Source organism: Vitis riparia, chromosome 5 (genome assembly GCF_004353265.1).
Source record: "Vitis riparia cultivar Riparia Gloire de Montpellier isolate 1030 chromosome 5, EGFV_Vit.rip_1.0, whole genome shotgun sequence".
In the NCBI taxonomy this organism is placed as follows: domain Eukaryota; kingdom Viridiplantae; phylum Streptophyta; class Magnoliopsida; order Vitales; family Vitaceae; genus Vitis; species Vitis riparia.
The window spans coordinates 12,093,507-12,165,595 of NC_048435.1; the positions used below are offsets into that span (position 1 = coordinate 12,093,507).

The following is a 72,089-nucleotide window of genomic DNA, read 5'->3' on the forward strand; positions in this document are numbered from 1 at the left end:
TTAAAACTTGCCTAGTGTTTTAAGGTTGTTTTATCGTTGAAGTACTAATTCATTCCATGGTAAAGAGAAATTGAAGTTTTCAATGGATAAGTTATGAAAAAAAATACTACTTAGTATGATATAAAAGTTCTCGGGTCGAATTTAGAATTAAAAGACAAATTAATAATTTGAGTAAAAACACTATGACATGGTACACATCACACATTTTAGGTTTAAAATATTAAATGATTCAAATAACTTGCACTCCAAGTTTAAGTTCAAGTGGGGCTTATAAGGGAAACATGCGTGGATTCTACTCAAATCAAAACAGAGCATGTTTAGCCTAAAAATCATGACAAATATTCGGTCATCAATTCCATACTTGTAGCTGATTCTATTTTTGTATTATATAGCTGTCTGCTGTAAACTTTAGCATAATTCTAGCATTACCATATATGTATTTCCTAAATTAGCTTCTCTTCATTCTTGTATATAACATACAGATTTCTATCAATGAGAGTGTGGGAATATATTCATTGAAACCTCTGCAGTACTTATTCTCTATAGGGCTTAGAGGGGCAATGCCCCCTCCTAGGTTTTGATCCTATGACCTCGATCAGGCTTTGGTGAAAAATTAGGTTATCAATGAACTAAATCTTACTTTTTGCCCCTCTTGATCAAATTCTTGGCTCTAGCCTGCTTAAATATCATTTTTGTTTAGTCACACTATCTTATCCTATACAAATTGAGATGATAGTTAGAGTTATAAAAAAGAATAAATAAAAAATATGAAGGTAATTTAGCCTTTGAAATAAAAAGAGAACTAGAAATATAGTATAGTTTGAAAAGCTTGCGAATACTAGAAATATGAGAGTTCACGAAGCCATAATAACAGCAAATTGATAGAGTTTATAGCCCATAAAGGCTATTTGGAAGGGTTTTGAAAAGCTTGCGAATACTAGAATTGTTATTGTAGTTGCCCATTGTTATTTTGTGTGACTAATTTTTGTGTTTGCCTTAATTATGGGAATTTGATATCATTCATTGCTACGATACTTTTGGTTTTATTTATGAGAGAATCCCAAAGGAGATTGAATAAAAAGCATGCATTTTTTTTTAAATTTTTGTATAGTTATTTTTTAAATAATTTTAAAAAATAAAAAAAATAAAAAATAATTAAAATGTATTCTTAGGATGTGTTTGAGTTTAGGACATAATTTTTTGTTTTAATAATAAAAAATTACTTTTACAAATAGGTTTTAAATTGATTCTAGATATATTTGTTAGAATATTTATATAGGTGAATGGAAATTAGGACACATAAAGATATGTCTAGTATAGATGAATGGAAATTATGACACATCTTTTTCTAATGGATACTACTTATTTCAAAGGATTTGTCTAGGATTTTAACGATACATTTCTTCTAATAAGTCACCAACAAATCTATAAATAGGGATCCATGGCAATTCTCATTCTTTTTTCTTTTTTTTTCATCTCATTAAAAATGTCTTAATTTTTTCCCTTTAATAAACAATTCTCTCTCAGTTATTTATCAATCTCTAATAAATGGACGCTCATCATTAAGCAATAGTTCTAATGTGCTTCCATAAACATGAGAGATGAAACAAAAAAGAAAAATATTTTTATCTATTTAGTTATGAAAAGTTTCCTTAATTTTTATGATAAAGGGGTATTTTTAGATGAAAGTTGATATTGTAGACATCAAATTTTTGTTAGTGAATTAAGTTATCACTATATTGGTCTTAAAAAATGTGGCTTCCCAATTTAATAGAATTGGGCTTGACAAGTGATGTTGTTACACACATTTGACATGTTGTAGACCCGCTCTCGATGGTAAGACTCGTTTTTTATTTATTTGTGAAAAAATGATTTTTAGAAAAAGACTTGGAGTCACCACTTATTTTTATTTTATTTTTTAAGGGAAAAAACAAAATAAGAAAGAAAAACCCTAAGAGTGACTCCTAAAAGGAAAAACAGGTCTTTGAAAAACCAAGTCTAGGTCCGGGGGTCAGGTTAGTTATTGGGAAGGTACGATGGTGAGCCGTAACATCCCTCTAATCCCGTATACGTCTAGCGTCTACTAAATGAATTAAGGGAATTGTGACAATTAATTATAGATACTAAGAAAAATAATCATGCAAATGAATATTTACAAGTCATGGTGAAAATCAATATACACAAAAATAATCATGAAATTTAATTACAAGAATACACAAAATAAATAACAAGAGAATTATGCAAAATGATTTATTGAACTAAATAAAAAAAAATTAAAAATAGTTTTCAAGAAATTTCAAAGGATTTCATTAAAAATGATTTTGAATTAATGATTTCAATTTATTTATTTACAAAAAAGAAGTTTCGATTTATTTTCAATTAATGATTTGATTTAACTTCATTTGTATTTAATTTTTTTTTTTAAAAAAAAGTTATTTGCACTTATTGTATCAAAAGAATTTATTACAAAATTTCAATTTGGCAACAAAAATTATTTTTAGTTGCTTTTATAAAAAAATTACAATTTTATTTACAAAAGTATTTCAATTTGTTTTTATTTAAGAAAAGTGACTTATACAAATTATTAAAAAGAATATAACTTTATTTGCAAAAAAAAAAAAAATTAATTAAAAATTAATTTTTGGGACAACTTTATTTACAAAACAATTTTTCAAATTCTATTAAAAATATTTTTTTTTGGATTTTTCTAAAAGCATTTTTCTGAATTTTTATTAATAAAAATATTTTCTTTTATTAAGAAGAATATTTTAAAATTATTATTTTATTAAAACATATTTATTGAATTATTCCTCTTATTTAAACAAAATTTTCAGTTTGTTCGATATTCAATTCTGTACATACTTAATATATATATATATATAGAAACGAATATTTACAAGAATTAATAGAAATAAAACCAAAATAAAAGTGTGAAATAAAATGAATACCCAAACAAGCTTACAACAAACTCAATATCTTCTTACGGCTTTTCGAGTCTCACTTTCTTCCATGAAATTCCATGCTCCACGTGCCATAAATCTATACTTAGCCAACAGAATTGCAGAATGGGCCCATGCAAAAATAAAAATAACCCAAATGTAAATATCTAGAAATGTAAAAAATTCAAATTAAATATTCAAACCCAAACTCAAACTTTCTATAAATTTCATTAATTAAAAATGAGCCTAAATTAGCAAATATAACCCCAAAAAAATATCTCACATATCATAGACCCTAATATAAAATTTTCAAATTAATAGCCAAAATATAAGCTCAATTAATCAAACCTAAAACATGATAAATTAAAATAAATCTCATTAGGCCTAAATTTAATATCCCATAATCCAAGCCTAATTTAATATGTAAACCTAAATTTACAACCAAAATTAACCTAATTTAATGTGCAAACCCATATCCAAAATATACTACAATATTATATCATATCCAAATTAAATAATTCAAATGAGCACAACCATATAAATTGTCAACTAATTTAGCCCAAATTAACAAATCCAAATTAATTCACCAATAATAAATTAGCTCAAATTTCATGTTAATTCAATAATTCAAATCTCGCAAACAACAATTCCTATTAACATCAAATCAAGAAAAATGAATAATGGAAAATGTGTGTGATGGGAAAGTGAGGAAATGAGAGAATGAGAGAAAAAAGGACGGGATCGCTGGTCGACAGTGGCTTGTCGGCGAGGGTGAGAGATTGATGGCTTTTTGAAAAACAAAAGAAAAAAAAAACAATAAAAAAACAGAGGAAGATAAAAAAATTAAAAAAAAATGGAGAAAATAGGGATGGAAGGGCACCGAAAATGGCGCCAGTGTCATGCCATCGACAGTGGAGATGGAGACCGTCGAAGATGGGAAGTGGTTGTTCAGGTGGAGATGTGGGTGTTGGGGGGAGGTAGAAGAGATGCAAAGAGTGAGAAAATGAAGAAAAAGAAATGGGGTGTGTGTGGTTGTGTGGCGGAGTGGTGGAGAAGAAAAAAAGAAAAAAAAAATGGGAAGTTGACCACCTAAAAAATAATGGGAAGAAAAAAAAACTAGAATGAAAAAAGAGAAATGAGAAGAGAAGAGAGAGTGGGCATGTGGCCGGCAGGGTGTGGTGTTGGGAGAGAGAGAAAGAAAAAAGGAAGAGAGGAAATGGGGAGATGGGGAGCCAACCACCTTGGGAGTTAAGGAAGAAGATGAAGAAAAAAAATAAAATAAAAAAATAAAAAAGGGTAGGGGTATGGTCGTAGAAATGAAGGGTGTGGGAGGAGAGAGAGAGTGGGTTGGGTGGTTGGGGAAGGTAGGAAGATAGATGAGAGATGAGAGAAAAAAAATAAAAATAAAAATAAAAATAAAAATACAAATAATAATAATAATAATAAATAAATAAATAAAACAATATACAAAAAATAAAAACTAAGAAATAAATGGTGAATGGTAAAAAATATCACATGTAATTAAGATTTAAAATCCAAGGACAAAATTAGACTCAAAATCAACGTAAAAATAAAATTGGGACAAATTTTGGGGTCTACAAATATGCCTTTTTAGGTAGAGTCTACTAGTAAAGTGAGTTTATACACAAACGAAATAAAGTGGGCTCAGTTGAATAAAAAGAAAGACCACCAAATTTGTCCCAGTATGACACCAAGCTCTCTAAGACCAAAACAAGAACAAAGAGGCTCTAAAACCCTAAAAAACGAGCAAGAACGAATCAAGCCAAAAAAAAAACTACTATGGTGCCTCTAAAGTTACACTATGGATCCAAAACTCCCTCTAAAAAGACCTCTAATAGTGGCTTGAAAATCGATGTCAAAGTCGAGTAGCTGTTGAACCACCAAAGAGCATAGGAATGAGTACAAAGGAAAAAAAAACCATATGTGTACCATACGAGGACACAAGGCATAAAGGGTACCAATGATACAATGAAGACACATGCTACGAGCTCATAGAGCTATATTATGCACAAAAGATGAGAAGAAACTCTAGAATATCATAATGAAGTGAGGAACATATATACAATAAAGAGAGAAGTAAGGTGGAATGTGAAAATGTGAAAACAAAGCATGCGGTGCTCATGATCAAGAATGTCGGGAGCTGTGACTCTAAATGACAAGACCGACTCTAAATGCTATACTGAGAAAAAAAAAAAAAAAAAGCTCTAGAAGCCAAACTGAAAAGTTAACTCTAAACACTAAACTAAAAGGCCTATAAGTGAAGACCTACGATGGTGATACAACTGAAATGCCCATAAATCAATCTATGGTGGTTAAACTCTCAAAGGCCCACAGATAAAAATCTATGGTGGTTATAATCTCAAAAGCCTAAGGATGAAAATTCATGGTGGTGAATCAACTGAAATGCCCATAGATGTTCAATAAATGGTGGTGAGATAACTGAAACAAATGCTCATAAATGAAAATCTATTATGGTAAATCTGAAATGCCCATAGATGTCTGATTTATAGTGGTGAAAATTGATTAAGGCCCATAAATGATAATCTATGGTGGTGAATTTAAAATGCCCATATATGTCTGATCTATGGTGGTAAAATAACTTAAACAAATGCTCATAGATGAAAATCTATGATGGTGAGATAATTGTAACAAATGCTCATAGATACACAATCTATGGTGATGAATACTGATCAAGGCCCATAGATGAAAATCAATGGTGGTGAAACTTAAATGCCCACAGATGTCTAATTTATGGTAGTAAAAATCACCCATAGATATTCAATCTATGGTGGTGAAAACTAATCAAGGCCCATAGATGATAATCTATGGTGGTGAATCTAAAATGCCCATAGATGTATGATCTATGGTGGTGAAAACTGATAAAGGCCCATAAATCAAAATCTATGGTGGTGAAAACTCAAAGGCCCACAGATAATAATCTATGGTGATGGATTTAAAATGCCCATAGATGTCTAATCTATGGTGGTGACAACTGATCTAGGCCTATAGATGAAAATCTATGGTGGTGAATCTGAAATGCTCATAGATGTCTGATCTATAGTGGTGAAAACTGATCAAGGTCCATAGATGAAAATCCATGGTGGTGAACTTGAAATGCCCATAGATGTCTGATCTATGGTAATGAAAACTGATCAAGGCTCATAGATGAAATCCTATGGTAGTGAATCTTAAATACCCATAGATGTCTGATCTATGGTGGTGAAATAACTGAAGAAAAAGGGATGCCCTAAACAAACTGATGGTAGGGGGATGCCCTAAACAAACTAAAGAAAATGGGAAGTGCCCTAAACAAAACTGATAGTACGGGAATGCCCCAAACAAATTGAAGAAAAGGGGTAATGCCCTAAACAAACTGATGGTAGGGGAATGCCTCAAACAAACTGACAATAGGGAGATGCCCAAAATAAACTGAAGAAAAGGGGAAACGACTTAAATAAACTAGAAGAAAAAAGGATGCCCCAAACAAACTAATGGTAGGGGAATGCCCTGGACAAACTAACGGAAAATGGAGAAGTATACGATCTGCAAACGAAAACACCTAAAACAAAAACAAGAAACAAATAATGTGGTCTACAACCAAAAACACCTAAAAGAACCCTAGAAAAGTGACTGGGATAATGAACTCAATGAAAAGGGGGTATGCCCCAGTAAAAGACTCAAAAGTATCAGCAAATGAGTTGAACGACCATGAAATCAACAGGAGATATGATGAACCTAGAGAGAGCATATGCCTCGGTAAAAAAAATGCTATAAAGGGTATGCCCCAGTATGACAACTCACAAAGAACAAGAAATAGATCGAGTAGTGAGAAAATCTGCAAAAGATCTGATGAACTCAAGGATGGCGGGTATACCCCAATGTAAGATAATAACCAACATAAGACACAAAATGCCACCATACAAAACACTTTAGGATATGCTCAACAATGATGCAATGAAAAAATCTAACACCAATGAATAAATGCTTAAATAAGACCATACATCACAAAAAATATGCTAACAAAGCAAAACTAAAATAACAGACTAGACAAATGCTAACCAAGATTCCAAGTCTAAAATGCACACTAGTCAAGACATGACATGTCAACTATCAACGTGAAAACATCATCACAAATATATCAACAATCTAACAAGCCCAACCATCATGGAAGATGTTGAATCTAATGTCCAAAGGCATGTGAAAACTCAACCAGAAAGCTTAAGACTAGTATGTATCCTCCTCTGATCAAGAGAAGGGGATAAGGTAATGCTCAATAGTGAGATAGTAGGCTCAATATCTGTTAGGCTTTGAAATGATGGATGTAGGTGTAATAATGTTACAGGAAAAATGTCAGGTGTGTAACAAAGGTAAGTGGATATTCGAATCAAACTAGGTATGCTAAGAAGACTGAACCCAGGCTGTTAACAACTCTATAATCCATCAAAAATAGCAATCATAAACAAAATGTCAAGTCTCAATGTCAAAATCAGCGAGGTAGCTACGCCCCAGTATGAATACATCTTCTCAAAAAGGGTAACCCTTAAGTGCAAGATAATATCTGGGAAGTATGTGTCTAGCATAAACTGTCATCTCACAAAATCCATCACCGATGAGTGGGCTATGCCCCAATGTAAACATCTCCAAAGCAAACATCGATGAGAAGAGTACAACCAATCATACATCATCTATTTAAAATGAATCTCCACTTCTCAAAGTCATCACGGTAATGTGAAGAAAGTATCTGACCTCGTCTAAAGAAAGATCATGTTCCAATGTGAAAAAGATCAAACAAATTGGTATGCCTCAACAAAAATATACTCTAACATGATCATGGCCCAATGTAAGCTGGTATCTCTAAGATTAATCGCTAATAAGAGGGTTATGCCCCAATGTAAGGTGATCTCTGAAATGCTAAAGAACCAATATTGTTCTCACAAATGTCTACCATGATCTAGTAACTCAAAAATCCGTCAATACCAATGAGAGGGCTATGCTCCCGTATAAACACATCCAATCAAATCACCCAGTCATATCTTATACTCCAATGTAAAGAAAAAACTGATCACCTCCTAGGAACGTCTATGCCACAAAAACCATCATCAACTGAGAGGAGTATGCCTCGGTATAATGGCCATCTAAAAAAATGAACTCCCGACCAAGAAAGGTGTGCGCCCTAATACAACGTATCAAGTAGAATGATTGCATACCCGATAAAAACTCTCTGAGGTGACTATGCCCCAAGTGTAGGGTCATACCATAACTCTTAGTCCATCATAATCAGAATGTTCTCCAACCAATCTCAGATATCACCTATGTGAGAGCTATCAAAACACAATATATGATATCATAGCCTCAGGGTGGTCTTAAGACCCAGGATGTAATGTAAGCTAAGGTAATAGGGTGAAAGAAATGAAAGGAAACTAGGCTCAAACACCCAATGATCAAAATTCATATCCTTATGTGTAGAATGCAATATGTATGTATAAAGAGTCTCATAAATCATGGACCCAAGGACGTCCAATATGAATATATCAGTGATGAAAAAAGAATCCAAGATGAATACATCAATGATGAAAGAGAAGAAATGAATAATATCGAACTGCTGATGGGATGTACAAGAATGATGTGTGGAAAATATCGAACATAGAATGTAAATTGACATGAATGAAGATCAATGTAGGCAAGACTAATTAGATACGATGAAAAAAACAAATAGATCAAAGGAAAAAGAATGAGCACTGATCTACTCAAATCAAGTCATGAAAAACAGTCAAATCATCAACGTATAGACTGATGAAGGAGACAATAATTCAAAGTCCCTAGGAAAAGATCATTCATCTCTCACACATAAGATACATAACGAGATAGACACAAGAAAATGAAAGCCTCCTGAAAGTTCACATGTAAACTTTCATAAGCAACTAACTTAATAAAGCAACCTCAATGAAGGATGACACTGTATACATACATACATGTGCTTATTTTTTTCTCTTTCTTTTTTATTTTTTAGGTTTTTTTTTTACTTGCACATACTCTAAATATAAAAAAACGAGCACCACTAAGAATACATAATGAAATGGTTATACTCTCAAACAATGATGTAGGTGAACTCTCTTTGACAAGATGACCTTCTCAGCTAAGGATCTCCGAACCAATGTCCATGAGATAGGAGTGGAAAGGAATATGACCATTCTCCATGCATTGAAATGTGAAAGATCATCACTCATGGCATAGAAAAAAAATAATGAAGAAAATGAGTCAATAAGTCCATGCGTAGACCCTCCATTTTGTCCTCCTAGCACATGTCCTATTGGATATTTGTTCCGTACTTTACAACAATTCCCTGGTGGCCCATTACTACTCATGTAGCCTATCTTTTTTAAGTCACCTTGGAGACTTTGGTTAAGGGATTCATCTGACCTCATTGTGATTCTGGGTAGCCTTAATTTAGACTTAGGCCCACTTAGGCACCTTAGGCCCATTTAGATACACTTAGCCCATTAGGCACCACCTTAGGTCCACTTAGGCACCTTAGACCCACCTAGGCACATCTGACCCACTTAGGCACTTTTCTAGGTTTAGTTCCACTTAGATTTGTTTTCTTGTTTTTCTTTATCTATTTATGTTATTGATTGATTTTAGGATTAAGTTTTGATTTATTTGATCTTATTTCATTATTATTATTATTTGTATTTTATTTACTTATTTTGTTTTGTGATTGCATGAAATGAATTTTTTGACTTTTGGTGGTTTGAGTTTGACACTTTGATTATTATTATACGTTGCCTTAGTTTAATTTCTTTTTATTGAATATGTCTAATATTTATTTATTTATTTATGCATTATACCTTTTATCTATTTATTCATATTTTCTTATTTACTTATTTAATCACTTCTTCAAAATTTAGTGAAACCAATGTTGACTTTTAATCACTTGAATTGTTTCGACTTCCGATATGCACGAGATTGCCTAACTAATTTTTAATTGAATAATCTTGTTCTTTTTATCCTCTTTCATTTTATTTATTTTCAATCTCCTAATTTTATTTTCTTTCTTTCTTTCTTTTTATTTTTTATTTTGCATGAGGGTCCCCAAGCTGCTATTGACTCTTGAGGGAATACACGGACCTTAGAAGAAGAAAATTCAGCATGTATATAGATGGAATGGAGGGTCATGTTCAGGCTGGTGAGTGGTCTTTCCATGTTGATGCAGTCAATGAGAATGAGTGCAAAGGATGCTCATGGGGAAGGAACACATGGTTTTGGAAAGGAAATTTTCAGCACATAAGGAAAGAGAAAAAATGTTGAGCTTGGAAGGAAACACATGGTTTTGGAAATGAAATTTTTAGCACATAAGGAAAGAGAAAAAATGCTGAGTTGGAGAGGAGGACGCTAAAAGAAATATGATTATGGGCATGAAAAAAATGAGGAAAAAGAAAAAGAAGCGACACCATTAGAGAGTGGAGATTTGCAGCTACATGGGGAAGAAGCTTTGAAAAAAGCATGCATCCAAAAAAGAAAGAGATCAGTTGAGCACCATTCTAGAGGGTTGGAACTCAGTCACACCATGAAAGCTTAGGAGAGCACGATCTGCATAAGAGAGCATGGATCTAAATGTAGAGATAGTGGAGAAGGCAGAGGAGGACAATGGGTTTAGGCGATTCAACATCGTTTCGAACGACTCCGACCACCACTACGTCAAACTCAACAAGACTGCGACCAACAACGCCGACTGCTTTAGTAATGCAACGAGTGGCATTTACACAAAGATCATGCAGGAGTGGAAGATTCTCAAGAATAATCTTCCCGATTCGATTTTCGTGCGTGTCTATGAATGGAGGATCGACCTTCTCCGAGTGGTGATTGTCAATGTTGCGGGGACGCTGTATCACGATGGTCTCTTCATCTTTGGTCTCGCATTTCTTCCTGATTACCCCACGCATCCCCCGCAGGTCCATTACTGCTCATTCGGTCTTCAATTGAACCCTAATTTGTATGCAAATGGGCGGGTTTGTTTGAGTCTGCTGAACATATGGGCGGGAAGATGAGAAGAGGCAACAACGTCGACACATGTGGCCTGTCCCACCACAAATGACAGTAGCTTTTGATTCCGTCGCCCCAATTCTTTCTACAAAGATGGACATACGATTAATGTCGGTGACTGTGCACTTTTCAAGCCGCCTCAAGATTCCCCACCTGTCATTGGAATAAGTCGAAGATTGACATTAGGCAAAGAGGACAATCCAAAGTTAGGAGTGAATTGGCTCTACCGACCTGTTGATATAAAGCTTGTAAAAAGGTATCTTGCTGGAAGCTACACCAAACGAAGTCTTTTACTCATTCCACAAGGATGAGATACCTGTTGCATCGTTACTCCATCCGTGTAAAGTCACATTCGTTCGTAAATGTGTTGAATTTCCTCCAAGGATATCCCTATTTGTGTGTAGAAGAGTGTATGATACTGAGAACAAGTGTTTATGGTGGTTAACTGACAAAGATTACATTAATGAACGATAAGAACAAGTAGATCAAATTTTAGACATCGACATAACCTGCGCCATTGGATCTCCACAATAAAGGATTGCATTCACTCATATGTAGGCAATTTCGAAAGATAATAGACAACCCACACCATTCGTAAAGAGATTCAGGACACATATTAATGGAAATGTAAGTTTTAGTTTTGATTCATTCATATTTAGAAATTTCGGATTCTGTTTAGTCAAGTTTCGATTTTTTAATATAAAATGTTGTTTTCCTTAATTTTAATTTTTTATTTTAGTTTAAACATTAGAGTTTCTGTTTTAATTTAGATTTGATTTCTTATATTATATTGAAAATTTAGAATCTCTTATACTTTTGTATTGATTCATTGTTTAGTATGAAAAGTTGGAATTTTACTTGGTTTGGTACTGATAATTTTGGCCCTTTGTATTAATTTGAAATGTTGGATTTTTATTTATTTATTTAGCTTAGATTTTTTTTTTAGAATCATAGTTCATTGGTTTAATTAATTCTTTGTTGCAATTTTATTTATTTATTTGAATCCGCATAGTTTTTATCTATCTCTTAGATTAGATGTTTTTTGTGATTGTGGTTCATTAGTTTAAATAATCATAAAATTTATATTTTTAGTTCCATTTTAGTTTATTTTTAATCTATTTGTTAGTTTAAGTGTGTTTGTTGTTTTAATTCATTAGTTTAATTAATCCTGTTAGATAAAGTTTGTATTTTTTAATTCCAAATTAGTTTAGTTTTAATCTATTTTTTAGTTCAAATTAGTGATTTTAATCCAATAGCTTAGTTAATCATGTTAAATAAAGTTCATATTTTTAATTCTGATTTAGATCAATTTTAACTTATTTTTTTAGTCTAGATTTGTTTGTGTGTTTAGTTGACCATGTGATAGTTCTTGATTTGTTATTCTCAATTTAGGCGTTTCTTGAATTCTAATTGTTAATTTTTTTATGGATATCTCGTTAGTTTATTCGATCTAAATATTAATAATCTTTTATTTCGATAGCTCTTTATCAAATTTAATCTTCAGATGACCATCGAAAAATAGTAGAGATTGGCATCCATTCTCACCATTTTAGTTTGCTCGGTTGTCAAAAATTCTACTTTGTGATTTTGTTTTCTTTTGTTTTGCTTGGTATTTTGTTTCATATGTTTTGTTGTTTTCAAATTAATTTCTTTTATTTTAAAATAAAATACTTTTCTCAAAAGATCTCTTTAAAAATCTATTTCAAAAACTCATTTAGAGTCCTTAGAATCAAAATCTCATTTTCTTAAATAATATGCAACCATGTTTTGATCGGTTCGCATCTTTCTTAGTTTTCAATAAAAACTACGGTTTTGAGTAAGACACAAATCCAAGCTGGTGGTCCCAAATAAATAGGATAATTCTAGGCTATATTTGTGTATATCAATTGGGGAATTGGTGAAACCCCTACATAAAAAAATCATTTTTTCAAAACTCATCTTTGTTGCCACTTTTGCAACTTGTTGTAATCATATCTATCTATTTTTTTTAGGAATTATATACAAGATGTATGTGATAATTGATGATTTCATATACTTTGATCATTTTTGCTATGCTCATTAGATAACAAGCATGTTAAGATTTCTTTATTTTATTATTTATTATCTAATCCTTCATGTCTTGCGGAAGCACGTTACAAGTTATCTATGCTATCCAGGTACGCCCCCTAACACCCACCTTCTAAATTCTGTGAATATGCTTGTCACTGTGAACTACGCTTATGTTCAATAGTGCTTAGGTGTCTTGATATATATGTTTCATTGTTTGATTATTTCTGATAAAGCACTTATTGGATGATATACTATTTGAACTAACTTTGATGTCATATGATAGTGCTTAAGAAGAAGTCCGGTACACACCCTAAATCTTCTTTATGATTGCGATTGGTTTTCTTGTTTGACATGCTATTTTTTTTTTAAATGACCTTGCCTACCTAGGTATCTATAATCAACCAAATTAATTGTCATATTTCCCTCAATTTAGTCAGTAGAGACCTTTGTAGGGCTTAGAGGGATGCTACCTTTTAAAGGTACCTTCCCAATAGGTAACCTGATCCCTAGACCTAGACTCGGGTTTTTTTTTTTCAAAGACATGTTTTTCCAAAAACTATGGAGTCACTTATTTAGAGTTTTCTTTCTTGTTTTATTTTCCTTTTTAAAATAAAATAAAATAAGTGGCAGTTCCGACTTTTTCAAAACTATTTTTTTCACCAAATAAAAGTGAGTCTTGTCGATTGAGTGGGGGCACACATGAAAATGCGGGTCCACAAATTGGCAACTCCACTGGGGATTTTGAGAATCAAGCTTGAACACTAGTTGAGGAAAATGTGGCGTCTAATTGGTCGATTAGAGGGTACTTTTTTTTAGGCAAAGTGATTTAGTCTGCTTGCTTGTTTGGTTTGCTATCTTAACATGTTTGATTGCCTTGAATGATGGCCTGATTGCTTGCTCACTTTAGCATGATTCACTCTCACATATGTTAGATAGGACTTTGTTTGTATGATACTTATCTGCTTGGTATGACTGCTTGCTGCATGACAACCTTTCCTCTTGCCTGATGTTTGATTGCTTGTCTATGTTTACCTTCTCACTTTAGATCTTAGGTTTTTCGGATGCACCCACATCCTTCACCGTGCACTTTAGATTATCCTTGAGTGTTGAGACATGAGAGAGCCTTCACCATTAAGAAACCCCTAGAAAAGCGAGAAAGTGCATGTGTGGAGGTGATGACCACCTTGCATGGAAGCACCCTGTCTCTCCTAAGGTGTGCAGAGGGTTGCGTACCGCTGAAGGGTACGATTGCTTCTACTAGGGATCCTTTAACCCACCCATTTTATCTTATAGAGCCACCTCAACTTTGTAGGTTAGCCTAGACCCAATTAAGGTTTCATCCCTACACATGGGTGCATCTATGAATCTTCAGAGTTGCCTTAGTCACAATTGGGTTCAATTATCCTCTTCATGATCTCCTTTTGGTGTGCTCAGAGATTGGTATATGTTTGAGTTTTAGTTGGGCCACCTTTTCTGCATTGTGATTAGTGCATTTCCACCTTTTCTGACTTCCTTCATGTCATTTCTCTTTCTGTGTCTTCCATACCTTATAGGAGTGTTATTCATTTTGGTTTGAATTAAACTTCTTAGATTAGAGTTAGAGATAGTTTGATCAGGGTTTTAGAGCAATCAGGTATGGATCCTCAATATGTTACAATTGATCGACTAACTGTCAACATGACTCTATTTAGGAGGCGTTAGTAGGTTTGAGCTAGAGGGTTGATGGACAGTGAGATAGATAACATCTAGTTCAGGATGAGATGTCCTGTGATTCATTACCTCCCACCCCCACTACCTAGTTAGCCAATGACATTGTTGAGGGTGACATCGTACATATGATGAGTTTAGTGGATTATGGGTCAAAGTCTATCAGATGAGAGTTATTATAAAGGATGTTAGTTTTTCTATAAGATGGGAGATTTGGTTGACATGGTTTTTCTTCATGATGAGCATGAGATGGACATATTGGATGAATAGTTGGATGGTTAGCACAGATTAGCCAAAGATAGTTCACTCTCTTGATATGCTTGAGATCTTCATTGTTGAGAGTTCAGGAGAGATTCAGTTTATTTATGTTAGGGCATCCCGCTTATGTTGATGATATGTTTGAGGACGGTGTTAGCCCAGTTATGGTCATGGAGATTCATCTATTCCAAGAGACCCTAGAGACTTACTTGGAGTACTCCATATGTCATTAGAGAGTTGATCCCAAAGAGGAAATATGATTGACGTACCTGGATAGAGACCAGTTCTCAGACCCTATCAATGTGGATCAACTGAAGAAGTATTACATTTGAGACCATGGTCGCAGGATGGGTGGCCATTATTTCGGTTAGCCTTACACTTTATCACCTCTATCTATATATTAGATCGTTGCTAGCCCATTGAGCTTCACGGGGTACGTTAAAGCCTTTTTTCTTTCTTATAGCCTTGATTACCATTTCTACACTCGGGTTGGGGCCCTTTGATGTATATGCATGCTTTGCTAGGAAAGTATCATGAGTTTTAGACTTATAGGCCTATCTTCTCATTCTTGTCACCATCTCCTTATTACCTCGCTTGTTATATTTTACTATCATCACATTTTCTTTTTCTTTCTTTCTTTTATCATTATTTGCTTCATCTTATCTCTCCTTTTCCCTAGGTTGATGATTCTTCACATCTTTGTGCAAAGAGGGCAGTCATATCACTTCATTCATCCCATCATTTAACATTGATATAGAGATTTTAGTTCGAGAGGTTGTTTCATGGGATGTGGTTCATGTATTCATCAGTGATTTAAGAGAGTTTGTTCATTCCTTTGTTCATCTTTATATCTTTCCCATTAGAGTTCGATTTATTGATGATCAGAGCATGTGCATAAAAAAAATCGAAAAAAAATAAAATGAAAGATAAAGCGCAATGATATGCTTGTGTATGATATCTTGCTCCATTGGGCCCTTATGTCACCTTTTGAGGTCTTTTTATTGGGTATGTTTGTCATTGTGGATTCTTGTGAGACTTTTATATGAGTTTTCACTCCTTGAACCACTCTTGTTATGTATTTGGAGTGTTGAGGATTCATGTGAGAGTTCTATGAGATCCTATGCTTTTTGGATCATGGTTGATATGTATTAGGTATGAGAGATGAGTGACCTTTTTACTAGAGTCTCCAGATCGTTGTTTTATCCACCATTTCATCATTGGTGATATGACTTTCCTTTATTGTACTAATATGGGTTGATAATCATTCATTACACTTTCTTATTGCCTTTTTTTTTGTGTTCCATCACCTCTTTCTAGATCTTCACTCCACGTTTTATCTATTTCCTACATATTGATACACATTTCTGATTCGATACTTTCTTCACATCATTCACATGTGTCATGGATGGTTTAACCACTTATAATTTTTCTTGTTCCGCCATAGACATTTCCTTTGGTTACCTTTAGGTCCATGGATCATGAGATTTTTCTATGCATTACATCTTGTACACGAGGGTATGGGTTTGATCATTGGGTATTTGAGCCTAGTTTCCCTTCATTTCTTTCACCCTATCACCCTGGCCTACTTTACGTCCCGTGTCTTAAGACCACCCTGAGGCCATGAGATCAGATGCTATCTTTGATAGACTCTACTTAGGCTGGTGTTTGGGATTTGGTTGACATATAGACGTTGTCTTGTTTCTTATTCTAGGAGATGCTTCTTTAATGCTTGGAGGTGATTTAGTGATGGATGTAGACGATTGCTTCATCTTATGGATGATATTTGACATTGTCTAGCTTCCCATTCTATTGTGTATCAGCTATCATACTAGGGCATATTCCCCTTCCATTGGTTGAAATTAGCCCCTACTTTGAGCCAGGGCATTTTCATCGATCAGAGATCCCTAATGGAGTATGTTGAGATGATATCAGTTCTAGTGGAGCATTGTTGAACTCATTGATGGTTTTCATGATTCTAGGTTCCATTTGATGAGTATTTCTGAGATGGACTAGTGGATTATTGTTGAGCTGGAGATAGTTGATTGATGATGTTGGATTCATCCTTTTGTTGTGCATTAGATACCCACACTGGTGCATATTTTCACATTTCTCCGAGGTTCCTAGTTGTTGTTGGATGGTATGGCTATCCTTATTCATGGTTATAGAGATGTTTGATTGATTTTAACAGATTCTTTATTATACATCGGATATCCATACTAGGGCATATTCTTCTCTCCTTGTCGAGATTGTGTTCAAGCAGCAGTACACAGATGGATGATTAACGTTGGTTATTTACCTCATGACTTTGACATCAGATCTCATACTAGGGCATATTTCCCCATTTTCTTTGAATATCCTTGAGATTGAGATAGTGACCAGCTTGGTTTTAGATTAAGTACTAGGTCTAGGGCTTTTGACGATTGACTGTATCAGAACAACCCAATATGGATTAGTTGAGATAGAAATGGATCACATCAGGTTTCCTCCGATGAGCATGGGTGGATCCTTTAGCCGGATGCTCATGAGATAGATTGTTTTCATCATTGTTACCTTTGTAGATTAGGTTATCTAGATGAACAACATTTTTGTGCACTTTGAGATTTGCTTTTAGATGAGTCATGATATACACACTCCAAAATTTACTTTTTGAGATTCGTCGACAAAGCAGCTCTTGAGACATAGAGAGTTCTTTTAGTTCAGATTTTTCAGAGGTTCGTCATGAGGCATTGGTTTCTAACCCATTGATTTCAGCGGATGATTGATTCACTGGTTGTTTCATCAATGCGAGAACCCTGGATACTGGGGCATATTTCTCTTTCTAAGTTTAGTAGTCCAACCCTCAGCATTTCGAATCTACGGCTTTAAGCCCATTTGCTTCTTATCCACTTTTGAGTTAGCCTTCTTTCTTTTCCATTTAGATCCTAGAGCTCACAACCCAGAGTCGTTTTTCATTTATGACCGAGAGTTTTTTTTTTTTTTTTTCCATTTAGAGCCTAGAGCTCACAACCAAGAGTTGTTTTTCATTTATGACCCATAGTCATTTCTTTTCCATTTAGAGCGTAGAACTCAAGACCCAGAGTTGTTTTTCATTTATGACCTAGAGTCATTTTTTTCCATTTGGAGCCTAGAGCTCACGACCTAGAGTCATTTTTCATTTATGACCTAGAGTCATTTTTTTTTTCCATTTAGAGCCAAGAGCTCATGACCCAAAGTCATTTTCATTTATGACTTAGAGTCATTTTTTTCCATTTAGAGCTCAGAGCTCACGACCCAGAGTTGTTTTTCATTTATGATCTGGAGTCATTTATTTTCCATTTAGAGCTTAGAGCTTATGACCCAAAGTCGTTTTTCATTTATAAACTAGAGTCATTTTTTTTTTCCATTTAAAGCTTAGAGCTTATGACCCAAAGTCGTTTTTCATTTATGATCCAGAGTCATTTATTTTTTCCATTTAGAGCCCAAAGCTCACGACCCAGAGTCGTTTCCCATTTATAACCCAGAGTCATTTCTTTTCCTTTTGGAGCCCTGAGCTCACAACCTAGAGTTGTTTTTCTCATCTATGGCCTAGAGTCATTCTTTCCACGTAGAGCTTTGAGCTCATGACATAGAGTTGTTCCATTTTTTTTATTGCGACCCCGTGTTTTGAGCTTACTCTCGTCATGTGCTAAGACAAAATCTCTAGTCTTTTTCTTTTAGTTCTTCGGTATAGTTCACTTTGTTCCACTCATTATTCGTATTTTTCCTCACATTCCCAACACTCGTGATCTCTACCGAAGAGGGACATATTTGTAGACCCTCCATTTTGTCCTTCTAGCACATGTCCTATTAGGTATTTGTTCCATACTTTACAATAATTCCCTAGTGCCCCATTACTACTAGTGTAGCCTATCTTTTCTAAGCCACCTTGGAGACTTTGGTTGAGGGACTCATCTGACCTCATTGTGATTCTGGGCAGCCTTAATTTAGACTTAGGCACCTTAGGCCCATTTAGATACACTTGGCCCATCAGGCACCATCTTAGGCCTACTTATGCATCCTAGGCTCATTTAGATGCACTTGGCCCATTAGGCACCACCTTAGGCCCACTTAGGCATCCTAGGCCCATTTAGATACACTTGGCCCATTAGGCACCACCTTAGGCCCACTTAGGCACCTTAGACCCACCTAGGAACATCTAACCCACCTAGGCACATCTAACCCACTTAGGCACTTTTTAGGTTTAGTTTCACTTAGATTTGTTTTCTTGTTTTTCTTTATTTATTTATGTTATTGATTGATTTTAGGATTAAGTAAGTTTTGATTTATTTTATCTTATTTCATTATTATTATTATTATTATTATTTGTATTTTATTTACTTATTTTGTTTTGTGATTGCATGAAAGGAATTTTTTTACTTTTGGTGGTTTGAGTTTGACACTTTGATTATTATTATATGTTGCATTAGTTTAATTTCTTTTTATTGAATATGTCTAATATTTATTTATTTATTTATTTATGGATTATACCTTTTATCTATTTATTCATATTTTCTTATTTACTTATTTAATCACTTCAAAAAATTTAGTAAAACCAATGTTGACTTTTAATCACTTAAATTGTTTCGACTTCAGATATGCATGAGATTGCCTAACTAATTTTCAATTGAATAATCTTGTTCTTTTTATCCCCTTTTATTTTATTCATCTTCAATCTCTTAATTTTATTTTCTTTCTTTCTTTATTTCTTTTTATTTTTTATTTTGCATAAGGGCCCCCAAGTTGCTATTGACTCTCGAGGGAATACATAGACTTTTGAAGAAGAAAATTCAGCATGTATATAGATGGAAGGGAGGGTTGTGTTCAGGCTAGTGAGTGGTCTTTCCATGTCGGTAGAGTCAACGGGAAGGAGTGCAAAGGACGCTCATGGGGAAGGAACACATGGTTTGGAAAGGAAATTTTTAGCACGTAAGGAAAGAGAAAAAATGCTGAGCTGGGAAGGGAACACATGGTTTTGGACAGGAAATTTTCAACACGCAAGGAAAGAGAAAAAATGTTGAGCTGGATAGGAGGAAGCTAAAAGGAAGATGATTTTGGGCATGAAAAAAGTGAGGAAAAAGAAAAATTAGCGACACCATTAAAGGGTGGAGATTTGCAGCTGCACGGGGAAGAAGCTTTGACAAAAACAAGCATCCAAAAAAGAAAGGGATCAATCGAGCACCATTCTAGAGGGTTGGAACAAAGCCGCACCATGAAAGCTTAAGAGAGCACGATTGCATAGGAGAGCATGGATCCAAATGGAGAGATAGTGGAGGAGGCAGATGAGGACAACGGGTTTAGGCGATTCGACATTGTTTTGGACGATTTCGACCACCACTACGTCAAACTCAACCGGACTGTTAACAGCAATGCCGACTGCTTCAATAATGCAACGTGTGGCGTTTACATAAAGATCATGCATGAGTGGAAGATTCTCGAGAAGAATCTTCCCGATTCGATTTTTGAGCGGGTCTATGAACGGAGGATCAACCTGCTCCAAGTTGTGATCGTCAGTGTTGCGGGAACGTCATATCACGATGGTCTCTTCATCTTCGGTCTTGCATTTCCGCCTAATTACCCCACGCATCCTCTATAGGTCCATTACCACTCATTCGAGCTTCGATTGAACCCTAATCTGTATGCAAATGGGTGGGTTTTTTTAGTCTGTTGAACACATGGCGGAAAGGTGAGAAGAGGCAACTGTGCTGGCACATGTGGCTTGTCTCACCACAAACGACAATAGCTTCCGATTCGGCCACCCCGATTCCTTTTACAAAAATGGACATACAATTAGTGTTGGTGATTGTGCACTTTTCAAGTCGCCTCAAGATTCCCCACCTTTCATTGGAATAATTCGAAGATTGACATTAGGCAAAGAGGACAATACAAAGTTAGGAGTGAATTGGCTATAACGACCTGTTGATATAAAGCTTGGAAAAAGGTATCTTGTTGGAAGCTACACCAAACGAAATCTTTTACTCATTCCACAAGGATGACATACCTGCTGCATCATTACCAAGGAGGAAAAAGTCGGAAAATATCGGCGAAATATCGCCGATATATCGCGTGTCGGCGATGAGTGAAACGACATTTAGAGGAGATAAGTCGGCAGGGCGATTTTTCGCCAAAAATGGCCAAAAAATCGACGATATATCGCCGATAAATCGGCGATTTTATGAATAAATCGCCTAAGAATCCCTTTTATCGCCGATTTTTTGGCGATTTTTGGTGAAAAATCGTCCCTATCTCTCCAGCGTGATCTAATAGCCCAGATCACGCCCGTGTTGATCCAACGCCCAGATTTGAATCCCAACGTTAACAAAGAGATCCAATGGCCAGATTGCTTCCAAATTGTGATCTGACGGCCAGATTTGAATCCCAACGTTAACAAATAGATCCAACGGCCAGATTACTTCCAAATTGTGATCCAACGGCCAAAATTAATTTTGAACGGTAACTTAAGGTTCCAACGGCTATTTTGGCCCAAATTTCGTCTATAAATAGCCAATTTTGCATCAATTTCATCCATTTTTGCTTTGATTCTTCAATTGCTCTCTTATTACTCCAATTTTTTCCAAGGTTGCTCAATTATTCAATCATTTTAAGGTATGTTTATTTGAAATTATAATTAATTTTTTTTGCAATAATTAATTCATGTATTTTTAATTAATTAGTATGTTTACATTCAATTGTAATTAATTTGTATATTTTTATTGAATTAATTTAGGTTATGATATATTTATTTTAGATGATTATTTGTGATTTAGAATTACATTAAACTAGTTAACTTAGCTAAATTATTTAATTAATTTAATTAATATAGTAAATTATGTAATTAATTTAATTAACATGATTAATTATGGAATATTAAATATGGAATATTAAATATTATTAAATATGCTCAATTTTTTTATCGCGATTTATTTTCATATTCAATTATGATTAATTTCAATATTTAGTAAATTTGTCATAAAATTACATTTAGATTTAAAAAATTAACTTAGCTAAATTATTTAATTAGTTAAATTAACATGAACTACTATATATGGAATATTAAATATGCTCAATTTTTTATATTATCGCAATATATTTTCAAATTCAATTATGATTAATTTCAACATTTAGTAAATTTGTCATAAAATTACATTTAGATTTAAAAAATTAACTTAGCTAAATTATTTAATTAGTCAAATTAACATGAACTACTATATATGGAATATTAAATATGCTCAATTTTTTATATTATCGTGATTTATTTTCATATTCAATTATGATTAATGTCAACATTTAGTAAATTTGTCATAAAATTACATTTAGATTTAAAAAATTAACTTAGCTAAATTATTTAATTAGTTAAATTAACATGAACTACTATATATCGAATATTAAATATGCTCAATTTTTTATTTTATCGCGATTTATTTTCATATTCAATTATGATTAATTTCAACATTTAGTAAATTTGTCATAAAATTACATTTAGATTTAAAAAATTAACTTAGCTAAATTATTTAATTAGTTAAATTAACATGAACTACTATATATGGAATATTAAATATGCTCAATTTTTTATATTATCGCGATTTATTTTCATATTCAATTATGATTAATTTCAACATTTAGTAAATTTGTCATAAAATTACATTTAGATTTTAAAAATTAACTTAGTTAAATTATTTAATTAGTTAAATTAACATGAACTACTATATATGAAATATTAAATATGTTCAATTTTTTTTTATCACGATTTATTTTCATATTCAATTATGATTAATTTCTATATTTAGTAAATTTATCATAGAATAGAATTATATTTACATTTAAAACATTAACTTAGCTAAATTATTTAATTAGTTTAATTAACATAGATTTAAATTTAAGTGTATTTTTCTTGCAATAGATTTAGCATGGCTAGTGAAGGTGGTTTTTCCATGCCAGGGCGAGATCCGGCTTGGAAGTATTGTTCACCAATTGAGGGTAACCGAAATGGAACAATTTGTAATTTCTGTGGGTTGGTAATGAAAAGTGGAGGCATCACGCGATTCAAGTCTCATTTAACGCATAAGGACCCGCATAACAACACCAAAAAGTGTCCAAGAGTGCCGTCCGAAGTGAAAGAAGAGATACGATTGTTGGTGCATGACAAACAAAAAGCAAAAGCAAAGAAAAATGCTGATATTGAAGACATTCGTAGTCAATTACGTGGCACAATGCGGACGCATCATACACATTTGGTAAATGAAGATGATGATGATGAAGATGCTGAGGATGAAGATGTGTATATGTATCCGACAGATATGCACCCAGATAAGCGAGATGCATATCGATCTGTAGTTCGTGCCTCGAAAACATCTAATTGGGAACGTGAACAACATGAGAATATTGTAGGAAGCAAACGCAAATCGGGAGTCTTCTACTGGTATACCGTCGACGATGCGAAAATCACAGAGTATGCGACATTCGCATCATTCACCCCCTATTGCCCCTTCGCTTTACAAGTCTTCTGCAGCAAGACAAAAAAATATCAAAGATATATTCAAGGGTGGTGCAATTAAAGAAACGATGGGACGCTTAATCAGTAAATTCTTCATTTATGAGAGTGTCGCACCCGCAAAAGCAAAGTCTCATCACTTCAAGAATATGATTATTGGTGCACAACAAGTAGGTAATTACTAATTTATCAAATGTTATATTGTGTTATACTTTTAGTAAGTATAGTATTTTGTGACATGTTTTACATATGAAGTGCAGGAATGGGAATCGAACCTCCATCTCCATATGAAATAAAGAACAAATACTTGGAAATGGAGTACAAAGAAATGGAAGCTTATGTGAACCAACAAAGGGAAAAATGGAAGACATATGGGTGCATAATAATGTCAGATGGATGGACAGGGCCCACGAAATTAAGTATTATTAATTTCATGGTTTATTCTAAAGGGACCACAGTGTTCCTTAAGTCAGTCGATGCATCGAACTATATCAAAGACCACAAGTATATATATGAGCTTTTGAAGACTATTATCAAAGAAGTCGGTAAGGAAAATGTGGTCCAAATTGTCACAGATAATGGGTCGGCATTCATGAAAGCAGGGAAACAATTGATGAAGAAGTATAACTTATATTGGACTCCGTGTGTGGCACACTGCATCGACTTAATCTTTGAAGACATCGATAAAAGACCTAGTGTTATCGAGGTGATAAACAATGCTCGCAAGATAACTAACTTCATTTACAATCATGGTTGGTTACTAGCACAAATGAGAAAGTATTGTGGTGGAGACATTGTTCGACCAGGAGCTACAAGGTTTGCTACCAATTATATTGCTCTTGACAGTCTTCTCAAAAAAAGGGTTGATTTGAAAAAATTGTTTATGAGTGATGAATGGGCACAACACAAACTTAGTCGAACAAAACTTGGACGAGAATTGGAGTAATTATTGTTTGACCATATGTATTGGGACAGATTGACAAATATAGTTTCATTATATGAGCCATTATACGTGGTGCTTCGACTTGTGGATTCTGAAGTTGTTCCCACAATGCCATTTGTGTACGAGCTTATGCACGTGATGAAAAAGAACCTTATTCGTCAAGGAGCTGGAGATTGGATGTTCAAAATAATACAAGATTGTTGGGAGAAAACACTAAAACATCCACTTCATGCAGCAGGTACTTAAGTACTATATATCTTTATAAGTTTTTACTTTGTATTTAAGTTTCTTTAAAAAAAAAAAAATACTAACTCTACTAAATTTTATTGTAGCATACTTCTTGAATCCAAGATTTCAATATAGGCGTGGAGTTGGTAGTGATCCGGAACTACTTCAAGTTGTCCATGATGTTTTTGCAAAATTAGATCAACTACTGAATCGCTTGGTCAATTTGGAAATGAGGTGAATAAAAAATTGTTAATTTTGTCAATAAAACAATAATTTCATTCATCAATTTATTTGAATGTTTACTAACAAATTAAATGTTGAATACATAGCTTGTACTTTTTCGAGATGCAAAAAGAGGATTCGGTGATCGAGCGGCAATTGCATCAAGGTCAACCATGGTGCCCGGTGAGTCTTTATAGGAAAAAATTGATTATTATTATTGTAAATTCACCACATAAGTATTTATATGATTATCAAATTCGTTGCAGTTGAATGGTGGTTTATGTATGGGAATCAAACACCTACATTGAGAAAGTTAGCCATCAAAGTTCTCTCACAAACTGCGTCATCTTCTGCATGTGAGAGAAATTGGAGCACGTTTGCTCTCATCTACACAAAGCAACGAAATCGTTTGGCTTACCCTCGATTGGAGCAATTAGTTTTTTATTACTATAATATGAGGCTAAAGTTACGCGATATGGAGACAGAAAATGATCGAGTTGCTGAAAAAGATTACCTTGATCTTCTTGACATTTCAGCCGAGGTGGGTGAAGAAGAAGATAATCAGTTGTTCCAGTGGGTTACGCCTATACACTTGGATGACGAAGTTGGAAATCCTGATCCACGAATTGCCGCTCATGCTCGAGAATTTGGAGTTAATGTTGAATGTGTGTTGTCCGAAGAAGTTCACTCTGAAAGTTTTAGCAAAGATACTGATGATTCACTTCATGTGGCATTGCATTCCCACCAAGAGATTGACTCCACAAGTGCTGGCCATAGTAGTAGACCTAGTGTTGAAGGTACTTCTACTTCTAGTTACGATGGTTCAAGAGGTGGAACTGATGATGGAGGTGATAATGGGGGAGGAGATATTGATGAACGTCGACATAGTCAATATCCAATCAGCCAATTTACTTGTGAAAATGATTTCACACACTGCACACAGGATGAAGACCATGGCTCTAGAAGAGCTGGTCCAGGCATAGGAGCTATTGGGAAGCCTTATAGAGGAAGAGAACGAATGATGGAACCATATAACGAGGAGTTACTTTCAGGGAGTTTTGAATCTATGAGTATAGAGACTCAATTTAGTGACTCCTCGAATGAGGCTAATGTCTACCCTCCTCATGTGATGAGTTATGGTCAACCTTCAAGTTCAACAGTTGAAGAGTATGGTATGTCGCGTTATTCCCTTTCCAGACAAATACCATACCAAATTCCATATCAGATGGAAGAAGGATTTGGCGTTAACACATGGGTAAACTTTGAGTATCCTATCCATGTAGAGGTAGTAGGCAGGACTCAAGAGATATATGCATGGCATGTTAGAATTTATAACCAATATTATCGAGGCTCATTGAGTTGGTACCAATATTGTCTCCAACAGCAAGCCGGGGTTCCTTTATCTATCAATCCCATTGAACCACATCGATCCTCATTTTGGTACTAAAGGGACATTGCAATGTAATATGTACAAATTATTGTTATTTAATGAAATGAAGTATTTTATGTGACTTTATAATGAGAACAATTACGAAATTAACATTTCTTATAGATCGACATGATATAATTACATCTAATATCGCAAATTATATCATATGTATATCAAAATTTTCAATAAAACAACTTTAAAATGTCTATTATACTTCTAATTATATTATTATGAGGTTTTTCTTGCATTTCCATGAGTTTTTAACAATTTTAAGCCTACCGATATTTTTTTCTAGAATATCCACCGATATATCTCCGATATATTCGATATATCCGTAAAATCGAAGTACTGATATATCCGTGATTACTGATATTTTCATCCTTGATCATTACTCCATCCGTGTAAAGTAGCATTCCTTCGTAAAAGTGTTGAATTCCCTCCAAGGATATCCCCATTTGTGTGTAGAAGAGTGTATGATATTAAGAACAAGTGTTTATGGTGGCTAACTGACAAAGATTACATTAATGAATGACAAGAAGAAGTAGATCAACTTTTAGACATCAACGCAACCTGCGCCATTGGATCTCCACAATAAAGGATTGCATTCACGCATGCATAAGCAATTTCAAAAGATAATAGACAGCCCACACCATTCGTAAAGGGATCCAGGACACGTATTAATGGAAAAGTAAGTTTTAGTTTTGATTCATTCATATTCGGAAATTTCGGATTCTGTTTAGTCAAGTTTCAATTCTTTAATATAAAATGTTGTTTTCCTTAATTTTGATTTTTTATTTTAGTTTAAACGTTAGAGTTTCTGTTTTAATTTAGATTTGATTTCTTATATTATATTGAAAATTTTGAATCTCTTATACTTTTGTTTTGATTCATTGTTTAGTATGAAAAGTTGGAATTTTACTTGGTTTGGTACTGATAAATTTGGCCCTTGGTTTTAATTTGAAAAGTTGGAATTTTATTTATTTTATTTCTTTAGCTTAGATTTTTTTTTTAGAATTTTAGTTCATTGGTTTAATTAATTCTTTGTGATTTTTTTTTTTTTTGTAAAATTTCAATTCGCATAGTTTTCATTTATCTCTTAGATTAGATTTTTTTTGTGATTATGGTTCAGTCACTTAAATAATCATAAAATTTATGTTTTTAGTTACTTGTTAGTTTATTTTTAATCTATCTGTTAGTTTAAGTGTGTTTGTTGTTTTAATTCATTAGTTTAATTAATCCTATTAGATAAAGTTTGTATTTTTTTTTAATTCCGAATTAGTGTAGTTTTAATCTATTTTTTAGTTCAAGTTAGTGATTTTAATCCAATAGCTTAGTTAATCATGTTAGATAAAGTTCATATTTTTAATTCCGATTTAGTTCAATTTTAACTTATTTTTTAGTCTAGATGTGTTTGTGTGTTTAGTTGATCATGTGCTAGTTCTTGATTTGTTATTCTCAATTTAGGCGTTTCTTGAATCCTAATTGTTAATTTTTGATGGATATCTCATTAGTTTATTCGATCTAAATATTAATAATTTTTTATTTTGATAGCTCTTTATCAAATTTAATCTTCAGATGAGCATTGGAAAATAGTAAAGATTGGCCTCCATTCTCACCACTTTAGTTTGCTTGGTTGTCAAAAATTCTACTTTGTGATTTTGTTTTCTTTTGTTTTGCTTGGTATTTTGTTTCTTATATTTTGTTATTTTCAAATTAATTTCTTTTATTTTAAAATAAAATACTTTTATCAAAAGATCCCTTTGAAAATCTATTTCAAAACCTCATTCAGAGTCCTTAGAATCAAAATCTCATTTTCTTAAATAATATGCAACCATGTTTTGATCGGTTTGCATCTTTCTCAGTTTTCAATAAAAACTACGGTTTTGAGTAAGACACGAATCTGAGCTGGTGGTCCCAAATAAATGGGATAATTCTAGGCTATATTTGTGTATATTAATTGGGGTATTGGTGAAATCCCTACATAAAAAAATCATTTATTCAAAACTCATCTGTGCTGCCACCTTTGCTACTTGTTGTAATCATATCTATATATTTTTTTAGGAATTATATACAAGATGTATGTGATAATTGATGATTTTGTATACTTTGATCATTTTTGCTATGCTCATTAGATAAAAAGCATGCTAGAATTTATTTATCATATTATTTAATATCTAACCCCTCATGTCTTGCGGAAGCACGTTACAAGTTGTCTATGCTATCCAGGTATGCCCCTCAACACCCACCTTCTAAATTCTGTGAATATGCTTGTCATTGTGAATTGTGCCTATGTTCAATAGTGCTTAGGTGTCTTGATATATATGTTTCATTTTTCGATTATTTCTAATAAAGCACATGTTGGATGATATACTATTTGAACTAAATTTGATGTCTTGTGATAGCGCTTAAGAAGAAGTCCAGGTACGTACCCTAAATCTTCTTTATGATTGCGATTGGTTTTCTTGTTTGGCATGCTATTTTTTTTAAATCACTTTGCCATATTCCCTCAACTTAGTCAGTAGAGACCTTTGTAGGGCTTAGAGGGGTGCTACCTTTTAAAGGTACCTTCCCGATCCTCAGACCTAGACTCGGGTTTTTTTTCAAAGACATGCTTTTCCAAAAACTATGGAGTCACTTATTTATGGTTTTATTTCTTGTTTTATTTTCCCTTTTAAAATAAAATAAAATAAGTGGTGACTTCGAATTTTCCAAAACTAAAATTTTCACAAATAAAAGTGAGTCTCGCCAATCGAGTGGGGGCGCATGTGAAATACTGCGGGTCCACACCTGAGACTCCCGAATAAAGCACATATGCACCAAAGGCTCCCCATCCCGATGTAGAAGGTGAGCAAGGCTATAAAAAGAAAATGCTATGATGCTCAAGCGAGGCTCAAAGGGCTAGCAATGGTTTAGATGTCAATGAAGGTAATAGGGTGTGAGCTAACCGAAATGAAGGCCACCTATCTTGCAACCATGGTCTCAAACATCATGTTCTCAAACCCTTAAATGATCGATACTGAAGATCGTTGTCTATCTTATATAACCACATCAACCCTTTGGAATCGTGCACCGAACCATACTCTAAATGCTCCATAATAATCTCAAAGGTACTCTTCTCAAAGCAAAGTAAATAACGATCTCATCAGCATAACTGCTCATCACAAGCCAACTCTCATCATACAAGATCAATCTCTATACTCATGGCATAATAAGTGACAGTCCCATCATGCAATCGACCAATCCTCACATCGTAAGCCACCCAAAGATCATAAGCCATCCATCGCCATGCAAAATCAACCCTAGGCTCAAACTCCTCACACTCTACTTGGTCGGATCAAAGAGAGATGTGCAAAGATAGAACAATTGGTGATGGAAAGGTCATGTAATGATGTCAAGAGTGATGCTGTGTAAAACTCACATAGGTAGATGTAGGCCGAAGCAAAGTCCAAGTGTGGGAGTGAGTAAGGTACTGTTCTGATCATAAGAAGATGAGTCATAGTCTCAAACTCCCTAAGTCAAATCTCTTGTCTTAGGCTAATAGACTCAATATTCTCCATGATAGGTTAGGACTCAAGACCATAATGTGCAAGTAAATAGATGCCTCAAGTCAAAAGTACAACACATCATATGATGTGTGGTCATGTGATGATAATCAAAATTTGGATGTATGACAGAAACTCTAAAGTCATAAAAGTGTCTACTATGAGATGGCTACAACTGTGACTAAAGAATTTCTATTAATGATCTAGAAAATGAATAAGGGGTGAAAAACAACACTGTCATGAGATCGATACTCCATTTATAACAAAATATCCCTAATTCACTTTCAACCCGAGCTCCATAAAGAAAAATGATAAGGTGATCAAGGCAGATCTCTCAAAAAGGGTGTGAATGTGAAAACACACCTTTCACCTTTCTATAATAAAAATACTGGGTTGAAAATAGAAATAGGCAAATCGACCAAAGAATGAAGTACCAAGCCCATGATAGGTGAAGAATGTAAAAATGTGAGTATGATCAATGAACATATCCCAAAATGTCAGGCAGAAAGTGACAACAAACTGAAAGAATGTGTCGCCTCAAGAAAAGAAGACTATCTGAAGCCCTAGAGAGAAAATGTGCTAGACTCAATGAGCGACAAGAAGAAACCAACACCACATAGGAAGGGGTGGTCCAATTGATACTCAAACTCACACCGATATTTAAGCACTCTCGATTGGAGACCAAAAGAGAGAGTATTGGATCCAAATTGTGATTAAAGCGGCCCCGAAGGCTCTCAAATGCACCCATGTGGAGAAAAGGAAATCCTAATCAAAATATCTAAGGCCCAACCTACGAGGTCAAAGCAACTTTAAAATGAAAAATAATTGGACTTTAAAGGATCTCTAGCAGAAGCAATCATACCCTCAGGCGGTGCACAAACTCTTACACGCCTCCGAAGATATAGGGAACTTCCATGCAAGGTGGTCATCACCTCCACATATGCACTACCTTGACATCCCATGGGGCTTCCTATGGTGAAAGCTGTCACAACTCTCAACACTCAATAGTCAACTAAAATGCACAGTGAGTGGTGTGGGTGCATCGAAAATCCTATGAAGCTAAAGCAGAAAAAGAAACACACTAGTCACACAAATATCCATGAAACTTAGCTTTGAGCTATATAGGTCTTCCAAGATTGGATTCCAATCAGCATCAGTATGTCTACCTCCTCTAGAATGCTCTCAAACATCGATATAGCCCGTCGCTAGACCCTACTCCTAACCACTAGCTCGATAAGAGAAACAAATACACACAATGCCTCACACTTGCAAATGTAAGAACCGAAAGGAAGGAAATGACAGAAACCAGAGGGTTGAAGGTAAGGGGATAGATGTGCAACCCACACAGACAAGCAATATATATGCCAAATAATCAACATGTCAACACTCATATGCCTTAAAACATGCAAACATACAATAAAGGCACAATGAGGGGGTATCCACTAATCGATTAATCAAACGTTACATTTTCCTTAACTCGAGTTCAAGTTTGACCTTTTAAAGATCCCTAGTGGAGTCGCCATTTTGTAGACCTGCGTTTTTCACATGCGTCTCCACTTGACGGCGAGATTTGCTTTTTATTTATTTATGAAAATTTGATTTTTAGAAAAAGACTTGGAGTCACCACTTATTTTTGTTTTTTTTTTTAAGGGAAAAAATCAGAAAGAAAAACCCTAAGTGTGACTCCTAAAGGAAAAACAAGTTTGTGAAAAATCGAGTCTAGGTTCGGGGGTCAAGTTACTTATTGGGAAGATACAATGGTGAGCCGTGGCATCCCTCTAAGCCCATATACATATGACCTCTACTAAACAAATTAAGGGAATTGTGACAATTAATTAATTAATTATGGATATCAAGAAAAATCATTTTTCTTAAATTCAAAATTGTCATACTAATTATTCCAGACAGAAAGAAAATGAGCGCATGCATTCTAATTCCAAATGCTTTGAATGTGTTGAATTTTCAAGATATCAATCAAGTTCACAATGACTTGGTTGAGTCATATTTGACCTAGTCATGGTTAGTTCAAGATTAAGATGTGAGTTAATTTTGGTGCGATTCAACATTAACTTCCTTCCAACTCGGTTTGTCTTATTTAACTTGACTAGCTAATTCATAATCAACCCTCAAAATGATTGTATCATGAATCATATAATTTTTGTTTCAAATATAAAGAATTAGAGATTTTTCAAAAATTCCTTACATCAATGTAGAAAAAAAAAAGGCAAAAAGAGTTGAAAAGATTTTAATCCACTACTTTTATAAAAGGATCGATCTTTCAAAATATCCACCTATAAATTCTTCACTTTCTTCTCCTTTCCTACTAGTCTTGATTGATTGTAATGACATCAGATTTTTGGTCTTGGTTAGGGATTTCATCTTCTCTCTTCTAAGTATTGGCCAGGTGGAGACTAGACTAAGGTAAGTGACTTCTTGCAAATGTTAGTTATGAAAGAGTATTTTTAGAAAAAACAAGTTGACAATTACGCTAATATCATAATAAGAAACCTGTATTTGAGAATCTCTAAATAAAAGTGTTTTACACAATCTAAAAAGTTCCGTAAGATAAAAAGAGAGCTTATGGTTCTTGGAATTGTTATTGAACTTATCTTCCGCTATCTTCATGGCAGTTATTTCCTCTGTACCTTTACGAGAATTAGCATCAATGATTGCCCCAATACTAACTAATCCCAAGTAAAGAAATTTGAAGTTTCTAAATGAATAAGATCTATAATAAAAGCACTAGATAGCATGGATATAAAAGTGTTCATGTCAAAGTCATAAGTTAAAAAGATAGATTAGTAATTTGAGTAAATACACATTGATATGTTTGGTCACACGTTTTGGACATAAAAAATGAATTGATTTATATAACTTGCACTTCTTGTGCATGTGCATTAAGGTGGCATTTGTTTTTTAAAGTAAATGTAATTTACTTTCAACTTCAAATTGTTTGTTTTTATTTTTTTTTCTACTTATTACTTAATTTAATATTTTTATTAAATAAAAAAAGTCAAAATATTTGACTTTTTACTAAATATTAAAAATAACTTTTGAAACAACCAAAATACAATATCAACACAACCTTCACTTTATTAATACTTAATGCTTAACAAAATAAAATGATAAAGAAAAATAATTTAGTTCTTATATTATTATATTGTATTTAAAGTTAAGTTAAATTAAGTTCTATTTGGATTTAAGTAAAACAAGAAAAAAAATTCTACTTATTGCTTAATTTTAAAATTTTTTTATTAAATAAAAAAGTCAAAATTTTTTACTTTGTGCTAAATATTAAAAATTACTTTTTGAAACAACCAAAATACAATATCAACACAACCTCCACTTTATTAATACTTAACACTTAACAAAATAAATTAATAAAAAAATAAAGAATTTAGTATTTAATACTATTATATTGTATTTGGAGTTAAGTTAACTTAAGTGCTATTTGGATTTAAGTAAAACAAGAAACAAAAAACAAACACCGCCTAATTTATAATTTACTATACAATGAGACTTAAATTATTACTATTGTTGAGTCACACCATCTTACCAAGTACAAAATGAGATGATAGTTGTAATGAGAAAAGTCAATTTCAATCAAATACGAAAATAATGGGATCGTAATTAGTATATCCTTTATTTTAGTTAGTTTCATTTTCTTATTTTTAGTGGTGTATATATAATTTATTTTAGTTAGTTTCCTTTTCTTATTTTTGGTAGTTTTAATTTGACTACATACCAAGACAAGTATATATTGTACAAAAACTTCATCAATGAAAGTTGGAGAACATTTCATAATTTCTTCCTCTTCTTGTATTTGTCTTATGGCATCAAAGCATCTCTAAGATCACAGGCAAAATTTCTCAAATGGCTGAAACTACACAAAATTAATCTTTCTCACCCACCTCTTCAAAAACATCCCTTTCTCCTCCAATACATCCCTCCTTTCTCAACCCCTATGATAATTCTTTACCTCTTATATCAATCAACATGACTACCCTGGTCTCTCTCAAACTCAATTCAACAAACTACTCATCATTGTGTGGACCCGCATTTTTCATGTGCAATCCCACTCGACTGACGAGATTATAAAAAAAATTAGGGTCGCTACTTACTTTTATTTATTTTTAAAGGATAAATTAAGAACAAAAACCCCTAAAATGACTCATGACTTTTGGACAAGTTGTCTACAAAAATACTCGAGTCTGAGTCCGCGGATTAGGTTACCTATTGGGAAGGTACCTCAAAAGGTAGCACTCCTTTAAGCCCTAACAAGGTCTCTACTAGCTAAGTTGGGGATGTTATAGCAATCAATTTGATCAATCAAGTGGATAGCAAACAAGATAAAGCAAAAATGATATAGCAACAAGTAAACCTACTTAAACCTAGGAATCAACAAGACCAAAACGTACCTGATCTCCAAACAAAGTGCTTCATAAAGCATTAATGTTAGTTTGCAAGCAATAATTTCACAATATGCATTTATCCAAACCATAGAACATCACTTCCCAAAGTAAGAATTTTAATCTAACAACCTAAATGAACAACATGCTTTATAATAAGAGAATACAAAAGAAACTAAGAATTACCATTGCCACAAGTGAAAACTTCAAATTTCATAACATAATCAAACAATAGATAATTGACATGAAACATACTTATTGACATTCAAGAAAGATCATTATCATAAAGTTAAATATGTGACATTTTAGAAAAGCTATTTAACATAAAATCAACCTTAAACCAAGGATGAAAATATCGGTAATCATGGATAAATCGGTACTTCGATTTTACAGATATATTGGATATATCATAGATATATCAGCGGATATTTTGGAAAAAAAAAAATCGATAAGCCTAAAATTAATCAAAATTTATAAAAATACAAGAAAAACTTCATAAAAATGTAATTAGAAGTATAATAGATATTTTAAAGTTGTTTTATTAAAGAATTTGATATATGTATAATATGATTTATCATATTTGATAATAATATCATAAGCATCGATAAAAATATGAATTTTATAAGTGTACATTTATTATTAAATTACATCAAATATTATTTCATAATAATATTATGATATTTGATTATAATATGTCTAACTTAAAAATATATATTAATATTAAAATTATGATCCATTTAATTCAATTGTATTAAATGATATAAAATAAATTATGATATATGTACAATTTTTTAATATTTAATTAATTTATTAATGATATTAAAAACACTATGAAGAAAATTATTATGATAATTTTTATATTTTTGGTAATCAATAAAAATAAATTTTTGTATTTAATTATAAAATAATTATAATTAATTTGCTCTCTAAAATATTCTCTTAAAATTTTCTTTACATGATGACTTTGAATATATATTTTAAGTGTAATACATTTAACAAAGGGTAAGCTTGCCCTGGTGGTCTGGTGAGTTAAACCCCAAACCTTTTGTTTGGGGTTCGAATCCTTTCAATGGCATGCTGGAGCACTGTAGCGTGTTGATTGGCCGAAATATTATCAATTTTCTTCCTTTTTGGCCGTTTTTTCAATTATATTGGCGATTTATCGCCTAATGCCAATATATCGGCAATTTTCAACAATTTTTCTCCACAAAATATCGTGTCGATGTCTCTCGATACACGATATAACGACGATATATCCCGACATTTTCCTCCTTGCCTAAAACTAACTACCAACAACTAAATGTCAAAATATTAATCATGAAACTAATTTATTCTACATTCAAGAAAAATCATTTAATATACAATTGTCGAATTAACATCACAGAAAAACTATTTTACCTCAACCTAAAACTAAAATTTTCAAATTCTTATTTTCCAATTATCATCCAAAATTAGCCACAAGTAAAATTTAAAGATTCTAATTTTCCACTATTTTAAAAGAATTTAAACTAAAAATTTAAAATCTCTAATTTTCCACTATTATTCAAATTAACCAAAACTAAAAATTTTAAAATTCCAATTTTCCACTATTATTACAATTAATAAAAAAACAAAGAATTTAAGAAAACTAAATTACCATGGATCATTGAGAAATAATAATTAAAGTTTTAAAGAAAAAAATAAAGAATAACATGAATCATTAAAAAAAAAACTAGCTAGGTAGATAAGTTGTTGTTAGTATTATTTTCTTTTAATTTCCAAAATGAATGTTATAAATTATTTTAATTGTTTTTACGTTCAAATGAATTTATAAAGGAATAAAATAAAATTTCTTATGCCATGAGATCAACCTAACAAACGAAAATTTTAAATAAATAATGAATACATAATTGCTTTAAATCTAAGCTACAATAGCCCTAAATAAATAAAAAAATAAAAATAGCATAATATGGTTCATGATCTAAGCACATTATTGCTTGATGCATATTATAATATAAATCCTACATAAATGCCATGACCACTATGCATCAACAATTCTTTAAACAATAAAAGTTAGTGGACTTTGGATGTCATGCAATGTTATAATAATTAATTAACGTTGGCAATGGTCATTTGACGCGTGCTAGACAACTTTCTTATGCATGTTGCCTTCAAAAAAAAAAAAAATCTTTGGTCGATCTTTGGTCGAATGCCTCACTTCTAGTGTCTTTCAAATTGTGTGTTTGGAGCCCATTTTCAAAGTTACAACTTGTTTCTCTTTTACGGCAGCATCCCATCCCAACGTGAATAGAGATGCCCCCAATAGAAAACGGTTCTATTTTGAGAAAACAATACTATGAACCGTGTTTTTCATGTGCGTTCCCACTCAACAGTGAGACTCGCTTTTTATTTGATGAAAAATATGATTTTTAGAAAAACCTTAGAGTTGCCACTTAGTTTTGTTTTATTTTTAAAGGAAAAAACAAAATAAGAAAGAAAAACCCTAAGTGTAACTCTTGAAAAAGAAACAGGTTTGTAAAAAACCAAATCTAGATCCGGGGGTTAGATTATTTATTGGGAAGGTACGATGATGAGTCAGCATCCCTTTAAGTTCGTACACATATGGTATCTACTAAACAAATTGAATGAATTATGACAATTAATAAGTAATTATGAATACGAAGAAAAATAATAACACAAATGAATATGTACAAGTTATGGTGAAAATCAATATATACAAAAATAATGATGAAATCTAATTATAAGAATACATAAAATAAATGACAAGAGGATTATGCAAATTGATTTATTGAATTGATTAAAAAAAGATATATTTTTCAAGAAATTTCAAAGGAGTTTATTAAAAACAATTTCAAATTAATGATTTCAATTTATTTATTTACAAAAAAAAAAAGTTTTAATTTATTTTCAATTAATGATTGGATTCAATTTCACTTGTTTCTAATTTTCAAGAAAGTTATTTACACTTATTTTATTAAAAGAATTTATTACAAAATTTCAATTTGACAATAAAAAAAAATTATTTTCATTTTAAAAAATAAATTTTTACAATTTTATTTACAAAAGTATTTTAGTTCATCTTCATTTAAAAAAGTGATTTATACCAATTATGAAAAAAAAAAAAAACATAACTTTATTTGCAAAAGAATTCTTAATTAAAAAGAAAAAAATTTAAATTCCATATTTCTAAAAATTACTTTTAATCCCATTTTAATTAAAGAAAAATAATTTATTTTTAAAAAACATTTTTTTGAACAATTTTATTAAAAATTAATTTTTGGGACAACTTTATTTACAAAAAAAAATTTGGACAATTTTATTAAAACCAAATTTTCAAATTCTATTAAAAACAAATTCTTTTGGATTTTTCTAAAAGCATTTTTTTTTAATTTTTATTAATAAAAAACTTTCTTTAATTAAAAATAATATTTTCTGAACTATTATTTTATCAAAACATGTTTACTAAATTGTTCCTCTTATTCAAAAAATATTTTTGGTTTGTTCGATATTCAATTATGTACATAACAAGTAAATATATACAAACAAATATTTATAAAAATCAATAGAAATAAAACCAAATATAAGTGGGAAATCAAATATATACCCCAATAAGCTTACAACAAGTTCAATGTCTTCCTACAAATTTTCAAGTCTCACTTTCTTCTATGAAATTTCATACTCCACATGTCATAAATCTATACTCAGCTAACAAAATTGCAGAATGAGCCAATGCAAAAACAAAAATAGTTCAACATAAATATCCTCATGTTAATAGCCATAGTACAAAATTTTCCAATTAATTACCAAAATATAAGCACAATTAGTCAAGCCTGAATACATTAAATTAAAATAAATCCAATTAGACCTAAATTTAATATCTCATAATTCAAACCTAATTTAATAAACAAACCCATATTCACAACCAAAATTAAGTCCAATCTATGTTAACCCAATTCACAATCAAAACCAAACTCAATTTAACAAATAAATAACTAAATAAATTAAGCCTAAAATCATAAACCATTACTGCACAAATAAATAATAATAATAATAATAATGGAAAATGGGTGTAATGGGAAAGTGAGGAAATGAGTGAATGAGAGAAAAGAGGAAGGGGTCGTCAATCGACAATGGCTCACTGACCGTGATTGGCCGGTGGTCCTCTCGGTGGTGATGAGGGATTGATGGGTTTTTAGGAAATAAAAAAATAAAAAACAAAAAAAAAATGAAAAACAAAAGAGAAATGGAAGGAATGAAATGAGGGGGCGTGTGGCAGTGTGTGGAGAAAGAAGAGGAAGTGGAGAGGGAGAAAAATGGAAGAAAAAAATATATATAAATATGGGGCCGGTTGGTGTGTGCTAGAAGTGGCTGTGGAGTGTGGCTGTTGGGGCAAGAAGAAAAGGAAGAAGAACGGGGAAGGAAAAAATTGGGGCAGTCACCAAAAAATGGGAAGAAAAAAACTAAAAAAAAACTCAAAAAGGAAATAAGAGGGAAGAGAGGAGGGGGAATGGGTCTTTGTATGTGCATAGTGGGGGTATGGGTGAGAGAGAAAGCGTGGGTGGAGTTGTTGGGGATGGTACGGGAGAGAGAGGAAAGACGAGAGAGGAGAGAGAAAAGAAAAAAAAAAGAAAAAAAAGTATAATATAATAATCATAATAATAATAATAATAATGATGGACATCTTATTAAAGGAAAAACTTTGCATGTTAAGCTCTCATTCGATAGGTTTACCTTGAATGTATTTGTTTTCCTCTATGGTTTTTTAAAGGAAAAACTTTAGTAGTGATAACATAGTGGACATCTTTGTCCTTGATGAGACAGGTTGACTCAAGTAGAAGAGCTAGCTAGGGCTAGTATTTAACTCAAGGGATGGCTGAGCACAAGAAAGCAATGGCTGCTGCGAAGTCCGATGAAGCAAAGGATAACTTTGTGAGTTTACTATCCGAAACTTGTGCGGTCTCCTATTGAGATATTCATTTGCTGTGTCACTTACCACTGTATATTCCTTCATAATCTACGGAAAACCCAAAAGCAGAATACTACCAACTGGATTGCATGGCCTTGTTTAGAGTAGTTTCTTTGGAGAGAATTGTTTTGAATTGTGTGATAATAGGACCTTCCTTTATGTTACTTACGGAGTTTTCACATGCTGCTGTCCAAGTGAGCAGCTTAGATATGCAGTGGAAGAAACCACTGCTAGGATATGCAGTTACTTTGTCCTTTTAACAACTTGCTTGGTTTTACCAATGTTAACCTTCAAAAGGAGGATATTTTACCTCTTGACCTTTCCTGCAAAGAGTTTTCTTGCTCACGTTATTCTGCATGAACCTTTTGGTGCAGAGGAAAAAGGCCTGCAAGTACTACTAATGGTGCCAGCAATGCTGCAGCAAAGAAGGGCCGTGGAACTGGTGGTTTGCAGAACCAGCTTGTTAACAGGGCATTGGAAGGTTTATCTCTTGGTGGAAGAAGTGGTATGAGGAGCAGAGGGTGGGGAGGACGTGGACGAGGAAGGAGCTACTGGTAGCTTTGATTCCCACCCATATTGTGTAACAGAACCATCAGAACAATGGAGTTAGTATGAATCAGAAGAATAGGAACAAGAGTCATTGATGTATTAAAACTCTCTTCTATTGGAACAGTTTATATATATATATATATAGGGGCAGATAATGAGTTTTTAGATTCATTGAGGACCAACACTGGTAGAGTTCTGCAGGAGCTGCTCTACTTTGACAGGCTCCAGATGACTCGAGGCCCCGGTTTCTCAATCCTTTCTAATTTTGCCCATTAGAACCACCGTTGTTTAGAAAATTTGTTCATGTCTGTTGTTAAAAATCTTTGAATGTTTGCTTTTTGCATGTACATTTGTGGGAAAGGGGATAAATTTAGCTTTAAGAGCTAGATTCTTCAAATTTGATAAAATAGCCTTAATTTGTTTGTTGAGAAAGAAATTTTTTATCCATGTGGAACATTCATATATAAAGGAAAGAAGACCTGAGTATGCATCTTCAAACATTATCATCCTGCAATGCATGAATCAACTATCCTTGCAGTTCACAAAGTTGAGTGTTAGTACACAATTGCTTTCAGCCTCCTTCGTTTCTGGTCTTTTGAGACCATTGGGTTCTATTTGTATCAAATGATATATTAAGCTTAGTAATACTTACATTATTTCAATGTTGTAATGACATATTGCTTATTGTGAGTTTCATATTATCTTTATACCCTCATCTTCCACTTATCATTTCATACAATTTGTTTTCAGACATATAATTAATACTAATGACTATATTAGTTCTTCAATTAATTATATTCAATCTGGGTAAACAAGTAGTACATAATTCAACAGCTAGTTTCTATCAGTGTACATGGTTGCAGTTGGGGGAGGGGCCTCAGGAGGCTCGGGCGCATCAGAAGGGCTCACCCTTGAGTTCATAGTTGCAGTTGGTGGAGAGGCCTCAGGATGCTCCGGGGCTTCAGAAGGACTCACTGTTGACCACCTTGGGGTGATCCATTCATCTCCAGTGGGACGGGGAGACAAATTTGACGTTCTCTCATAAGGAATCTCAGTTTGTCTACTATGAAAGAAACGTACTAATTGAACAGTCTTCATCCAGACACTTTCATCACTTGGGTTTGTATCACTTCTGGATGACTGGTGGCGTTTAAAATCGATGAGCAGGCAAAGGAAGAACAATAGAAAGCAGAGGGTGGAAGTGGCGCCACATAAAAAGTAGAGAGCCCAGAAGTTCCGGAGGCTTAGCTCATCAGTTTCGATGGCGGAACACTCTGCAGAACGCGGAAACCACTTGTCTTCTAATGATTTTAGAATCCCCTTCTCAGATATGGTTAGGATGGCTTCAGAGACATCAGCAGCTAGTGGAGATCCTTTCTGAAAGGCCTGCATGGGGATTAACGAGGATGAAATAAATGACCAAAGGTGATTTCATAGTAAGAATACTAAACAAATTCCATATACCGTATACTATCCTATCCCACTGAGCAAAGGTTCAACTAATTCGTACCCCAGACAAGGGATGGGCAACTTTTCTTTGGAGAAAAAGGGCATGACAAGGGAAATCAGTTTGGGCCACTCCATACATTTGGTGGCCTAAACTTTCCTCCCTCAAGCAAATTTCCCAAGAAAAATTTAGTGAATGCAAATGGGGAAGAGTTCGAGTTACTACTCACAAATCCTAATCCTCCGAATCTGTTGAGGGGTTGGGTGGCAGTGTAATTCTTGCAGAACTGATTGATAAAAACTTTTGCGTAAGGGAGTTCAAGAAAGGCAGCTATGATGTTCCCACTCTGGAATTCGCCAGGATATTGGTATTGGTTGCTAATATTCTTGATATCAGCCCCTTCGAATTTAATCACATTCTCCAAGTATTTCCTCACAAATGAATCACCATCACAACCAACCACAGACTTGGTATCTTTTAGCCATTCGACATCTGTCACATTGGATTCAAGTCGTCGGACAGTGAGGATTGAAGAGAGACTAGCAGTGTAGCTGGAGGTTAAGACGAAGACAACAAATAGCCACACCACTATCACTACTCGAGTAATATTGCTATGAATTGCCTCCCCTGGAAAATGAAAAATGAAACAACAGGATGCTAAGTAATTTAATTATTGAGCAAACCAAAATCTCTTCCATTTTTATTATTACTACTTACTATGAGCAAAGAAAAGAGAAGAGCAGGTGAACCAAAGAGCAGTCCCAAGCTGATTCTTCCATGGGCCTCTGAATGCCGGATTATTGGATTGGTACTCCAGTACCCAAACTATGAACATGGTGTAGATCAAGAGGGCACCTGTGACTACCCACATTTCCATGGTGAAAGGCTTCAGGAACATCCATGCCTTCTGAGGTTCTTCAGAACTTACTTGTACTATAACCAATCCCGACTCAGCATATGGCACTGTGAATTCCACTTTTTTTGAACGGTTGGCTAGTATGGTCACATCCCCAACCACAGCATCATAGGTCTTCCATGTATTTGATTCACAAGAGATGCACACAAAATTTCTATCAGAAACAAATGATTGAAACAAATACAAAGTCTGATTCAGGAATTCTGAGAGTTAATCTTCTGTACTATGTTCACTGCTGTCTTATGACGACGAAGTCAAAAGTTAATATATCAGAAAAGTCTACTAAGCAGTATTTCTTCCATAAAAAAAAACTTTCTTAAATTCCGCCTCTCTTGCTGTAGTCAAGCAGGCAAATATTGACTAGGAGAGAATGATTTTCATTTATCAAATACCTGTTTCAGTTGTTTTCGTCTAAACCAACAACACGTTGGTCAGTAAGCCAGACAGATGCTTTATGCGTCATTAGAAAAGGAAGAGGGACAAAAGCCAGCTGAAGATACAAATAAATTAATCATGGACATTACAGGGATCGAAGTTGAGATTTACTTCTAGTGTGGGGAATCTCATGATTATTGAGAAAGATTTAAAGATCAAAGGCTAGAGATAGGAGTAATTACCTTGTTATAAACAAAATCAACCAGCTCATCGTATGTGCCAATAACTGGATGGAACTCGTAGGGTAGAGAGTAATTTTGCTCCAAAATTTTTAACACCTCGCGGAAAATATCAATACAGAAACCACTATATCTTTTGTCGGCTTCGGCTTCGGCTACGTCCACCATCACAAACTTGTCGAAAGAGGTTTTAGCTGGAATTCCAATCTTCAATGGTTTTGCATCAGTGGGCATTTCCCATCCCTTGGGGACACGTTTTATTAGGTACCCAGGCCAAATCACTGGACCATCCAAAACCTTTGTGGTGTTTCTACTGCTATTTTTGTCTCGACCTTCTCTTCTGAAAGGGTTGTCTAAGTCCTGCGTCCAAAAGTCAAGCTCCTTGTAGCCCGTTCTAACAACGTTTATAATCCTGAACGGCAACGAATTTGAATTTGATAGATCACCCCCTTCAAAAATAATGTTGCCACTTAAACCACTGAAGTTTCTTGCTAATATATTTTTTAACATCATTTTTGGAGTATTAGTATCATCACTAGCTAATCTCTCCAGGGCCCGTGCGATGACAGCAATGCTATCATATGCTCGCAGTGCATGAATTCCCGGCTGGGTGTTGTTTTCCTCTGGGTTTTCGGATTTAAAATTTTTCTGAAACTGAGCAGAGAATTCTAGGAAGGGCCTATTGGATTTGGAATAGTAGGACTTGATTCCTAGAGCCCCTTCCATATAGGGGATAACAGAGGTGTCCATGGAATCCAGGAAGCTTGAAATGCTATCTGTAATGATCCAGGCTGAGTCTTTCCCCATAAAATCCATTCGCCTTGCTTCTTGGAACAAATGGGTAGCCATTGGTAATGATGATTGAAGAACAATGAAAACCCTGGATTGTGTGCTCAGAAGCTTCAAGAGCTCTTGATATACTGCTTCTCTTGGATCAGATAGAGATGATATGGGAAGAAGAGACAAATGGTACTCGATCTCCGATCCAACTCTTTGAAGAGCTTCAGATAAAAGAGTTAACATCTCAGCGTTTCCACCTTACGCATCATCTTCGTAGATTGCAATGACCCCTCGCCAGTGATAGGAGTGAACGATGGCTGAAATGCACCTTACCTGTTCATATATATTGCTGCCCATTTGTATCAGGGTGGGCCTTCCAAGCTGCCTCGACGGCCGGACACTCGCTGATGCCGCCAATGAAAGAACTGGTACTTGAGCTTGGTTTTCGATTTCAGCAGCTAAAGCTGCTTGCTGCCATGTATTCATGCCCACAATCACTTGCACTTTCTCCTCTTTAATCAATTCTTCAGCTGCAATTAAATGTTATGAATTCCATTTTTATTGTGCCTATTTCATTCATATTCACAGTACATAACAGTGTTTTTCACTACATAGAAGCAATAAAAATCTATTTCCACCTATTTCATTTGCTTTTCCTTTTTCTTTTCTTTTTCCTACTTAAAACAAGTTTTTCAAGTTATCCTAAATTTAGGGAGAATTATCTAATATGGATAAATTCAGAGCCCAAAAAAAATCACATTCGCCATAATATATTAGAATAATAATTTTGTACATAATTCCAATACTACTCTCCAATCAGCTGAAGTTTTATTCCCATTTTCTCTCCAAATTAAATTAAGTTTTATATCAATTAAGTTCTATTCTTTTTTAATACTTTGATTTTAATTAATTTTTTTAAAATAATTCACTTTTTTCCCTATTTTTGAAAATCTACTTAATTTAAAAGGCAAACTTTATTTTTTGAAAATACAATTCATTTATTCATTATGTTTTTTACTTTCTTTATTAAATTTTTATTTTAACATCATGTGTAATTAATGCATTATAATAAATTAGTTTTTAATATAAAAATATACTCACCTATAATAATTAATAATCTAATAAATAAATACTAATATTTTAAATAATATTGATTTCAAATATATATATATATATAATATTTAATTTTGTTTCGTACTCATAGTATTTTTATATTTATAATGTTTATAATTTTCATATTATGGATCTCATTTTTTATTTTTAAAGGATATTAAACCTAAATTTAAAATAAAAAAAAAAAAAAAAAAAAAACCATCCACATGTATTGAAACTAAAACTTTTTCTTCAAATAAAAAAATATATATTTAAAAATATTAATTTACCTTTAATTTTATTCAACAAAAAATTGGTAATGATCATCTTTTAAGAGTGTTAAACTTTAAAAGCATTATTTAAAGGTATGTAGAATTAAAATTTTAAAAATGTTTGCATTAGAATTTTAACTATAAATTCACAATTCTCATCATAACACATTGATATTTAAAAAGAAAAACTAATGTTTTTTATTAAATATGTAAAAAAAAAAAGTACATTTTTGTTTAATTAAAAAAGTAAACGATTACAATTGTTTTTATTTTAATAAATAATGTTTTTAAAAAGTACATTATGTTTATTTTTTTGGGCATATTATTTAATAATTGTTCTCAAAGTTATAGCAATGACAATAAAAAAAAAAAATCAAATGGACTTAGTATATCATGTTATTTACAATGGTATTTTTAATTAGTAACATTGTTACTTTTAGGTAAAAATAATATTACTATCTTTAGTAGCATGTTTAATGTAAAAGCTAAAAGGGTGATGAGTGATAAATAATTTAGTAGATCCTTCTATCTATAGTGGCACTTTTAGTTACTAACACCGGTACTTATAGGTAAAAACTATATTACTATCTCCAATAACATGATTGAAGTGATATGTTTGATGTAGAGAATAAAGTGGTGATAGGTAATATGACAACTACATACATGAATCCAATCAAGTGTACCTCTTAGCTTGTCTTATATAGGTGGTAGTTCACCTTTACCTGGTTGGAGGGTACTCTTGGAAACATGCACAAAGTTACTATTCTAATGTATGAAATGAAAATTATTTTTCCCAAAGTGTATTGCCCCATGAAAGTGATTTTTTTGGATTTTGAATTTATATGGACAGTCGCCAAGGATGAAAATATCGGTAATTGCGGATATATCGGAGATATATCAACGAACATTTTGATAAAAAATATCAGTGAACCTAAAATTAATGAGAAATTATAAAAATATAAGAAAAACTCTTAAAAATAAAATTAGAAGTATAATAGAATTGTAATTGATATATATATATAATTTATTATATTTAATAATAATATTGTATGTGATAATAAAAAAAATATGAATTTCATAAGTATACATTTATTATTAAATTCTATCAAATATTATTTGAAAATAATATTGTGATATTTGATTATAATATATCGAATTTAAAAATATATTTAATATTAAAATTATAATTTATATAATTCAATGGTATTAAATGATATAATATAAACGATAATATATATATATATATATATATATATATATTATATATATAATATATATATATATATATATAATTTTTAATACTTAATTAATATATTAATGATATTAAAAATATGAAAAAAAAATTATCATGATAATTTTTATATTTTTGTTATTCAAATAGATGAAAATTTTTTATTTAATTATAATTAATTAGTTCTTTAAAATATTTTTTTTAAATTATGTTTACATGTTGAATTAAAGTATATATATATATTTGGTGCAACTTATATAACAAGGGAAAGCTTGCCTCGGTGACTGGCTCACTGCATTGCAGACCTTTTGGTTTGACTGCACATCGTTGACCGTTCCTTTGACCGAAGAAAAATTAGACCGCATTGACCTTGATCGAAGAAATATCAGGCCACGTTGACGGGCCCTTGACCAAAGAAAAATAAGTGAAGTTTGACTACACGCCGCGTTGATCGCACCAAAATATCACGATAAATAAGTAAAATATCGATAAATTCTAAAAAACTATTTTTCCACCTAATACTCGACTAAAGGAGGAAAAAACAAGGGAGAATTATGTTTTGGGGGTAGATGGCCCCCAAATTAACAAAAGGTTCATGTAACTCTTCAAATTGAGCCCAAGACTCAATAAAAGTATGAAAATTGAGTTGAAGGATATAATCCTTCAGTATTTCCAAAAATGTCTTTTGTTGATTTTGAGAAAAAAAAATTAATATTTTTGAAAAATACTTTTATTTAATTTAATATTTTTAAAAAATAAATTTATTTAATTTAATATTTTTAAAAAATAAATTTATTTAATTTAATATTTAAAAAAATATTTAATTTAATATTTTTTTAAATACTTTAATTTAATTTAATATTTTTGAAAAAAAATTAATTTAATATTTTTGAAAAAAAAATTTATTTAATTTAATATTTTTGAAAACTACTTTTATTTAATTTAGTATTTTTGAAAAAAAAATTTATTGAAAAAAAATTATTTAACTTAATTTTATAAAATATTTTATATGTGTTCTTAAAGGGTATATTTGTCCGTTACTATTTCATATCATTCAACTCATCTACCCCAAAAGATAATTCTCCCAAAAAACAAAAGGAAAGAAAAAGGAAAAGCATCATAATTTAATATTTTTTATGCTACTGTGATTGCAAAACGGCCAATATAAAGACATCCATCTCTCTTTATCTTCCTACTTTTATTGTTTAAAATATTTTTATCTTTATCTTCTTTATGTCCATTCAACTTTTTAACCCCTAATGCTTCCTCTTCCTTTTCATTGTGTCATGAATGATACAAAGGAAGATAATGAAAGAATGGGACGGGAAAAAAGAAAAACAGGAAAGGACAGATTAGAATCAAGATTGAGGCGGGTGTTAAAGAAGATGAGGATGATTTCATCCTTTCATAATTAATTTTTAATTAAAAATAAAAATAGAAGACATCTAAGAGACATAGAGATAGTTTGGGTGGTTGATGGATCAATATTGAAAATAATAGGTGATCAGACAGCTGTAGAAGGGATCAAGGAAGAGATGACCAACCTATTAAGGCCGCCCGGTAGAGTTCTCCGGTGAAGTTCCGGAAGATAAGAGAGAGCTTATGATTCTTAGAATTGTTATTGAACTTGTCTACGGCCATCTTCATGGCGGTTTTTTCCTCTTTACCTTTACGAGAATTAGCATCAATGATTGCCCCAATGATGGTGGAGTTGTCATCTGCTGCAGTACCTGTGATGTATCCCAGATGGGAGACAATTAAAAGAATGGAGGTAAGTGAAAAGTAGATGCAACATGGTGTTGGAGAATTTAGTGGGGCGGGCATTTCGGCTCTTTGCAATCAGCAAGCAAGTGCCTGAAAGGAGATTCTTCTGAGCTTACATAAATATGAATCCACAAGTAGAATCCTTCATTTTGAATCCCCAGTACGAAGTTTCCTGCTTACTTCGAAAGTCAAGTCTTGCTGTGTTGAAATCAACGAAGGATGGACATAAAGAAAATATAAAAGAAAAGTAGAAAAAAAAAAAAAAAAAAGAATTGTGTTTTGGGCCCAGTTGGACCTAAAAAATAATATTTGGTCCATATAACTTCCATAATTGATGGAAATGATATAAGATATTAAAAGACCAATATATCCTTCAAATTTCTATACATTACCTTTTAAGGATATAAAATAGTGATGGACTAAAATACCCTCTGACCTTTCACATAAGCTTTTTTTGTCTTTATTGCACCATTATTCATGCAACCATAATAATTCTATTTTAACAATTTGGATTTTTCATTGTTTTTAAATTTTTTTTATAAATAATTTAAAATCAGCATTATTTTTTATTTTAAATTATAAATAAAGAAAAATTATGTTCAAAAACTATTTTAAAAAATACTTTCTAAAAAATAGTAATATGATTTATAATTTTTATATTTTCTTTTTGAAAAAACATTTAATTAAAAAATGAAAACTATTTTTAAAAATAAAAATTGAAAACCTTGTTTAGTACTATTTTTTTATATGAAAATAATAAAAAGAATTAAATTTCATTCATTGATTATCCATTTTTATTTTTTTCCATTAGTTATTTTAATAATAAAAAAATATATAGTATGTTTACAATTAAACAAAGAAATTGATTGATTTTGTGTTTTTTTATGGGACTATTTTTACATGAAAAATAATTAAATAACTAAATTATATATATTTATTACTCCTTTTAATTTTATTTTCTTTATTTATTTTTTGTCTAATAGAAAATTTTAATATATCCATAATTAACAAAGTAATAAATCAATTGTGCACATTTTAATCTATTAAAATAAATTACTTTCTAATTTAAATAAATAAAATGAAATAAGTAAATAAATTTGGGGTTATTTCTATTTTTTAACATATCTTATATCAATATTTTTTATGATTAAATAAATTTTTTATTTTTTATTTCTTTAATTCCAAAAATAAAATGAAATAAATAAATAAATTTGGAATTTTCCAACTGATCTTATATTCATATTTCTCATGGTTAAATAAATTTTTATATTCTTTTTTCTTTATTTCCAAAAATAAAAGGAAATAAATAAATAAACTTGGCTTAAATAATAGTTTTTAAGTAATTTCTTTGTCTTATTTTTAATTACATTTTGCATTGAAAATAAAATAAAATAACATTTTATTTGAGTGACTGTACAAGGTATTTACACTACATGACAAATATACTAACTGTACAAGGGTGTACAAGACTATTATTTGTGAAAGATTTTAAGTGATTCTGAAAAACTTGTTTGTTTATTTCCCCTAACCGATGATAAATGACATTCCTTACACACATTGGTTAAGAATACATTCATCTCATGCACTTTATCTAACTTGTATATAGTCATTTGAATAAGAACCTCACTTATGATGATTGTAAAACAAAATTATACAACAATTTTTCTTCTTTTTTAAAACCAAACCAATGCAAACATGGTTAACCGACCTATTATCAGATATTCATGAGATGATGTATGAAATTTGAGTTATTGTACAAGGGTATTATACTAACTGTACAAGACAAATTTACTAATTGTACAAGGTTGTATAAGACTACTTTTTGTTAAGGATTTCAAGTTATTTTGAAAAACTTTCCCATTTTTTTCCATTCAAATATTTTTTTTTCCCCACTCAAATTTTCTCACTCAAGAATTGGTTCAAATTTTATTTTTAAATTTCATCATCAAATTTTTGTAATTGTATATTTTGTTTTTATAGTTTTAGCAATGTTCTTTCTTTCTACTATTTTTTTTTTTTTTTTTTGTGAAATTTTATCCAAATGAATCTATATTTAAAATTATAATCATATTTATCAAATTTTTTACTAAGATTATCTTTAATTCTTTTAATATATCTATACTCATTTATTAAAAAAATGAAAAACTAATTTTATTTTTTTTTGTAAACATGTTCTATTACCTGTCAAGTAAAAAAATTAGATAAGTTTGAGAGTCAATAAAAAAAACTAAATACCACTTTCAATAATTCTTAGATAAAATTTTAATATAATATATTTTATTTGAAATTTAATTTCTAAAGTTTTACTAAAAAATTGTACTGACAATTTTCTTGTTGTAAATCAAAATACTTTGCATTAGTCTATCTAGATAAGAAAAATTATTAATATAATATTAGAACTTCATATCTTAATTATTTTTTTCAACAAATTTATCTTTTTAAAAATTTAAAAATAAAAACATTAAAAATTAAAAATCTAAAAAGGATATATATATATAATAGAGTGAAGTGATAGTCAATTTAAAATTTTTTAAAAATATGGTTAATGTAGAAAATATAAAAAATAATTAAAAATAAGAGAAAAATATAAATGAAAGTGTAATATAAATTTAAAATAAAAAATAAAAATTAAACTAAAAGATAAATACAAAAAGATAAAAAATATTTCGATGAAAAATCCCAAAATTTTTATCATTGCTTATAATAAGAGCAAAAAGATTCAATATCTTTGAAAATGAAAAACAAAAAAACATTATTACTTTTTATTTGATATAAAATAGAAATATAGATTGGAAGAAAAAAAAATTAGAAATGAGTAATACTTAATAGGGAATAGAAAATGGAAAAAAAAGACAAAAAAAATTGAAATTCACACTCACTTGTGCCTATATAAGGGTTAAGGGTATTTTAGGGATTAATGAAGGATAATATCCTTCATCTTAATTTTCATACTTTGTTCGGGTCTTGGGCTTAAATTTGCATGATATATGGACCAAATGTTAATTTTTGGGCCCAGTTGGGCCCAAAACACAATTCTCCCAAAAAAAAAGTGAAGAAAAATAAAAAATAATTTTAAATTTAATAAATTATTTTTATATGTTTCTACAAACTCATTTTGTTTATTATTATAGCAAAATTAAATAATTTGAAATATATAAATTTCAAATTAATTTTAATTATATTTGATTTTCTTATATATTTTTTTATAATGAAACAAAATATGAGAAAACCAAAACATTTTTTTTTTCCCTACTTTTTTTTGGGAATCAAACATAGCCTTACATACTAGTATGAATGTTATTAAGTAATGTATTATAGTCCTCTCAGAAAACTTATACCAAGAATTAATAAAAATTCCATGCTTTCTTTTTCCATTTTTTCTTTTTTCTTTTTTGGTATTTGTTTATGGCCTTCGTGATTATTCCTATGTTATCGATTTTAAAGTTCTTCTAGGTAATACATTAAAACTTGCCTAGTGTTTTAAGGTTGTTTTATTGTTGAAGTACTAATTCATTCCGTAATAAAGAGAAATTGAAATTTTTAATGGATAAGTTATGAAAAAAAAAAATACTACTTAGTATGATATAAAAGTTCTGGTGTCAAATTTAGAATTAAAAGACAAATTAATAATTTGAGTAAAAACACTTTGACATGGTACACATCACACATTTTAGGTTTAAAATATTAAATGATTCAAATAACGTGTACTCCAAGTTTAAGTTCAAGTGGGGCTTACAAGGGCACATGCCCCCTCCTAGGTTTTGATCCTATGACCTCAAGCTTTGGTAAAAAATTAGGTTATCAATGAACTAAATCTTACTTTTTGCCCCTCTTAATCACATTCTTGGCTCTTCAAGAACAAGTTACTGGAGACCCTCGATTGATCTTCGAAATTAAGAAAGTTTTTATTATCTTTCAAAGTGTGATCAAAATGAAAGAATCAAAGGAAAAATATTTGTTTTAAAAAATACTAACACGAATATTATACCCCATAATTATTAATTTTAATAAAAAAAATTATTTACATTATTTTTCTTATAGTTTTACTAATTTTTAGGACTTCACGAAATTTGTGCATACATGTACATGTTAATGTGATAATAACAAATCTATATGTTCCAAATCCTATAAATTAAGGGTGAGATATCAAATTAATATTTCTTTAGTATCTTAATCCAAAGCAAAGCTCAAAGATTAAGATATTGATTTAATGTCAATTGCATCTTGATGGAATTGAAATTTTATTTCATAAACTTGGTTTTATCCATTGAACTTTTAGTTTTAATTATTTTTTCTTTAGAAAATTTGTCTTTTCTTAGAGTTAATATTATTGGGTAAAAAGAAAAGTATTTCCCTTCTAGATTTTTTCAATTGGATCTTAAAAATTAGGTCCAACTTTATTTTGAAAAAATCATTTTTCTTAAATTCAAAATTGTCATACTAATTATTCTAGACATAAAGAAAATGAGCACATGCATTTTAATTCCAAATTCTTTGAATGTGTTGAATTTTCAAGATATCAATCAAGTTCACAATGACTTGGTTGAGTCATATTTGACTTAGTCATGGTTGGTTCAAGATTAAGATGTGAGTTAATTTTGGTGCGATTCAACATTAACTTCCATCCAACTCGGTTTGTCTTATTTAACTTGACTAGCTAATTCATAATCAACCCTTAAAATGATTGTATCATGAATCATATAATTTTTGTTTAAAATATAGAGAATTAGTGATTTTTCAAAAATTCCTTATATCAATGTAAAAATAAATAATTAAGCAAAAAGAGTTGAAAAGATTTTAATCCACTACTTCTATAAAAGGATTAATCTTTCAAAATATCCACCTATAAATTCTTCACTTTCTTCTCCTTTCCTACTAGTCTTGATTGATTGTAACGACATCAGATTTTTTGTCTTGTTTGGGATTTCATCTTCTCTCTTCTAAGTATTGGCCATGGTGGAGACTAGACTAATGTAAATGACTTCTTGCAAATGTTAGTTGTGAAAGAGTACTTTTAGAAAAAAAGTTGACAATTATGCTAATATCATAATAAGAAACCTGTTTGAGTAAATACACATTGATATGTTTGGTCACAAGTTTTAGATATAAAAAATGAATTGATTTATATAACTTGCACTTCTCGTGCATGTGCATTAAGGTGACATTTGTTTTTTTAACATAAATGTAATTTACTTTCAACTTCAAATTGTTTGTTTTTTTTTCTACTTATTACTTAATTTTTTTAAAAAAATTGTTAAATAAGAAAAAGTCAAAATATTTTACTTTTTACTGAATATTAAAAATAATATTTTGAAACAACCAAAATACAATATCAACACAACCTTCACTTTATTAATACTTAATGCTTAACAAAATAAAATAATAAAAAAAACAAATAATTTAGTACTTAATACTATTATATTGTATTTAGAGTTAAGTTAAATTAAGTTCTATTTGGATTTAAGTAAAAAAAAAAACAAAAAACAAAAAAATAATTTTTTTCTACTTATTACTTAATTTTAAAATTTGTTTATTAAATAAAAAAGTTAAAAATTTTGACTTTTTGCTAAATATTAAAAATAACTTTTTGAAACAACCAAAATACAATATCAACACAACCTTCACTTTATTAATAATTAACATTTAACAAAATAAATAAATAAATTAGTTCCTAATAGTATTGTATTGTATTTGGAGTTAAATTAAATTAAGTTCTATTTGGATTTAAGTAAAACAAGAAACCAAAAACAAACACCGCCTAATTTATAACTTACTATACAATGAGACTTAAATGTTACTTTTCTTGAGTCACGCCATCTTACCGAGTACAAAATGAGATGATAGTTATAATGAGGAAAGTCAATTTCAATCAAATACAAAAATAATGGGATCGTAATTAGTTTATCCTTTATTTTAGTTAATTTCATTTTCTTATTTTTAGTAGTGTATATACCCTTTATTTTAATTAGTTTGATTTTCTTATTTTTGGTGATGTATATATAATTTATTTTAGCTAGTTTGCTTTTCTTATTTTTGGTAGTTTTAATTTGACTACATACCAAGACAAGTATATACTGTACAAAAACTTCATCAATGAAAGTGTGGACCCCGTATTTCGGCTCAATGCGTTTCCCACTCGATGACGAAACTCGATTTTTATTTGAAAAATTGATTTTTATTGATTCTTTGAAAATGACTTGGAGTCGCCACTTATTTTTGTTTTATTTTTAAAGGGTAAACAAAATAAGAAAAAAAAAACCCTAAGTGTGACTCCTTGTTTTGGAAAAGGTGGTCTGTGAAAAACCGGATCGGATTCGGGAGTCAGGTTACTTATCAGGAAGGTACGGTAAAGACCATAACACCCTTCTAAGTCCCTAAAGTCGGGTCTCTACTAATAAAATGAAGTAATCGTGGCAATCAACAAGAAAATCGATGAATACTCAAATCGATCATGCACAACATGAGAGGCAAAGCATGTATAAAGAATGAGTGAAATATGAATAGATGCGTACCTGGGCGGCAATCACAAACGCGCTATCATGAAACATGGTTAGTGAACAATGAACAGATATAATTAAACGCATATCAAGGAATAGAGTAAATCAATCGTGCATGTCAAATAAATCAATCAATCAGGCAATCAATCGAAAAATCAGATATGTCGGGCCCCCACCAAAGCCCGTTTATTTTTGCATGAATTAATTCCAATAAATTCCATTATTCGGAATTACGGAATTTGATTCTTGCTTATTTTAAAACATTTTAGAAAATCAAAGAAGATTTTGAAAGTGGCTTGCCGGAAAGAAAATGGCGGCCAAATTTTATTAAAAATGGGATTTTCATACCTAAAACTCTACAAGGACGAAAGATTTCTTTTAGATTTAAAACTATTTGAAAATCAAAATTTTGGAGAATTATTTACAAAATGAGGTTTGAGAAATCATTTTTTCAAAATCAAGGGATAAGGAAATGGGAGAATAAATAAATAAAAGGTGATATGCGGTCCAAAGTTGCTCATGCAAAAGGTGGCTAGGCGTATCTGCCTTAGAGCTTTGATTTGATGTAAGCATCCCACTACAGTTACTGCATCTTGAGGACGTGGCAAGTATCCAAAAATTTGGGAGGCTCCGCTCATTGGCTTCCCTCAGTCACTTCAATAATTTCCTCTTGTTTGGTACATTGTCAACACCTGCTTATGACATTCCTATCTTCATGGCCTCTTTGAAAAAGGGAGCTCCAATGGGAAGAATCATAAACTCCTGTATTGCGAGTTTATTTCCTGCATGTGAACCACCGTTGATGACATTGAATGCAGGAACTGGCAACACCAAGTGCTTGTTACCATGCAAGGTTTGCAATATGCTTGTAAAGGGGAATATTCTTAACAATGGCCCCAGCTTTGATGCAGATGATTGATGTCAGTAGAGCACCTACTTTTGCCTAACAACATCAGAAAGAAACCCTTGCATGCTGTCCAATATGGCGAACAGACGAACCAGAGGAGCCAGGTTCGTGACATAATCCCGTTCCCGGTCCATTTGATGCTCGAGTCCTTCCAGCAGCACCTAGTCTAGAGGAAGACTAAAGCCACTGACGCTAGAGAGAGAGATGGTTATGGCGGCGTTGGAGGAAGCAAGCTCACCCACGTGTCCAACCATCATGACAGATTCAGCTTGTATTAAGTATTACAATAGAACCACAGCAACCATGCATGGAGAATCACAACGCGAGGGACCCGAGGTGGAAAAGTTAGGATGATTACATTGCAGCATGGATGATTGCATAGTGATGTGGATAATTGCAGCTGTCATGAATTTCCTATTTTTCTGACTGTTGCGCAGACCGAGTATACCACCATGGGTGAACCCTTTCTTCTTTCATCAGCCTATTTGACTCCTTTCCTCGAGGCAACTAGGTTTCTCTGATTATCTCACTTTATAACTGTGCACAAAGCTCAGCCGGGCAGCAAACTCTGTACCATATTTACAATGGTGATCCAAACCATTTATTCCAACAGCTTATCAACTGTTTCTGTGAGTAGCTCGAAAGTGAGTCTTCTTCAAAGCCATATTCATATATATCGAAAACTTCATGATGGTTACTAGCATTCTCCACCTTTTTTGTACTTCAACTGTTACAAAACGAGTGATGAGAAAACCACTAACAGTGCAGTGTAGATCGCCATTGACAGCACTATACAGACGGGTCTATGGTTTGGTTTGTGGTTGAACTGAGTTTCCAGGACTGTTTTCCCTCTTCTGCTCCCTACAACACCTTCTGGATAGATTCAGAATGACTACTAGGAGGAATGAGGGACTTTGGAATTTCAACTTGAGAGAGCTTCATTAAATTAGAGGGGAAATTAATTTTCCAGCAATCGGGATTTGCATCACCATTCATCCACTCTTGTTCTAATGCATTCGTCAATCCCACCTTCCATGTGGCAATATCCCATGCAAACATGCTCACAGTCACCCATGCTTAATAGAATTTGCTTCTCTTCACCTGCAACTTGCCCAACCATTGCTCTGCATCCACTTGGAACAATCTTCTTAGCCCCAGATAGGAGCTTGATCCTGCCGAAGATGGCCTTCTCGAGGAACTCCCACGTGACCAGCACGTTGCTGACCCAGCAGATATGAGACACCAGGAGGTGCGCGAGCTCCGGCGACGACAGCGAAGTCCCAGTGGAGTTAAGAATCAATGAGAGCTGAACCGCCTATAGGAGGGGATCACTATTCCGGTGATGGCGAAGGCTCTTCGCCGCCGGCGGCTTCGTTCGAGGACAGAACTATCCCTCAGCCAATAACAAAAAGCACCCTGCACGCGTCCTCTTTATAGCTTGCTCTTTCCTCTCTCTAAAGCTCTCCCTCTCTGTCACTAGCTTGGAGACCCTGCTGCAAATGTGGTACCAGACTTCTTCTCGTGCTTGGTTCAGCTTTTACAGTAGCAGTCAGGACAACTTCAACAACAATATGAACAAGAATAGTCCCAGTCAAACTTCTTCGTCCTTATATAGTTGTTGCCAGCATCCCTTCCCCCACAAAACCAGCATGGGTAGGTTTATGACCACTTCCACCTCCTGAAGATGCTCTCTTTGTCCCCTTTAGCTTCTTTCTGTTGGAACGTTTCCTCCTCCTCTCAATCCTTAGGTGATCCCTCTTCTTTCCAAGGTATCTCTTCTCTCAAAACCCATATAATGAGCGAGATCCAGGAACAGACGTGGCCTCAACAATAAAAAGAATGCATGAAAACAGAGCATAGAAGAAACAAATAAAAATGTCCTCAAGGAGGCTTCACATCATGAATCATCAGTGAACCTTCTTCTTAGGTGAGAGAAATAGCATCAAATGCAAATATTAGAAAGATTCTTGGGTATTTCATAACAGAGACATGGCACACCAAGATTAACAGAGATAGCTATGAATACAGATGATATCTCGGCAAGTAATAAGTGGCCTTCATTATCCACCCCAATCCAACCAACAACCACTCAAATATCAATAGGAAACGTAGAGGAGTAACAAGAATCCAAATCAAACAATGAGTCAGTTGCATTCATACCTAAGAGTGTCCTTTCTCCCGTGAGGCTCTGTTCCACTGCAAACGCCTTCCGTCCTCTTCCTAAACGGGAATGCTCCACTCTATAGATATCCTCTCTTCCTCTCCAATCCCTCAGCCTCCTCAAATCCCCATCTTCTTAAACTCTCTGAAAAAAATGTCTCTCCCTCTAAACGCGCCCCCTGAAAATCTCCTCTAAGCAACCCTACTTTCTGCAGAATATCCCCTCTCTCAAAATATCTCTAACGGCCGCCTCTTTCTTCCCTCAAACTCACAAACAAAAGCCCCTTCCCACTAAAGATTTCTGCCACCTTTCTAAAACAACCTACCTGCCCATATCTCTTTTCCTCTCCCGGATTTGCCCCTCTAACCATCTCTGCAGCCACAAACACCACCTCCACTAACTCATCAGCTGGCTTTTTCTCCACTCACTCCCACATGCAGCTGGCAACCTCAACGGCTTTCAGCTTTTTATTTTTTATTTTTTTTTGCTGAAAGAAATCTCCATGTGTCTAGCTTTCATTGGCTAACAAAGCCACTAGCTTGATACCTCATCAACCAGTCCTGGAGCGACACGTGGCCATCCCAGATGATGACACTTGTCATAATCGGGCTGTAGAGATGTCTCCCCAAAATGGGGGTCTACAAATATACCCCTCTTCGGTAGAGTTCACGAGTGTAAAGAACATGAACACTGGAGTGAAAAGTAAGTGTGAATAGTGAGTGCAATGAAGTGAACTCTACCGAAGAACCAAGAAGACCCCCATAGGGACACTAGTGAGATATAAACTCACTCAGACTAACAGATGAACAACGAGGCTCTAATCCTAAAAGGAAATGATGTCTCAAAATGCCTCCACAACCACACTAAGGATCCAGGCTCCCTCTAAGACATCTCCAAAAGTGACTCAAAGAACCAATGCTAAAGCTGAGTAACGGTCGAACCACCCTGGAGTACGAACAAGAATGCGTCTAAAGGAGACCGCCCTATGCGGACTACAAGATGACTAGGCGATAAGCATCGGGTAACGAGGTGAGGAAAGTGAGAATAAGTGCAAATCCATGAAGGTGAGACGTGCCATGCCAGAGAATATGAATGCTAGGAGCTGGGACTCGGAATGGCGGGACTGACACTAAACGCTAAACTAAGAAAAACAACGGCTCTGGAAGCCAAACCAAAAAAACTAACTCTAAACGCTAAACTAGGAGAACGGCTCTGGAAGCCAAACCAAAAAAACTAACTTTGAAACTATACTAGAAGATAACAGCTCTGGAAGCCAAACCAAAACTAACTCTAAACACTAAACTGATAAAGTAATAGCTCTGGAAGCCTAAACAAGATGATGGTAACGGCTCTGGAAGCCTAAACAAGATGACGGTTCGGCTCTGGAAGCCTAAACATGATGACGGTAACGGCTCTGGAAGCCTAAACATGATGACGGTAACGGCTCTGGAAGCCTAAACAAGGTGATGGTAATGGCTCTGGAAGCCTAAACGAGATAACAGAAATGGCTCTGGAAGCCTAAACGAGATGACATAAATGACTCTGGAAGCCTGAACAAGATGACTAAAATGACTCTGGAAGCCTGAATGAAGACATAGTGACTCTGAACACTGAAACTAAGCAGTGGATGGTGGCTCCGAACGCCGAAATCGAGAATGCGACTCTGAATGTCAATCTAGGAAGTGATGACGACTCTGAACGTCGAAACCGAGAATGCAACTCTGAACGTCTATCTGAAAACCGATGATGGCTCTGAATGCCGAAGCTGAGAAGTGATGATGATGACTCTGAACGTCAAACTGAGAAGTGATAACAACTCTGAACGTCGAAACCGAGAAGGCAACTCTGAACGTCTATCTGAAAACCAATGATGGCTCTGAATGCCGAAGTTGAGAAGTGATGATGATGACTCTGAACGTCAAACTGAGAAGTGATAACAACTCTGAACGCCGAAACCGAGAATGCAACTCTGAACGTCTATCTGAAAATCGATGATGGCTCTGAATGCCGAAGCTGAGAAGTGATGATGATGACTCTGAACGTCAAACTGAGAAGTGATAACAACTCTGAACGTCGAAACCGAGAAGGCAACTCTGAACGTCTATCTGAAAACCAATGATGGCTTTGAATGCCGAAGCTGAGAAGTGATGATGATGACTCTGAACGTCAAACTGAGAAGTGTGTCACATGGTGACTCTAAATGTCGTAAACCGCGAATGATCGGTGACTCTGAACGCCAAACTGGAAGGAAATGATGAGGGGGGGATATATGCCCCAGTGTGGCATGACGTTGCGAATCTCAAACCACTGGAAATGACTGAAATGGACTCTACGAGTCTCGAATGATGCTCCACTGAAATGGGGAATATGCTCCAGTATGGCGTCAAGTGCATCTGATATGTCCTGATAACCTGAGACTAACTCTCTAGGGATGCGTAAAAGATATGATATGTACCTCACTGAAGCGATGATGTGGGAAATCCAGGCACCTAAGATAAATCTGTCCGGGAATCACAACCATATCAGAGAGTATGAATCTGGCTGAACGACCCAAGAGTGGCTCCTCGGAGTATCAGGGCAAAACGAAAATCAATCATCAACCTGGCGTGCATTTCACAACCAGGGATGATCATGCAAATCAGTGGGGATCTACACATCTCGACCGAAATGGGGAATATGCCCCAGTGTGGCATCGAAATGTGACAGGTCGAAAAACCAGCTGTGCTCGAATCATCCGTCATCGAATGTGTGACCCAAGTCAACCATGTCTACAACTGAATCAAACCCACAAATCAAAGGGGCATCCCTCGGAAGGAAGCATGACGACGTCCAAGCATCTAAAAGCGCGGGCCTGGCAAAGTGGCTCTCAATAGGCTCCACTAAGGAAACGTCATGAGGATAGCGAATAGATCATCATCTCGGAGTACGTCTCGCAAATAAGGATGAGCACACAACTCTCTCATGATCTGTAAATCTCATCCGAACAGAAACATGCCCCAACATAGCACCGAATGTATGATAGGTCGGAGATCGGGTGACACGGAATCATCTGATCATCGAACATGTGACCTCCGTGAAGATCCATAAACATCATCTGAAACGGAATATGCCCCAGTATGGCATCTGACATGTGACAAATCAGGAAAAACAGGTGACATCGAATCATCCCTCATTAAACACGTGATCCTGGTAATCCAAACACGGTCGAAATGGATCTAAACATCCGAGAAGTGTCTTCCCAGAAGAGGATGCATGGCAGATATCTAAATGTCAACCGAATCTCAAACACCTGTCCACATAGAAGCCGTAGAAGACGATATCCGATCCCATGGCCTCAGGGTGGTCTTAAGACACGGGACGTAACGTAGGCTAGGGTGATAGGGTGATAGAAACGAAGGGAAACTAAGCTCAAATACCCGATGATCAAAACCCATGCCCTCATGTATGAAATGCAACAAGTATAGTAAATCCCGTGAGCCATGGACCCAATGGTGCCTAATGTGAACATAGTGTTGATAAGGAGACAAATGAAACAGAACAAACTGATAATGAGGTATATAATGGTGATGTGAAGAGAATATCAAACCCGAAAATGGGTCACCGTAAGAAAAAACTAGAATGTGGAATGAAAACGATGAATCAGGAGTGAAAACAAGGGTGATGATGATGAAGCACTGAACATGAGAATGAGTGCTAATCTGCTCAAATCAAATATGCAGGGAAGTCATGTCAATAATGAATGCAATGATGGAATGGACGATGACCCAGAGCTCCTAAGAGAAAGTCACTCATCTCACTCTCAAAACATATGACAAAAATGAATACAAAGAATGAAGGATCCCGGGAAGCTCACATACGAACTCCCGCCAACAAACATGATCAATCAGATGACCCTCGAACATCAACATACACAATGATAGAAAATGAATACACATAAGCGTTTTTTTTTTTTTTTTTTTTTTTTTTTTTTTTTTTTTTTTTTTTTTTTTTTTTTTTTTAACAGAAGTATACATGCTCTGAATGCGAACTAAGAAATCCCAAAGATGACATCAAAAAAGGATAACATACTCTCAAATGTCAATGTAACATGAACTCTCTCTGATGATGTGACTTTCTCAAACTAAGGATCCCTGGACCAACGTCCGTAGGATAGATAGTGGAAATGACATGACTACCCTCCATGTAGTGCACTGAGGAGGATCACCACTCAGGGTGGAAGAAAATGATGCAAATGAGTAGAAAGGATAAACAAAATGAGACGAATAACACAACTAATGAGGTGAGATGAAAATGAAGTGGTGCGATCATATAGAGAATGTAATGAGGAGAATGCGCCCCTAGGTCCAAGGCTCATGAAACTCCTAAATAATGATGCATGCATACACTAAAAGGCCCCTAACCCGGTGAGAAAGTGTGAGCAAGGCAACAAGAAAGAAAGGCTATAATGCGCGTGCGAGGCTCAATGGGCTAGCAATAGGACTATATATATCAAAAGGGGAATAAAGGGATATAGCTAACCGAAATGATGGCCACCCATCCTGCGACCATGGACTCAAACATAATACCTCTTTAGCTGATCCACATTGGTAGGCTCTGAGAACTGGTTTCCATCTAAATCCATCAGCCATGCCGCGCCCTCTGGAGTCAACTCTCTGATGAAATAAGGTCCGCTCCAACTGGGTCTGAACTTCCCTCTCGGGTCTCTGATCAATCCTCTTATGACTCTCAAGACCAAGTCGCCTACATGCAGTGGTCTAGGCTTGACCCGCTTTTTGAAAGCGCGGGCCATCTTCCTCTGATATGCACGAACGTGGTCCGCTGCTCTCAACCTCCTCTCATCCAGGAGATTGAGCTGATCAAATCGAGCCTGAGCCCAATCCGTCTCGGGAATCTGCTGCTTTAGTGCTACTCTCAATGATCCCATCTCAATCTCAACGGGTAGCACTGCCTCCATGCCGTATACAATGAATAGGGTGTGGCTCCTGTAGAGGTGCGAAAAGAAGTCCGATATGCCCACAATGCGAAAGGGAGCTTCTCTGACCAATCCCGAGAAGTCTCAACCATCTTCCGCAATATCCTCTTGATATTCTTATTCGCGGCCTCTACTGCCCCATTCGTCTGCGGCCTGTACGCAGACGATCTATGATGCCGAATGCCGTATCTCTGTACTAATGTGTCAACCTCTCCTCTGAAATGTACCCCTCTATCTGAAATCAACTCATGAGGGACTCCATAGCGACAGATAATATGTGATCTGATGAAACTAGCAACTCCAAATGATGTCAATCTCGCATATGAGGCGGCCTCCACCCACTTGGTGAAGTAATCGATGGCGACCAAGATGAACTCATGACCACTGGAAGATTTCGGCGAAATCTTCCCGATGATGTCAATACCCCATACGGAAAATGGCCATGGCGAAGTAAGTGCATGCAACTCAGAGGGCGGCACGTGAATGAGATCTCCGTGTATCTGACACTCGGGACATCTCTGGACGAACTGGCAACAATTCGTCTCCATAGTCAACCAGAAATAGCCGGTCCTCATGATCTTACGAGCCAACATATGCCCTCCCATATGTGGTCCGCAGACTCCGGCATGAACCTCTCGCATCACTCTATCGGCAGAAGCCCGGTCCAAACATAATAACAACATCCCATCAGGTGATCGTCTATATAGCGTCTCGCCACAAATCACGAATCGAGCGGCTAACTGTCTCAATGCTCTCCTATCCTTGGCCGTAGCGGCCTTAGGATATACGCCGAGTCTCAAGAAGTGATATATGTCATGATACCAAGGCAAACCATCATCTATCTCCATATCATCAATCAAACAACAGTACGCAGGAGCAAATCTCGACTCGATCAACAATGGGCGAACAGTGGCATCAGTAGGTACGACAATCATGGAAGCTAGAGTAGCTAAGGCATCAGCAAACTGGTTCTGCGCTCTAGGCAGATGGGTATATCTCAAATCATCGAATCTCCCGACCAGTAGCTCCAAATACGCGTGGTAAGGCCTAAGCTTCACATCTCTAGTCTTCCACTCGCCCTGAATCTGTCTCAATACCAGATTGGAGTCACCAAACACCTCCATCTGTCTAATGCCGAGCTCTAGAGCCATCTCTAATCCCAAGATGCAAGCCTCATACTCAACAATGTTGTTTGTGGCCGAATGACGATCCGAGAATGCCAAACGAACAGATCTGGGAATGTGATCACCATGAGGGGATATCAACAAGACGCCTATCCCATATCCAGAATGGTTGGCCGCACCATCAAAGTACATGCACCAACCCGATAGACTAGTCACAGCAGCGACATTCTCGTCTGGGAAGTCATCATCAATGGCTCTGCCATCAGAAACTGGTAAAGAAGCTAGATGATCCGCGACAATGCTCCCTCTAATGGACTTCTGAGTGACATAATGGATGTCAAACTCAGTCAGTAGTACCAACCATCTCATGAGGCGACCGACCAGGGCGGATCTGTCAAATAAATATCTCAGAGGATCTAGACGGGATATCAAATGCACTGAATACTCGGTCATGTAATGTCTCAGTCGGCGAGTGGCCCAAACCAAAGCCAAGCAGTAACGCTCAATCATGACATATCTCGTCTCGTAGTCTAGCATCCTCTTACTCAGATAATAAATGGCTCGATCCTTGCCCGAATCATCGAGCTGAGCTAACATGCATCCCAAAGCTACGTCTGAGACGGATAGGTATAGGAGCAGAGGACGGCCTAGTGTAGGAGGCGCCAAGACTGGAGGTGACAACAAGTACTCTCGGATCCTCTCAAATGCGCGCTGACACTGATCATCCCAAACAGTAGGCTGACTCTTCCTCAAGAGTCGGAAAATGGGCTCACAAATGTCTGTCAATCTGGCAATGAATCTGCTGATGTATTGAAGTCTATCCAAGAAGCCTCTGACCTCTCTCTCTGTCCTCGGTGCAGGCATGTCAAGGATGGCTCTAATCTTATCCGGATCTACCTCTATGCCTCGCTCACTGACCATGTATCCCAAGAGTTTCCCAGAAGTCACTCCAAAAGTGCACTTCTTGGGATTCAGTCTCAATCTGAACTGCTTGATCCTCTCAAAGAATCTCTCCAAAGCTGCTAAGTGATCTGATCTACCTCGGGATTTCACTATCATGTCGTCTACATAAACCTCAACATCCCGATGCATCATGTCATGGAAAAGCGTGGTCGCTGCTCTCTGATAAGTGGCTCCTACATTCTTCAATCCGAATGGCATGACTCGGTAGCAATAAGTACCCCACTCGGTAATGAAGGACGTCTTCTCCATATCCTCTGGAGCCATCAAGATCTGACTGTACCCGGAAAATCCGTCCATAAAGGACAACATCGAATGACCTGTCGTACTGTCAACTAGCATGTCGATGTGTGGGAGAGGAAAATCATCCTTAGGGCTGGCCTTGTTGAGATCTCGGAAATCAACACAAACTCTCACCTTGCCGTCCTTTTTGGGAACAGGGACGACATTGGCCAGCCATTCCGGGTACTCGACCACTGACAAAAATCTTACACTGAGCTGCTTCTGGATCTCCTCCTTCACCTGCAAGCTCCAACGAGGGTGCAATCGTCTCAACTTCTGCTTAACCGGTCTGGCATGGGGCAGAAGTGGCAAACGATGCTGGACGATAGATGGGTCAAGGCCCGGCATGTCCTCATAGGACCATGCAAAGACGTCCAAGTATGCTCTGAGCAGCTGAATGAGGCTGTCCCTCTCATCAACAGATAAATCAGATCCGATCCTCAACTCCCTAGGCTGATGTGCTGTGCCAAAGTCAACAATCTATGTGTCTCCTACAGCAGGTGAAACCCTCTGATCAACAGGATCCGAATCGGAAATGGGAGATGAGTCATCATTTGAATCATGCTGTGCAATCTCATCATCAATATCAAAAATCTGTGATGTGGGTGAAGATGGTACAGATAAAGCAATATCACGAGACGCAGGCAAATACTCAAAAATGCTCAAATCCATAGATGAATCATGGAAAACAATGTCAGAACGGGAGACGAACCCCGACAGAACGTCAAATGAAAGAGGTGAGTCCACAAAGTCGGACACTCCCTCAACAATGCCAACATGGCTATCAATCAAATCATCAAAAGCTACAAGGTCCTTAGCAGACTCCAGAGTAGGGGCAGTCAGGCTCTCCTCAACAATCTCGACGAAGGACACCCCGAAAAGGTCAAAGGATGAAGCAAGCCCAGACTGAATAGTCTCCTCAATCTGGCTCAGGCTCAGGGCAAGCATCTCGTCGATATACTCGTCGTGTGGCACGACTCCGTCTACTCTGTGGCTGATCTCGGCAAATGCCCCATGATCCTCGATCTCATCAGGGAAACAAAGTGTCATGAGGCTCGTGCGATCTGGAGAGGAATGAGCAATCAACACAAAAGTTGAAGGACCAGGGGCTCCATCTCTCAATCGTAACTGCTGGACAAGGCGCTGAAGCTCGGCCTCCTGAGTGGTGCTAAGTCCTCCAATGATCCCATCAGACGGTGCATGCGGCTCCGATGCCCTCACAAAATAATCTGCTAAGCTCCTGGTGTACGGGCGCACAGGATAATAGAAAGGCGTATGAATCAGTCGAGCCCTCACCCTCTCCTTGCGCAATCGTGCCATATAGAGATAATCGGCCTCAGTGGGGATGAACCCGAGTCCGAACGGTACATCGTGATTACTACCAAAAAGTGCTATTTTGTAGACCTAATTATAATGGTTTTAAGCACCTTTGAGTAGTAATCATATTCATTTAACCCAATTAATTCATTAAGGTCCTTAGTAATTGGTTTTAACCATTTTGTGGCAAGTTTACATGTTTATATCAGCTTATGAATCAATTCAAGCATGCCAAATGATGGAGGAGCTACTTAGACAAGCCAACCAAAGAAGAAAAGCAAAGAAAAGCAAAGAAAAGCAAAGAGAAGCAAAGAAAAGCAAAAGAAAAGCAAAGAGAAGCAAGGAGGAAATCTGAGGACAGCAGCTGCAGTCTTCTTTGGCACTTTTGGAGCACTTCCCGAAGTCCATTTTTTACATGCTATATACCGTTTCAAAGCTCAGGAAGTCAAGAATCCAACGCTTTAAACCGTGTACGATTTGGAGCTGAAACGAGAAAGTTATGGCCTTCGGAAGAAAACTGCTCCAGGTATGCGAAAATTTTGCATACCTTCTGAATGGTATGCGAATTTCGCACACCCCTATGCGAATTTCGCACACCTGTGCGAAATCTCCCCTGTTTTGCCGACTCCACACGAGATCTTTTCTTTTTAGATATTTTTGTATAAATTTCCATTCTTCTCCTTGTAATCCACCAATCATAAGATTTCTTAGCTAGGAAGGATGGAAAAGCTTCTCTATTTATACTCCTTTGCATCCGTTGAAACATATGGAGAAATATATGTAATATACCCATATATATTGAAATATACCACGGAGCCTTGCTCTGTTTTCTCCTTCTCTTTTCATTTCTATTTTCTTAGTAGCCAAACATCCTTGGTGGATGAAATCCCCAAGGATGAGAGGCTAACCTTTTAAGTTTCTCAAAGTATGGATGTTATGTGATGGCTTGGATGCATTCCCATGGAAATTTCTCGCACCCGGAAGGTAAGGTAGTCGTTTTTCATTAATGGTTCATTAATGCAAAGTTTAGTTTTTATTTCCATTAGACAACTTCCAATGGCCAATACTTGATAAGCTTTTGGATTTCTATCCATTAGTTATCTCCTACGAGCTATTGGAAGGTGAGGTTTTCAATTCCAAGTTTTGCATTAATCCATTAGAACCAATTTCAATGGCCATTGAAATGTGAGTTTATCACTCGGAATGACTTTGAGTTGCCAATATTTGGTAAGCTTTTGGCTTTAGACCATTAGTTATCTCTTACGAGCCATTCAAAGGAAGTCTAAGGTGACTAACCATTGATGAAATTCACTACCATCTGTTTTGCCATTTTAAAAGATTAAAACTTGATTTGCTAAATCCATACCGGTTCGGGAAGCAAGCATCACCATAGTTGCAACCCCAACGCGAGGAGCCTATCCTGAGATTTCCAATTTGCATAAGAGCCAGAGCATAGCTATCCTATCTTTGAGAAACTTGTTTTTACACCCTTTCTTTTTAGTCCTTAATGTTAGCTTAAATTAGTTTAAATCTTTCTAAACCATTTGCATTTTCTTTTAAAGCTAACATCCATAAGAAAATCACCTATTTTCCTAATTTGAATATCACTTGTGTTTGCGAAAACCCTTCCCAGTGAACGATCCTAGAACCACTATGCTATAGTAGCTTGGCTACTTTAGTAATAGTATCTAAGGTATAAATTTTGTTGATACGCCTTTAAAGCTAAGCTACCATGAGTCGCATCAAATGGCGCCGTTGCCGGGGAATGAATCAAATGGCGTTGTTGCTTGAGTCGCATCAAATGGCGCCGTTGCCGGGGAATGAATCAAATGGCGCTGTTGCTTGAGTTGCATCACATCGTGATCAGGAATGGCTATGAACTCGCGAGGCTCATGCTGACGACGCCCTAATCCCATGCCAGGAAGATAAGACATACTCCGCATAATATCAAGCACTACAATGCTGCCATGCTGGTCAAAGGACATAGCGACGAAGTCCCGGCAAAAGTCCTCTAGCTCAAGAGTCTGTACCTCATCAAAGGTGAATCCAGTCAGAAAAAGATCGTCATCACTATGGCTGATCTGGAGCACGGGCTCAGCGGAAATGAACTTGTCCCCTGCCGACTGTACGACGACTACCTGACCCTCATGGATGAACTTCACTTTCTGATGAAGTGAAGAAGGAATGGCTCCAGCTCGGTGAATCCACGGTCGGCCCAAAAGCAGGTTAAATGATGTAGGAATCCTCAAAACCTGGAATACGGCAACAAAAGTGGTCGGACCGATCAGCAACTCGATCTCCAATGTACCCATAACCTCCCTCCGAGTACTGTCATATGCGCGAACGGTCTGAGTGGAGGGACCGAAATCAGAAGGAGCGTACCCAAGAGCGATGGCGGTGGCCAGAGGACATACGTTCAGGGCCGAGCCATTGTCCAGAAGGACAGATGGAACCCGGCGACCTGAACAGCCAACAGATATATAGAGAGGACGCGTGTGATCTGAACCCTCTGGTGGCAAGTCGTCATCAGAAAAGACGATACAAGTGGCTCTGCCAGCCGTCATCATATGAATGAGTCCCTCGAGAGTGGTCGTGGTATCAACTCTGATCTGGCTCAGAGCTCGGGTCAGTGCATCCCGATGAGTACTGGAAGACGCTAAGAGGCTCCAGATAGAAATACGAGCCTGAGTGCTCTGCAACTGCCTCAAAATCTCAGCATCCTCTGCTTTGACCTCCTCCTGGGATGACGTACCCCCTAAGGGTCTAGCGACAGCGGCTGGAGGTGGCTGTCCCAATACTCTCCCTCCCCGGAGGATAACCTGAACGTCCGGAGTCTGAGGATCATCACTATGTGGAGCCTGAACCTCCTCAACATCTGGGACTAAGACGAAAGGTGTCTGAACGCTATAGCGTGTGAATGTCAGAGGCTCGAAAGTAGTAGCCTGTACAGACGCTACTTCAGGAAATAATCTAAAGGAAGTGGGCACCTAAGGCCCAAAGACATGCTGCTCATCTCGTAAATATCCCTCAACTCTATGGGCTCTGGGTCTATGTCATCCCAGCTCATCATGCAGACATGGTCATCAGAATCAGCAAAATCCAGGAAATGAATACCTTTGTCTGGTGGAGGAACTGCATGCGTGGTATGGGCCGGTAATGGGTTTTGGGTTACACTCGGCTGACCCAAGTGAACCAAACCCTGATCAATCAAGTCCTGGATAGCGTGCCTCAGTGCGGTGCATCGATCAGTCTCATGTCCTAGCCCCTGATGATAGGCACAATGCAAATCCATCCTGAACTGAGGAGGTAGAGGCTGAGGGGGCGGTCTCGGAGTGAGTGCAGTCAACAAACCGACCTCTATGAGCTTCCGAAGAGCCTGGCTCAACGGCATGCCTATCTGTGAAAACTGTCTCTGTGTCCTCAAAGCAAAAGGTGCAGAGGTCTGCTGAGCTCGAGGCCTAGGGTATGAAGGTGCGGGCCTCGGGGTGAATTGTGCAGCGTAGCATGGCTGTCCAGTGGCCGTATATGAAACAGGAGGCCTCTCAATGCCCTGAGTGGCATAATAAGGTAGAGTCAACGGCTGAGCCTGATATGACTGATCAAAAGCCGGGGAAGGTGCCCGCGGTCTGAACTACTGAGATGTATAAGAAGAATGACGCTCGGAAAACTATGGATCGGCTGATGGCGCCTGAGAGACCTCTGACTAGATGAACTGATAACACTAACATCTGTCGCCCTCGGTCCTACGAAGGGCTTCTTCCCCTTAATATCACTAGGGGAAGAATTTGTCCATAAACCTCTCGAGATGCCGTCCTCGACATCATACAAAGCCATAACCAGAGACCCAAAATCTGCGAACGGGACCCCAACCACATGTCTGGCGATCCTCGGCTGTAGGCTCCTCAAAACCATCTGAATCTAATCTCTCTTTGATGGTCTATCCACTATCTCAGCAATCTTCCCGCGCCAGTGGGAAATGAAAGAAGAAACGGACTCCTCTGTCCTCTGCCTCAGAGCCTCGAGCTCTCTCCTCGATACGTCTACGACAGTGTTAAACGAAAACTGTCGTAGGAACTCCTGGGCCATGTCATCCCATGTACGACGTCTCGAAGACTCCAGAGACGCAAACCAGCGCTAAGCCGCCCCACTCAGAGATAGGGGGAAAAGAGTGATCATCTGAGGCTCGTCCAGTCCATGAGCCCTCATCACGGTGCTATACAGTCGGAGATGGATGCGTAAACAACCGATACCAGTGTACCTCTCAATATCCGGCATCCTGAACTTAGCCGGCAAGCTGGCTACCGGCATACCCTCCAAATCATCCCAAACAGTAGCTCCATCAGACACTCTCAGCTGCCTCACGCGCTGCTCAATGCGGTCCATGCGCGCATGCGTGTCATCAGCGATAGCAGCCTGGGTGACTACAGGTGGAGCGATCTCAGAATGCCCATGTAATACATATGGTGATGCCTGATGCACTGAAGGAACGGGTAGGGGTGGTGGAGGTGGATGTGAGTCATACGGTGCCTCATCCTGAACTGCTGGTGGTCTACCCTGCTGACCACCGATCTCCTGCATGAGGCTAGCCAAAGCCTCCTGGATAGAAGCCATGGCGGCCGTGAACTGATCGACTGTGACGACCTGCTGATCCATATCTGGTGTATCTGAAACCCGAACTAATCTGCCCTCTACTCTGATCCACGAAACTATACCCAGACTGAGAGTAAAAATCCTAATCCCGAAAATACTCCTCCTCTGCTCTGATCCACAAAGGTATATCAAGACGAGGAACAAAAATCCGATCCTGGAAAGCACGAAGAACGGAATAAGGATACGACTCGAGGAATGTATAGAAGAAAAAACAATCTGAACAGGAACAAGCAAAGCATCCAAGTGAAGATGAGCGGTCCGACCGTACTCAAACTCGTCCTGATCTCAGTGCACTCTCAACTGGAGACTAAACAGAGGGAAAATCGGATCCAAAACTGCGGCTACAGAGGCACGGAAAGCCCTCAGATGCACCCACGTGTAGGAAGGGAAGCCTAATCGAAGGATCTACAGCTTAACCTACAAGGTCAAGGTGGCTCTAAATGGATAAGGGTGGACTTTAAAATATCCCTAGCAGAAGCGATCATACCTTTCAGTGGTATGCAACCCTCTGCACGCCTCCGAAGAGACGGGGCGCTTCCATGCAAGGTGGTAATCACCTCCACACATGCACTACCTCGCATCCCAGGGGGCTCCTATGGTGAAACCTCTCAAACTCTCAACGCTCAATAGTCAACTAGAGTGCTCAGTGATGGTGTGGGTGCATCCGAAAACCCTATGAATCTAGAGCAGAACAGGAAACACACTGGTCGCACAACTATCCATGAAACCTAGCTCGGGGCTATACAGGTCTTCAATGATCGGACTCCAATTGACATCAAAGTGTCGCTCTCCTCCAGAATGCTCTCGTACATCGATATAGCCCGTCGCTAGACCCTACTCCTAATCTTTGGCTCGGTCCGGGAGCAAGCACATAGAAGGCCTCACACTTGCAATAGTGAGAGTCGAGATGAAAGGAATGACCGAAAACCAAGAGATTTGGAGGTAGGGGGATAGATGTGCGGCCCACATAGACAAGCGACACGCAATCAAGCAGAAGCAAAGCAGTCATGCGACATGCAGTCAGGCGAAGTACAGGATATATCACTCATGCACGCATACAAGCTATGACAATCAGGATGAATAGTGATAAGAACACCATGCTCAAAGACGATCAAGATGATATATAAGCCAGAGAATCGACATGTCAAATCAAACCAACAACGAACCCATACATGCAAGGCGATCAGAATAATCATGGCAAATATAAGAATGACTATGCTAATCAAGGCAAGATGATCAATCAATATAATCAGCATGTCAATGTACTCAACAAACATGGCAATGAAGCACAG

At 35.1% G+C, this 72,089-nt stretch overlaps 1 protein-coding gene, 1 long non-coding RNA gene and 1 pseudogene across 2 annotated transcripts; 2 read left to right on the forward strand and 1 right to left on the reverse strand.

Moving 5' to 3' along the window:
• The first annotated feature begins 10,564 nt into the window (after positions 1 to 10,564).
• LOC117915167 (putative ubiquitin-conjugating enzyme E2 38) lies at positions 10,565 to 11,477 on the forward strand. The gene is made up of 3 exons (XM_034830738.1): positions 10,565 to 10,969; positions 11,138 to 11,259; positions 11,408 to 11,477. Exons 1-3 carry the CDS (start codon positions 10,565 to 10,567, stop codon positions 11,475 to 11,477), a joined length of 597 nt encoding a protein of 198 aa, XP_034686629.1.
• Positions 11,478 to 39,181: 27,704 nt separating this feature from the next.
• LOC117913973 lies at positions 39,182 to 39,980 on the forward strand. The gene is made up of 2 exons (XR_004651192.1): positions 39,182 to 39,225; positions 39,637 to 39,980. It is a non-coding gene; the product is annotated as an uncharacterized LOC117913973 (long non-coding RNA).
• A 665-nt stretch (positions 39,981 to 40,645) lies between these two features.
• On the reverse strand, positions 40,646 to 47,810 carry LOC117915168 (annotated as a pseudogene).
• Between the last annotated feature and the right edge of the window lie 24,279 nt (positions 47,811 to 72,089).

Bases quoted from the DNA above. Each gene is read 5' to 3' on its own strand.
- LOC117915167 (XM_034830738.1), top strand. From the start codon at position 10,565: ATGGATCTAAATGTAGAGATAGTGGAGAAGGCAGAGGAGGACAATGGG. The intron at 10,970-11,137 runs GTTTGTTTGAGT...GCACTTTTCAAG, and splicing joins ATTTGTATGCAAATGGGCGG to CCGCCTCAAGATTCCCCACC. The intron at 11,260-11,407 runs GTATCTTGCTGG...ATTTGTGTGTAG, and splicing joins GATATAAAGCTTGTAAAAAG to AAGAGTGTATGATACTGAGA.